General features: G+C 37.3%; 1 long non-coding RNA gene across 1 annotated transcript; it reads right to left on the bottom strand.

Annotated features, from left to right (window-relative positions):
* Positions 1–45,093: 45,093 nt before the first annotated feature.
* LOC149249464 (uncharacterized) lies at positions 45,094–45,917 on the bottom strand. Its single transcript, XR_016265857.1, has 3 exons — positions 45,602–45,917; positions 45,443–45,512; positions 45,094–45,349 (listed from the first exon to the last, which is right to left on the bottom strand). It is a non-coding gene; the product is annotated as an uncharacterized LOC149249464 (long non-coding RNA).
* Positions 45,918–72,089: the final 26,172 nt, after the last annotated feature.

Raw genomic sequence — 72,089 nt, 5'->3', positions numbered from 1 at the left:
ATAAGACTTAAATTTGGGTGGGAAAGATAATATAAATTCCACCCAATGACCCAAATTAAACTAATCATTGATAATATTAATACTAATAGTTAATTAACAAATTTTATATTAGCAATATTTATTTAAAATCTTTAACATAAATTTACATAGTTTTTCAAAAAAAAGTTTGTTAAAGTTTAAAAAATTGAATAAAGCATTAAACATCATAATGTAAAGATTTAATACATAAAACTTTAATAAGACATTAAATATAGTTTCTTAATCTCTTTTTTTTTTGGCAAAAGAACATTAAGATCTCATTTTAAAATCATTGATGATGATGATGATGATGATTAACTTCCACTAATACCAATATCGTTTTAATTGATACATTTCAATATATTATTTCTATGATAAAAAAAAAGGGAAAGAAACGTTACTTAACAAGTTAAGAAGGTTGGTAGTGTGGGAAATGTTTTAGAAATGAGAATGGATGTGAGTAAGAGCGGGCCCCAAAGGAGAGAAATTCTTTAATCACAAAGTGTTTTGGGAATATACCAATACCCAATTTCAATTAGGAGCTCATGATAATTAGTTCTTATCCTAGCAATATTTATTTTCTTGTGAGCACTAGTCGAGGAAAAAAGATAATGAAGGTTAACAAGAGTGAGGTTGATCATCTCCTTAGAATAACTTGTCTTACTTTTCCACTCTAGCTCCTTATCATCTCACAACTTATCCTTAAATTTGAAAGTAAGAATATTTTTAATATTATCCTTATTTTTAATAATTTAAAAATTTTAATCATAATACTTTTTTGGAAAATTTAAAACAAAAATTAAATACCGAATAAAAATTAAAATAAAAAGATAAAAATAAAATAATAAACATCAGGGTCTTGTAGCTTTTGAAAAATCCAGTAAGGGTCCAAGAATTAAAATAGCCCAGGATGAACAAATTCTTAATGTTCAACTTCCGTTCATCCATGGGACCCAAGGATTAAAATAGCTCGGGATAAAAATTAATGTCCAACTTTCGTTAATCTATGGGACCACTAATAAAATTGCTCATATTCCTAGAAAGAATAATGTCTATACTGCTACTTTCAAACCCCTTATTAGGGTTAGCAACTCCCTTCCATCTATTAAGGACCTTGTGAACCCTAAGGACATTAAAGGGGTTTACTAAATCCCTTGCTCCTGCGGGATTCCTTACATTAGGGATTTAACTTCTATTAATTTATGTGACCACTCATAAGATTTCTCTTAGAAAGAATATTTTCTATGCTACTTTCAAACCCCTTATTAGGGTTAGAAACTCCCTTCCATCTATCAAGGACCTTGTGAACCCTAAGGACATTAAAGGGGTTTACTCAATCCCTTGCTCCTGCGGGATTCCTTACATTGGGGAAACAAGTCGCCCCATTAATATGAGGATTCAAGAGCATGCGGGGTTCCTTACATTGGGGAAACAAGTCGCTCCATTAATATGAGGATTCAAGAGCATGCACCAGACATTAATCACGTTTGCTCCTGATCCTTAGTTATTGTTGAACATGTAGATAAAATGAAGCACCATGTATGCATTGAGGATTTTAGGGTCATCAAGAGGGTTAATCATTTCCACCATAAGAAGTTGAGAGCCACCATTGAAATTGACAAACAAACAAAAATTCTCAAGAGGAATGATGGTTGGAAATTGAGTAAAGGTTGGGTTCGCGCTCTCTCCTCTTTAGGTTTTTCCTTTCCTTATATATATATTCATGTGGTACCATTCTCTATTGATACTATTTTTCTTGGATCACTCTTATAATATACTATTATAAATTAAATGAATATGGGACTTTAATGATTTTCTTAAATGTTGGTAACTTATTTTTAATTATTCTTTTAACATATTTTATTTTTTTTGTCTATTATTTTTTTTTTTCATTCTCACAATTATTTTCCTTAACCTTTTGAGTATTTTTAGCTTTTTCTTTTTTAATTTTATATTTACGGGATTATTTATTAAATATTGACTTAAATCATTGTTATTTGATTATAACCATTTTTATTGACCATTTATCTAGATCAATTTTTTCATCTTGATCTTCAATATGAACCACATTAGAGAGTTCAAAACGTCAACACACAAATAATAAGTCAATTTCAAAAAATCAGTATAGATCACACAAATAATAAAAAATAAAAAATAAATATTTTTAATTAAAAAAACATTAAAATTAAAAAAATTAAAAAAATAATCTTTATTTTACAATAAATGAATAATAACTCTATATTTATAATTATTAATTACATGTACATTTTTTCCCTCTATAAATAATTTAAAAATAAAACTATATAACTATTTTAAATAAAGTAAAATGATAAAATTTCACATCCTCTTAATAAAATAGAATAATTATTGAGCATTCCTAGAAAGAACATGTAATGAATAATAGACCATTATGATATGAATAATAATTGAATAACAGACCATTATGATATGAATAATAAAAACAAAGAAATAATGTTAATTTAATTTAATATAAATAATATCTTTCGTACTAAATGTGACACCCGACCATATAAAATATAAAGTTGATTTTATAATTTAGATAATTTATTTAAGGTTCCTTCTTGCATTATGTACATAGCCTTGCCCTTCGCAATATACAGTTGATTTTATAATTTAAATTATTTATGGTTGATTCTATAATTTAAATAATAATATAAAGTTGATTTTATAATTCAAATAATTTATTTATGGTTGATTTTAGAATTTATATAGTTGATATCGTGGTTGACATCCGATTCTATATTTTACTGAATGGGTTGGATGGTTGAGTTGCCACAGCTTGTCATGTCAAACAATTCCTTCTCAGGTCTAAGTGCAGCCAATTCTTCCTCTCTCTGGCTCATTGTGCTTACCTCAGCGACTCTTTTCACTTGGCTATATAACCAGAACGTTCCTCGCAGTTTTGTGTCAAAGTCGACCCCAAATTTTCTTCTATTTTTCTCTATATTCCACCCTACTGTAACGGAAAGGTAAGCACTTCTCATAAGTCTTTGTAACATTGCGCAGACAAAGAAAAAAACATTGCTGAGAAATGCGTGGATTGTTTGTTTTGCAGATGAACGACTTCATTGACTCGAAAGCAAAGAGGTGGTCAACATCTCCTTGCGCTGGCTGCAAGTTCCACAGAAAGAAATGCTCAGAGAAATGCGTGCTTGCGCCTTATTTCCCGCAGAACGATCTTAAGAAGTTTTTGTTTGTACATCGTGTATTCGGAAATGGCAATGTTGTCAAATTATTAGAGGTTTGTATTTTATGTTGTATAAAAATTGTTATTATTTGGATTAGGAGTTGTCTATAATGCGACTTTTTGAAGATTTCGGTGACGGAATCCGGCGAAGAAATTGAGGTCAAATCTTGATTTCTTGCAGTTAAAATGGTTTTTTAACTGCATATTTGGATTCATCACCCTGAAAAACCCCTGGGACGCTTTCATTGTGCAGAAACTAGCTATCAAACTTGCGATTCCAATAATTCTTGCCGGATTTCGACCGGAAAAATCCGCCGGAAAACTCTATTTGGATTATATATATATATATATATTAGAGGTTTGTAGTTTATGTTGTATAAATATTGTTATTACTTGGATTATATATATATATATATATATATATATATATATATATATATATATATATTTATTTATTTATTTATTTGGTGTTTAGTGTAAATGTGACCTAACCTAATAATACGTTACAGGCTCTCCCTTAGAAGAACAGAGAAGTGATGCAGTAAGCAGCCTGGTGTACGAAGCACGAGAACGATTTCGAGATCCCGTGCATGGCTGTGTGGGAGTAATCAACGATCTCATGAAAAATATTGCAGACCTGCAATCGCAGTTGGCTTCTACACAAGCCGAGCTGGCTAACATTAATATGCAACATGCCAATCTCCTGACCCTCATGATTACAGGAGGATCTTCCAATTCTGACAACATGTCACTGCTAGACTGTCAAGATCTTCCAATTCTGCCTGCTCTAGATGATCCAGATCCTATGAGTTTATGGGAGCAATTCTGGTCATAAACAATAACGGCTGGCTGTTGCTTAATTTGACAAGATGTGTATGTGAATACTTTAAAACTTTGGATGTTTCTCTCCCTCTTTTTTTTCGCTAGATCCAGCAGTGTGGGTGTGTAAAACACTTCTTCTACAGCTTGCAATAATATAAGAGTGTGTTCACCATGATTACGATCTCTCTCTGTATATATAAATTCGGATTCCAGTTCGATATCATTGAAACATGAATATATATTGATTTGCAAATGTTATTAAAGAACTGTCGAAAACAAACCCACAAAAAATATAATAAACATTGAAAAAATATAGACAGAAGTAGACATGTTATAGAACCCTAACTTAGACACAAAAACTGAAAAATTGATACACCCAAGTATAATAAACACGGAAAAATGTTAAAATAAGAGTAAATAAGTTATAGAACCCTACTCCCTTTGTCACGTCGACGAGATCTTCATATATTAATTGTTTCTTCGCATGGGATGCATGGTTTCCCCACATGCAACGCTTTAGATTGAAAAAGGGTGTTTCGAACTGGAAAATCATTTGCTTTAACACATTTTTTTACTTCGAAAAGATTCGATTTTGTGAATTTTTGAGTTCTAAATTGGTTTGTACTTCAAATTCTTCTTCCACAGCAAGGGAAAAACAATTATTTTTCCATGTTAATATTTTGTGAGGCCATCAATGGATTGAAGCAATCCAATGGGAAAAAACATTTGATTGACTTGAATTTATAGGTTGAGTTCCGTATGAAAAGGAGGATTCCATTCTGCATAATTCTGCAACTGTGGTCATAATATCATCTGAGGCGAGTCTTTTACAAGAGAACCAGAGTAATATAAAATGCATTCATGATATTCCTAAATAAAGATAAAATAACTATTTTCTAAAAGAGAATTTTATGTAATAAATTAAATAATAATATAAGTTTACATATGAAAACTTGGTATAAGAAATTAAATAACAATAATATAAGTTTAAATTAGTATGTACACACAAAGAGTCAATATCCTTTATGTTCCAGATTTTCAATATAATACTTTACATTTAAGCATTCAAAGAGCAGCAAAGCGAGGATGGTTTTTTAACTTGAAAATTTTCATAGTAATTAGATATATTTCATGTAACTCTGAAAGTGTGTAAATTTTATGTTCTACAAAATCTTACATGAATAAAAATTACACTTTTTCCACTTACCTATATAATAATTTAAATTAGTATGTACATATAAAGAGTCAATATACTTTACATTTAAGCTTTCAAAGAAGCCTTTATGTTCCCGATTTTCATTATAATACATTACATTTAAGCATTCAAAGAACAGCAAAGCGAGGATGGTTTTTTAACTTGAAAATTTTCACAGTAATTAGAAATCCTTTTATGTTCCCGATTTTCATTATAATACTTTACATTTAAGCATTCAAAGAACAGCAAAGCGAGGATGGTATTTTAACTTGAAAATTCTTACAGTAATTAGATATATTTCACGTAACTCTGAAAGTGTGTAAATTTTATGTTTTGGATTTTTTAAAGGGTAATAATCTAAAAGAGAATTTGATGTAAGAATTTAAATAATAATATAAATTTACATATGAAAATTGGGTGCAAGAAATTAAATAAATAAAAATTACACTTTTTTCACTTACTCACATAATAATTTTAATTAATATTTACACACAGAGAGTCAATATCCTTTATGTTCAGGATTTTCAATATAATACTTTACATTTAAGCATTCAAAGAGCAACAATGTAACACCACAAACAAACAATTTACGGAAATATGAAAATAAGTAGAAAATATAATAATATGTAACACATAACCGTGATTGAATAATGTTTAGTGGCGCATCTATCTCGCTTGACTTTTTATATTTAATGCAACACAGTTTACAATGTATAGGCTGGCTTTGCAATTACTTTTCACATGGCCCCCAACGGGTGTAGACGTCCATAATTGGATCTCAATTAATTGTTTCTTGTACACTGCATAACCATGGCTGATCCCGTTGCATGTATCAATCAGAGGGTTGGGCTCACCTGCGACAGATGGACTGATTTACTCCAGTTGATTGTTGAAGGGCCATAGTGGGGAGGTTTTAGGGTTTTACCATCTAACCAAATCCCCCGTCCTGCCCGCTGTGGAGTCATTTGCTATTGGCGGCTTTTGGTTTTAGCTGTTCTGCAATGAGGATGGCCTTTGTTGGTTTAAGGTTGGCTCATGACGATTTCTGTTGTGAGCAATGGAGATTTTTGTCAACCCCTCACCAGAAGGTATCCTAAACCGCTCGACCCTATGTTGTTTCAGTTTTCTAAGCTATTTGAGGTTGTGTTTCCCTTCAGTCTTCCATTTGGTGCGGTGTCTAACTAGTTGTTTCCACGGTCTAGGGGTGGCTCGATCGCTTTTCGATTCAGCGGAAGGTAGCGAGGTCTGAAGTCGATTTACAGAAGGTAAGCACGCTGTTTTCTTATGTTTATGTCTTCCATAGATTTCTTCTAATAGTTTCTTGTGGATTTCTTTTTCCAAATTCGGCTGACTTATTAATTTTACAGGATTGAAGGCAGACCGTTATCTGCTGGAATTCTCGGGTCTCGGGTATGGTCGCTGCCCCCTCGGCATCATTTTTCACTTGTTTACTAGAAGGTTTACAATTCTAAAGGGTTCTAAAGGGTTCTAGGTCGTTGTCAGATGATGGCAGGTATCACATTGTCGCCAACATGCTATTCGCGTGGTTAAGACAACCATATTTGTACTTTTAAGAGCTTATGATCTTCCATGGGTGTTTACAGGTCGGAAAATCCTCCCTAGTTCACTAGATGTCTAGTAGATAGTCATATGGTATTTTTGTTGGTGAAAGAATTGTTTTCGGGATGGAGTCTATATGCCATTTTTCGCTGAACCAGACTTTAATTCGGGGGACCACGTTCATTAGTTATGTTTTGCGCATGACGTTATTGCTAGTTAGGAACAGCTTACCATCTAAATTCGACCGAGGGTTAACTTGCTTATTTTCTTTGAAAGAATATTTGAACAATGATTCTCTATTATACATGTTTCTCATTAAGATTTTAGACTCAAGGGTTTGGGGTTATTTAATGACTTTCACAATTTCAGGCCGTTGAGCCCGTTTTGCTATTGAAAACTTAATTTAAGTTTACAGTTACAATCTATATATGTTCAGTCCTTTGTATTTAAGAAGAATGAATTTGTGCCGTGTATTCGTTTATATTCATTATTGTCTTCCCCTTGTAGTATATAATGATTGGTAGAGGTTCATTTCTATTTCCTTTTAAAAGTAACAGTTTGAATGAATAGATAATGATTTCTAGATTTTTAACTTATTTCTCCTTATTATTATTATCTGTGCGAGATTCCAAAAGTGTTGTCATAATTCTATCATGCATGCTTAAAATTTACTGTCTGCATTTCGTAATGTAAGTAATTCAATTTTATTATCTGTTCTAGATGCAATTGTCTCCTTAATTTATTATGTTTGTCAAACTAGTAATTTTCATATTCAATCATAGTTTCTTAAATATAAATTTGAGTTACCTATCTGTTCAATACTTGCAAACATGCAACTACGATATTGTCTGTAAAGTCTCTCCTCCCAGCTGCAAGCCTGGCAATCACGTCCATACCCTCCCCCGAGCACATTCTTCTCTTCACACACACTTAAGATAAGTCTGGCTACACTTGGGTACCTTGGGCCTCAGAACTCACTGTCCAGCCTCAAGTCGTGTACCTTGCAAACTGTCTTCGAGTATTCTCCCACTGGTTTATTTCACCCAACTCTAGGGTATTCCCCCATTTTCTCTCGATTCTTCCCCCATCTACATCTCCCCTCCGAGGGGAAGATGGGTAACTGTTTCTTTTAACTATTGCAAACAATTTTTATTTTTGTTAAAATACGTGGACTCCTAATTGTCCATTAATTAAGTAACCAAATATATCGTGGCCTTCTAGCTTGAATCATTTATCATTTTAACAACATAAAATAAGAAAATTAATGCAATGAAAGGTAAAAATAAAACTTAGTTATGCAACTTGGCTTGTTACATCTCCCCGCATATGAGAAACACCATCTTTGGTGTTCTTTCTGATTTAAGAAAATAACGTCAGATAGACTTTGCACATAAATTCCTCCTCTTTCCTGATGGCCTCATCCGGGCCAAAGTGCTTCCACTGCACTTTAATCTGGGTGATGGCTCACTTCCGCAAGGTGGTTTTTCTCCGATCGAGAATACGAAGAGGTTTGACCAGAAACTCTCCTTCCAGTTCGACCTACACATATACAATTCACACTCACAACTTCCTCAAAATAGTTTATCCAAAAGTTATGTATTCTACTTAACTAATTACCTGAATATTTTCCCAGCTAATTATATGTTGAGGGTTGTACACTTTTTTTTTGCAAGGAAACATGGAAAACATTGTGGACCCGAATATGGCTTGGTAACACAAGCTTATATGCTACTGGTCCAATCCGTTCCAAGATTTGAAAGGGTGCATAGTATTGGGGTTCTAACTAGGCACAACCCCTCCACTATAAGGAACTTTTGTGGGGCTTTACTCTTAGATATACATGATCCCCTAGCTAAAATTATTTGTATGTCCTCTTTTTATTTACATACATCTTCTGCCTATCTTGGGCAACCCTTAGATTTTGTCGAACCTTCTTAACCATCTCCTCCATTTCTGCTAGCATGTCAGGACCTAAGGCTAACTTATTAACTAGACTATTCCAATCTATGGGCACCTTGCACCTTCTCCCATATAACACCTCAAAGGGGATCATGCCCAATGATTCAAGATGCCCATTATTATAAGAAAATTCCACTAGGTGGAGATAGTCTTACCACTTATGTTGTTGTTGCATCACAAAAGTAACATGTGCTCCAACACTTGATTTATTCGTTTGGTTTGTCTGTCCATTTGAGGATGGTAAGCTGTACTAAATTGGATCTGAGTACCCAATCCTGAAAAGAGTGTTTTCTAAAATGTGGATGTAAATTTTACATCCCTATCAGAAATTACCACCCTAGGTATTTCGTGTAGACGAAAAATTTCCCTCATAAATATGTCTACAATTTCCACATTTTTGTAAGTGGATTTCACAGGTATAAAGTGAGCGGTTTTTCTCAATTTGTCCACCACCACCATAATTGAGTCGTGTTGCTTCTTGGTGCGAGGTAAGCCAGTGATGAAGTCTAGAGATATGGTCTCCCATTTCCACTCCAGGATGGGCAATGGTTGCAACAAACTAGCAGGATGCTGATGTTCTGCCTTCACCAACTGACATTCCAAACATTTGGACAAGTACTCAGTGACATCTTTCCTTAACCTAGGCCAAAAATAACCTTTCTTGATGGTTGAAAACAACTTTTGGTACCCTGGGTGGCCAACACATGGTTTCCTGTGGAACTCATCCAATATCAATTGTTTAATAGAATTTTGGTTAGGAATATATATTTTATTTTTGAAGGTGAGGATCTTATTTAAATTTATTTTAAAATCTTATATTTACCCTTTCAACTGAGCTTCCTTTTCCTGTTGCCAAAGAAAAGTGTACTCTGGATCCTTGAGGGAGGCTTCCTTTATGATTTTAGGGATGTTTGAGCATACCTGACTGATTTGGACCTCATAAATACAATGTAGTTTCCTGCTTAATGCATCAGACACTCGCTTTTCCTTCCCTTTAAGATGTTTCATTTCCAAATTGAACTCACTCAAAAATGTTGTCCATCTACCCTTCTAAGCATTTAAGCTAGATTGGTTAAAAAAAATTGTAAGGCTACTATGATATGTTAATAGTAGAAATTTCTTCCCCAGCAGGTGGTGTCACCATATTTTAAAGGCATGCACTTCTGTTGTTAATTCAAGGTCGTAAGCATAATATCGTTGCTCATACTCCTTCAATTTTCGTGATTCATAAGCAATAACTTTTCCCTCCTGTGTCAGCACTCCGCCAACACCTTCTTTACTAGCATCTGTGCAAACCATGAAAGACTTTTCCGGATCTGCTACCTTTAACATGGGTGCAGTGGTAAGTAGGTGTTTTAGTCTTTCAAAGCTTTGTTGACATTCAGTTGTCCATTGGAAAGTGCGTCCCTTTTTCTGTAATGAGGTCATTGGGAAAGTGATTTTTGAAAATCCTTCGATGAACCGATGGTAGTACCCGGCCAAACCCAGGAATGACCTAATATCAACAACATTCTTTGGGATGGTCCATTCCATAATGGTTTTGATCTTTTCTGGGTCCACTGCTATTCCCTCTGCTGATATAACATGACCCAAGTACTGAATCTAACTTTTGAAAAAGTCACACTTGCTATATTTAGCATATAACTGATTTTCCCGCAGAGTTTGCAACACTATCCTCAGATGCTTTTCATGCTCCTCCTGATTCTTGGAGTATATTAAAATGTTGTCAATAAAAATCAGTACAAATTTATCAAGATAAGGCTAGAAAATACCGTGCATCAAACTCATAAAAGTAGCTAGGGCGTTTGTGGGGCCAAACGACAACACCACAAACTCATAATGACCATAACGAGTTCAGAATGCAGGTTTGCAAATGTCATCATCTTTTATCTTTATTTGGTGGTAGCCAAACCTTAAAACATTTTTTGAGAACACTTTGGCTCCTTGCACTTGATCAAATACATCATCAATACGTGGCAAGGGATATTTATTTTTGATGGTTAGTTTATTTCACTGACAATAATTGATGCATAATCTCCAAGTTCCATATTTCTTCCGTACAAACAGTACGGGGGCTCCCTAAGGGGACACACAGGAGTAGATATACTTTTTAACCAGAATTTCCTAAAGATGCATTTTGAGATCTGTTAACTCAGGTATGCTCATGCGATAAGGGTCCCTAGATATAAGGGCAACATCTAGAATTAGTTCAATAGTTAAATCAATATCACATTTGGGTGGTAATCCAGGAATGGATTTAGAGAATACATCAACAAATTCCTGAATAACGGGGATATTTTCCAAGGAGGTCATTTTATTTTTGGAGTTTGTAAATCCCACCTAGACAGCATATATCTGACAGCCTTTCTTAATACATTTTCCTAGCTGACTAGCAGTAATAGGACACAACTTGGTATTTGTCTTGATTCCTTGAAGTTCCTTCCTTTGGCATGACTCAGTGATAAAACTGACAGTTTTCTGCTTGCAATCAACTAGGGACCAACATTTTTCCAACCAATCCATCCCTATTAAAATGTCATATGAACCCAAAGGGAGTATATTAAGGTCAATGTAAATGGGTTGTCCTGAAATTGTTATAGGACAACGTTCTGTTTTTGCAATTACCCTTCTTTTTGCCCCAGTGGCTAATTGAACTAACCATGGTTTTGGAAACTTACTGCTCTGTAGTTGACAACTTTCTACAACCTTAGGACTAACATAGCTTAAAATAACACAGGGATCAAACAAAATAGAGACAGGTTTCTTAGTAATCATACCTTCACATTCAATCATGGTGGACTCATATTCTGCTTGATGGTTGTCTAGAGAAACATTAATTCTGGGCATGCTCCTTGCCACTTCTCCAACCGTGGATACTTCTTGAATATTTGATAGATGTTCCGTCCTTGCTTTATGTGGACAATTTTTATAATAGTGGGGTTCTCCGCATACCTAACATTGCAGAGGCGGTTTTGACTACTAGGCATTAACAGATTTATTAACTCCTTCTGATTATCTATTTTTAGAATATGCAACTTTGGGTTGGTTCCTTGTTGGAAATTTACTGAGAGGTTTTTTCTGTATATTTCTGCCATTAGTAAATTTTGTTTGTCTGTTTGGGATTAGGTTCCTTCCCTTCTTGTTCAAGGCTTCTTTAGGTCCCTCATTTTTCTGTTTCATTTTCTGGTAGCAGATGTGGGCTTTTCGCACCGCATCATCCATGGTTCTTGGGTAATCAAACTCAAGCTTCTACTTCATAAAATTGGGTAGGCTACTAATGAAACATTGAATTTTGGCCTTTTCTTCTTGCATATAAGGCACATAGCATAGTAAGGAGGTGAATCATTTCACATATTCGTCCATGGTTAAGGTTCCCAATCTTAACTCGTGAAATTCCTTTGATTTTTCGTCATAATAACGTTCAGTTAGATGCTTATCCTTGAAATGATTTTGAAATTGTTTCCACATACCCTGTTCTTCATTGATTTTCCTCACAATTTTGATTTCTTCCCACCAAAGGGTAGCCTTACCTCTTAACTGATAAACTGCCAAATGTGCCTTTAGTTTATCAGTGTACTCATTAATCTGAAAGTATTTTCTCATATCAATTAACCAAGCTTCCACTGCCTCTTCAGATTCCCCTTCAAAGAGTGATGATTTAATATTTTTGAATTCTCCTTATAACTTAGATTTCTGTCTTTTTGTCTTGCACTGGTCGGAAATGTTGTCTGAATGCCTTTCTTCATTTTCCCCATGTTTTTCAGCTAACTCGGCATTCTCTTCCCCATGTTGAGCTGTTGGGGTTTTCTCTCTATCTTCAACACTGGGGTCTGGATCTCATTGGTTCTGTCAATTGGATAGACTTCTAAGAATTCTTTCATGTTCTAGTCATAGTCATTCATTATCTGTTCTTAAATTTGTTATCTTAGCATGTAGTTGTTGAATGGTTTCAATTAGAACAATATTAGCTTGACGAGATTACTCTCTTAGATGTATCCCAATGTTAGGGTTGGCATTCACATAAGTTGTCTCTCGCGGGTTTGGTGGTCTCTCGCTCCTATGAATTCTGACCCCTTTTGTGTTGATGTGGGTCTTTGTGTTCACATGCACATTTAGTTAGTTATTTTGATTAAGTCACATTTATTTCATATATACATAATTTCTCCAAAGATTCTCAGTGTACGAACCTAAGCTCTAATACGATTTGTAACATCACAGACAAACAAGTTATGGAAATATGTAAATAAATAGAAATAATAATAATATGTAACACATAACAATGATTAAATAATCATTCATGGCACACCTATCTGGCTTGACTGTTTATATTTAATGCAACACATTTTACAATGTATACGCTCGATTTGCAATTACTTTTCACATGGCTCCCAACGGCTGTAGACTTCCATGATCAGACCTTAGTTAATTGTTTCTTGTACTCTGATACATGCAACATAACCATGGCTGATCCCACTGCATGTATCCGTAAGAGGGTTGGGCTCACCTGCGATGACTGGCCCAATTTACTCTCATTGATATTTAGAGGGTGATCCGACGGTGGGGAGGGTTTAGGGTTTTACCATCTAGCCAACTCCCCGCGTCGAACTGGTTGTGGAGTCATTTTTTGTTGGTGAATTTTGGTTTTCGTTGTTCTACAACGAGGTTGGCCTTTGGTGGTTTCAGGGCGGCTCATGACCATTTCTACTGTGTGCAATGGAAATTCTTGTCGACCCCTCACCGGAAGGTATCCTAAACTGCTCGAACCTATGTTGTTTCAGTTTTCTACATTATTTGAGCTAGGGTTTCATTTCAGTCTTCCATCTGGTGCAGTGTCTAATTGGTTGCTTCCACCATCCAGGGGTGGCTCGATTGTTTTCCGATTCTGCAGAAGGTATCCAGGTCTGAAGTCGATTTTTGGAAGGTAAGCATGCTTTTTTCTTCTATTTATGTCTTCCATAGATTTATTCTAATAGTTTCTTGCTCATTTCTTTTTCCCAATTCAGCTAACTGATTAATTTTACTATATTGAAGGCAGACTGCCATCTGCTGGAATTCTCAACTCTCAAGTATGTTCGCCGCCCTCTCGGCATCCTTTTTGACTTGTTTACTAGAAAGTTTACATTTCTAAATGGTTTTGAGGTCGTTGTCACATGATTGCAGGTATCACACTGTAGTCTACTTGCTATTCGCATGGTTAAGATAATGCTATTTGTACTTTTAAGAGCTTATGATTCTCCATGGGTGTTTACAAGCTGGAAAATCCTCCCCAATTCACTAGATGTCTAATAGATAGTCATATGGTATTATTATTGGTGAAAGAATTTTTTTCCGGATGGAGGCTATACACCAAATTTCGGTGAACCAAACTTTAGTTCAGGTGACCATGTTCATTAGTTATGTTTTGTGCATGACGTTATTGCTAGTTCAGAACTGCTTACTATGGACATTTGATCGAGGGTTAACTTGGGTATTTTCGCTGAAATAATATTTAAACAATGATTCTCTATTATGCATGTTTCCCATTAAGATTCTAGACTCGAAGGTTTGGGGTTATTTAATGACTTTGACAATTTCAAGTCGTTGAGCCCGTTTTTCCATTGAGGACTTAATTTAAGTTTACAGTTACACTCTATATATGTTTAGTCCTTCGTATTTAAGAAGAATAAATTTGTGCCCTGTACTGGTTTATATTCATTACTGTCTTCTCTTTGTAGTCTATAATAATTGGTAGAGGTTCATTTTTGTTTCCTTTTAAAAGTAATAATTTGAATGAATAGATAATGATTTGTAGACTTTTAACTTATTTCTCCTTCCTATTATTATCTGTTCAGGATTCTGGACCTACTGTCATAAAATTTATTTATATAGTTTTAAGGGTACGTGTGTATCTATTTGCTACACTGAGATAACTCTATCATGCATTGCTTGTCAAATTTACAGTCTCTTCGGAATGTAAAATTCAATTATGTTCTCTATTCTAGATGCACTTGTATGAAATTTTTCTCCTTAATTTATTTTGTCACTCAAACCAGTAATTTTCATATTCAATCATCATTTCCTAAATATAAATTTGAGTTACTTATCTGTTCAATACTTGCAAACATGCAACTCCAATCCTATCTAGAAAGTCTTTCCAGTTAAAAATAATGGAGAAATGGTTATATGGTTGTAACGTATCTCCTTAGTTTAGGATTAGTTCCTAGAGTTTAGGAGGTTGTTTACAACTACCTATTTTTCAGTGATGTATTTAATATTGTAATATTCATTTGATGTAATGTAGAGTGAACGAGATTGGGAGTCTCCTCTTTGTTTGAGTGCAGTCTCCCAGGTGTCATACACACCTGTGAGCTGCAACTCCTTCATTTAATTCAAAGTGTGATTTTTATCTTGGTATCAGAGCTTAGGATAGAAATAGCCTCAATTTTTTTTTTTTAGGGATGTATCATTAGTTACATTTCTGTAGTGGTAGGAGTGAATGTAAATGTGTTTGCATGATCAGGTGGAACTGCAGTAACACCTAGAGTGAAGGGTCTCAGATGACTGATCATCTCTGAGCCAAAGAAAGGGTTGAGAAATTGGCGCGGATTTTTTGAAGACAGTCGCGCCAATCCAGAACAAAACAGAAAGGCACGATTTTTTAAAGAACAGAAGTGCCCATTGGCGTGGGTTTGGGGCTGATAAGAGCGCCAACAAAATTATAACTAAATTGGCGCGGATCCGTGGCTGTTAAGCGCGCCAATTTCCGTGGAAATCGTGAATTTTTCCTTTCTGCAATTGGCACGGATTTGTAGATGTTCAGAGCGCCATAGAGCCAACCTCTTTCTCTCTGGAAATCTGCAATTTTTTGCAGATCGGAGTTGCTCGGTAGTGGCATGTGGAGATTTCTGCTCGGTGGCAGTAGATTTGATTTGCCTGGTGGTGGCGAATTGAGGTTCCTTGATTCACTTGGATCAGACCTGCCAGGTGGTGGCGAATTGGGGTTCCGTGATCCGCTCGGAGGTAGCAGATCAGACCTGCCCGGTGGTGGCAAATCAGAGCTCTGTGATCTGCTCCATGGAAGCAGATCGGTTTTTTACCCGGTGGTGGCGCAGTGCAGCTCCTTGATCTGTTCGGTGGAAGCAGATCGTCTTTGCCCGGTGGTGGCGTGTTGGAGCTTGCTTGTTGATCTGTTCGGTGCTAGCAGATCGGTTTTGACTGGTGGTGGCACAGTGAAGTCCCTGATCCGTTCGGTAGCAGCAGATCGAACTTGCCCGGTGGTGGCACAGTGAAGTTCCTGATCTGTTCGGTGGAAGCAGATCAGACTTACCCGGTGGTGGCCGATTGGAGTGTTCAGTTGGGCGGAAATAAACAACAGTATAGAATCATACCTCCACAAGTCTGGCAAACTCGATGGAATGAATTTCTCCAACTGGAAATTCAAAATGCAAACTTTGCTGGAGAGCGTAAATGCATGGGCGATCATTGAAGGAAATGAGCCGAGATCTGGAATAGCGACCCAAGAACAAGACTGGGATAAAAGAGAAACGAAAGCAAAAGTTATACTGAAGATGTCCGTTAAGGACAATATTATCCCACATATCAGAGATTCCAAGTCAGTCGCTGATATATGGACAACGATCAAGAGCCTGTATGAGACTCAGAATACAAATCGTGTTCTGGCACTTAAGGGAAAGTTGTTTGCATTGAAGATGGACGAGAATGAGTCCGTTGGTGGATTCATGGCTAGAGTCAAGGATCTGAGAGACAAACTGGGAGCTATTGGAGAAAAGGTGTCCGACTCAGATCTAGTTACACTCACATTGAACAGAATGATGGATGAATATCAGACATTCATCACAAGACTGTTAGCGAGGAAGAAAGCCCCTTCATTTGATGAGCTAACAGTGATTCTGCTCCAGGAGGAGGAGCGAAGATAGAATCTGAAAACTCAGAGAAATGACCTAGCTCTGATGGCGAAGAGGCGACAGTACAGAGGAAAGCAGCACCAGCACCAACATCAGCACCAGCAACCGCAACAGCAGTAGTAGAAGGGGGCCAGCTCTTTTCAAAAGAGACCATTTAGAGGTATGATTGATAATTATGTTAAGAGATGTTTTTATTGTGGGAAACCTGGTCATCAGATTAAAGAATGCTATAAGAGGCAGGCGGATGAAAGAAAAGGCAAACAAAGGAAACATCAGGGCTGTTTTGCTGGAGAAGAGGAGGACCACAGCCATTATCTTCGACTATTCACAGTCGATTGTGCTCTTTCAGCATCAAAGGGAGATGAGGACGACATATGGTATGTCAAATTTGGCGTATCCTCACACATGACCGGTAAGAAGGACTGTTTTGAATTTCTTGAAGAATCAGCATGTGGATCGAAAATTTATCTAGGATATGACAGTGGGTATGAGATCAACGGATGTGGAGATATTCCTGTGAAGCTACCTAGTGGCGACATTAAACATCTTAAAAATGTATTATATGTTCCAGGAATTAAGAAAAACTTGATCTCTGTCTCAATGATTACAGACCAGGACATGCAGGTGCAATTCTTTAAGAATGGTTGTGTCATTAAGGATAGCCAGATGGAAACAGTTGCAACAGGAGTGTGCGTGGGGAATTTTTACAGATTGGATGCAAAGAGTATGCCACGACAAGCAATGGTTGCAGCTGGATCAACAGTCGAAAATCTCTGGCATCAGAGATTTGGACATCTCAATTTGCAAGACCTCATCTTACTTTAGAAGAAAGGTATGGTCGATGGACTCCCTGTTTTTCATAATGTCAAGCTGGAATGTGATGGATGTGCATTAGGGAAAATGCATAGAGAAGAGTTCCCTTTGCATGTCAACAGAAAGGAAAGAGACATCCTAGAACTAGTGCATACAGATATTTGTGGACCTATGCAAACTAGGTCCCTAGGAGGTGCATATTATTTTCTGTTGTTTACAGATGACTGCACTAAGTTTTCATGGGTGTATTTTTTAAGTAGAAAGAGTCAAGCCTTTCGGTACTTTAAAGAGTTTAAATCTATGATAGAGAACCAAACAAGAAAAAGGATAAAGATTCTCCGCTCGGACCAAGGGGGAGAATACAGGTTAGGAGAGTTCATGAACTTCTGCAAGTAGCATGGGATTATGCAGCAATTTACAGTGCCACCTACTCCACAGCAGAATGGAGTAGTAGAATGCAAGAACAGAACTCTTGTGGAGTGCGCGAGAAGTATGCTTCAAGGTAAAGGTCTATCAAATGGTCTTTGGGCAGAAGCCACTAATACTGCTGTTTATTTAAAGAATAGGATTCCTACTAAATGTCTAGGCTTCAAAACCCCCTTTGAAGCATTGTTTGGACTCAAACCAGAAGTTAGTCATCTAAGAATATTTGGATCTAAAGCTTATGCTCATATACCAAAAGCAGATAGAAAGAAGTTAGACCCAAAAGCCTTGAAATGTATATTTGTAGGATATGGCACAGAGTATAAGGCATACAAGTTATATAATCCTGTGACTCATAAAGTTTTTGCAAGCAGAGATGTTGTTTTTCATGAACAGACTGAAGATGGAAAGGAAGACTCTAGCAATGACAGCCACATTCCATTGCTGATATAGGTGAACAGTGACGAAGATGAAGAGCAAGAGCAGGAGCAGAAACAGGAAGAAGTAGTAGCAGATAGTGTAATAAGTGATGATGCAGGACCAGAAAGTGTTGAAACAGATAGAGTTGAGGTAAGTCCTCTACCTAGAAGATCAGGTAGGAAGACTAGACTACCTGAAAGATTGAAAGGCTATGCTTTAATGTCCAAAATTTTAAACATTGTAGAACCTTCAAGTTATGAAGAAGCAAGTAAATCAGATGAATGGAGGGCTGCAATGCATGAGGAAATTGAATCAATATATAGAAATCATACTTGGGATTTATTTGAGTTGCTTGAAGGAAAAACCCCTATAGGTTGTAAGTGGTTGTATAAACCTAAGATAAATGTAGATGGGAGTGTAGAAAAATACAAAGCTAGACTGGTAGCAAAGGGTTATTCACAACAAGAAGGCATAGATTTCGATGACACCTTTTCCCCTGTAGCTAAACTAAATACAATTAGAATGCTAATATCTTTAGCAACAAAACATAAATGGAAGCTACACCAGCTAGATGTTAAGTCTGCATTTATGAATGGAGAATTAAAGGAAGAAATTTATTTAGTACAGCCTCCTGGTTTTGTGAAAAAGGGGCAGGAGCATTTAGTGTGTAAATTGCATAAGGCACTTTATGGTTTGAAACAAGCACCCAGGTCATGGTATGAGAAAATTGATTCATTTTTTATACAGCATGGTTTTCATAGGAGCCTCAACGACCCAAACTTGTATACCAAGATAAATAAACAAAGGCAAATCATTTTGATTTCTTTGTATGTGGATGACATGATTATAACAGGAAATGCAAATAATTTGATCAAATAAATCAAGCAGCAAATGTCACAGGTATTTGAAATGAAAGACCTTGGAGATCTTCATTATTGCCTAGGTTTGGAGGTGTGGAAAGATTCTAGTCAAACTTTTCTAACTCAAGGAAAGTATGCCAGAACCCTATTGGAAAGATTCAGAATGGAACAGTGTAAAACAACAGCAACACCATTGCAGCAAAATCTCAAGTTAAGCAGTGATGATGGCACAAAACAGGTGGATGCCACTTTGTATAGACAACTAGTGGGAAGTTTGATATATCTTATGACAACTAGACCTGATCTGGCATATTATGTTAGTGTGCTGAGCTAGTTTATGTCCAGACCACTTGAAAGTCACTGGATTGCAGCAAAATGTGTGTTGAGGTACCTTAGTGGTACTTGTAATTATGGTATTTTATACACTGACATTTCTGATGTTAATTTAGCAGGTTATTCATATTCTGATTGGGCAGGTGACCTGGATGATCGTAGATCCATCACAGGTTATGCATTTAGTATTGGCTCTGGGGTTATTTCGTGGAGTAGAAAAAAGCAAAGTACTGTAGCATTATCATCATGTGAAGCTGAGTACCAGGCGTTATGTGCAGCAACATGCAAAGCCATCTGGTTGAGGAGATTACTTAGCGATGCAAGCGAAAGTCAGAAAGAAGCAACCAGCATCAAAACTGACAACGAGAGCACAATAAAGCTTGCATACAATCCAGTTTTACATAAAAATACTAAACATATTGACACTCAGTTTCATTTTGTTCGAGAAAAGATACAGTCAAAAGAAATATGTGTGGAGTATTGTAATACTTGTGATAATTTAGCTGATATTTTTACTAAGCCTCTAGGGCGAGTAAAGTTTGAATTATTTAGAGGGATGTTAGGAGTACAGAATAACCCTTTCTCCATTAAGGGGCGGAGTTAAAAATAATGGAGAAATGATTATATGGTTGTAACGTATCTCCTTAGTTTAGGATTAGTTCCTAGAGTTTAGGAGGTTGTTTACAACTACCTATTTTTCAGTGATGTATTTAATATTGTAATATTCATTTGATGTAATGTAGAGTGAACGAGATTAGGAGTCTCCTCTTTGTTTGAGTGCAGTCTCCCAGGTGCCGTACACACCTGTGAGCTGCAACTCCTTCATTTAATTCAAAGTGTGATTTTTATCTTCTCCTCCCAGCGGTGACCCTGGAAATCACGTCCAGACTCTCCTCCGAGCACTTTCTTGTCTTCATAGTTAAGATAAGTCTAACTATAGTAAAGTACCTTGGGTACCTTGGGCATCAGGACTCACTGTCCAGCGTCAAGTCGTGTACCATGCACATTGTTTTTGAGTATTCTCCCACTGGTTTATTTCACCCAACTTGAAGATATTCCCCCATTTTCTCTGGACTCTTCCCCATCTATATCTCCCCTCCCACCGGCAGATGAGTCACTGTTTCTTTTAACTATTACAAACAACTTTTATTTTTGTTAAAATACCTAAACTCCTAAATATCCATTAATTAGATAACCAAATATATCATGGTTTTTCAGCCTCACTCATTTATTATTTTAACAACATAAAGTAAGAAAATCAATACACTAAAAGGTAAAAACAAAAATTAATAACCAAATAAACATGAGGTACTACATAAGATGATGGTTTTTTAACTTGAAAATGACTCTTTAAAAGAATTTGACGTAAGAACTTTAACAATAATATAAATTTACATCTGAAAACTTAGTATAAAAAATTAAATAAATAAAAATTACACTTCTTCCACTTACCCCCTAATAATTTTAATTAATATGTACACACAAAGAGTCAATATCCTTTATGTTCAGCATTTTGAATATAATACTTTACATTTAAGCATTACGAGAGCAGCAAAGCTATATAGGATGATGCTTTTTTAACTTGAAAATTTTCACAGTAATGAGATACATTTCACGTAACTCTGAAAGTATTTATATTCTACGTTTTGGATTCTTTAAAGAGTAATGATGTAACTCACAAAGTATTTATATTCTATATTTTAGATTCTTTAAAAATAATAAATATATACAAGATGATATTTTTTTAACTTTGAATTTTTTTACAACTTTCTCATAATGATTAGATACATTTCATGAAACTTATGTTTTTCTTCCGGATTCTTTAAAAAATAACATGTGGATCCCTTAAAGACTAATAAACGTATATAGAATGATGATTTTTTAAGTTTGAATTTTTCCTAAAAGTTTCAAAATGATTACATACATTTTATGTAATTTATTCTTTATGTTCTCGATTCTTCGAAGAATAACAAATATATATAAGATGAAGGTTTTTTAACTTTGAATAACTATGAGAGTAATTTTTTTTTACAACATTTAATAAACTAATTTTAATAAACCAAAAGAGAGGAAAAATTAGTAATAAAAGGTTTACATTTCTATAAAATATTTTTCATCTGGCTTTTTAATGCATTGATATTGTTTACTCAATTATATATTACTTACTTAACTATTTTAGATAATAATTTAGTTTTAATATTTATATATTATACTATTTTAGATAATAATTTAGTTTTAATATTTATATATTATAATTTAATTTTAATATTTATATAGTTTTAATAATATACTATTTTAGATTATAATTTACTTTTAATATTTGTATAATTTTAATAATTTATGGCTCATACACATGCTTAATTACTATTTTTAATTATTTGCCAATATTATTTTTATATTCATTTTTATAATAAAAATAAGTACTTTAGTTTTAATATTTATATAACTTTAATAATATATAACTCATAAAATTTAGTTATTATTTTTAATTATTTATCAACATTATTTTTATATTGATTTTATAATAAAATTGAGTATTGTATATTTTAAAATGATGAAAAAAAAATATAATAATTTTGATTTTGATTTCATAAAAATATTATTGAATCTTTTATATTTATATTAATATTTATTATTACTAGCCTAGATCCATCTAAAAGGATCAAATTCTGATGTAAATCTTTTTATTTGAGAAAATGTTTACACCTAAAAGATTTGATACATCTTATGAATGTGGTTCTGGTTCTAGTTACCTGCCAATATTGTCACATTTTCATATTATTATTATTATCTATATGTTTGAGATGAAATTGATAATTTGAATCATTCATATTGTTTATCACACATTAGATATAATAAGACACTTTGATATTGTCAACCTAATTTATGATATATTTTTTAAACAAATCATTTTATTATGAATTCTTATAAATATTATGATCAATAAATTTAAATAGCTAAGATCTATTTTAACTATTTTAACTGTTTATGATATAGTTATGTTGTAATTTTTAATTTTTTAAATTGTATTTTTAAATAATTTAATCTAATTAAAAAATAAAATGGTCTATTTACAATAAACTATTTAGATGAAAAGGTAAGTGTTATGAAAAAATAATTTCTTCTATTTGTTAAACAATCTTGTCTTGTCTTTTTTACCTCAAAAGTAATCATCCTTTTGCATATAATTACCCTTAATTTGAAAAACGTTAACCATTAGATTATTGATTATAGTAATGAAATCATTTCTATGTGTTAATTACACATTAGGGAAATCTAGTTCTTACTGTTGATCTTAAACTATAGTATTTTCATCATTTATTTATGTTGATTTAAAATTAGGGAAATTTAGCTTATGCTTATTGCATATGACAATAATTTTGGTAGAAATAAATAATTGTATAAGCATATCAAGTATCTAGTGCAATAATTGAAGTGAGTTGATGAAACTCTGATATATTAGATTATTGTTTTAGGATCCAATTTTAGACTGAGATCATTATTAATCTTGATGAATCTAAAGAAGTATTGATGCAACTTTCCTTTGGGATTTTTTGGAGAAAGATTAGGGAAGGTCCACCATTTGGACTTAACCCCTTAATATTTCCTAGGATAGAAAGAAGTCAATTTTGCTCATACTCTTTCCCATAAATTTTCTCAAAACTAAATTATTTTACAAAATCTAACTACATAATCAGTTAATTTAAATCTTCGCCTCGATAGCCATCAAATTCAAACAATAATTATAATAATCTTAAATAGTCATGTATTTTAAAAAACAAAGCACATGGGTATCACATCTTATCCCTTTTAAAATAATCATTCCATTTTCCGTCACTTTGAGGGAAATCTTCACACTTTTAATTCTCTATTTTCTAGGTAGCATTTTCAAGGCTGATGTGCTTCCATTATAGTTTAACCTAGGTGATGACTTGATTCTATAATGAAGTTTCCCTCCTATATAATATTTGCAGATGTTTGACCTAAAAATATCCTTCTGATTTGACTTTCATAACATTCCAATAAATTACATGAGTAGGGCCATGAACATATTTCTTCAACAATGAAACTTGAAAAACATTGTGCACTTGTATATGACTCGGTAGTGCTAGCTAGTAGGTCACCGGTCCTACTCTAACTAGTATCTTGAATGGTCCATAGAACCTAGGTTTTAACTTAGCATAGGTTCCCAACTTCAACATATTTTTATTTGGCTTAACTTTAATATAGAAATTCTCTATTACATTGTAGTCTTTATGCAATCTTTTTTGGTGTTTGTAACTATTCTAACTATCTTAGACTACTTTCAAGTTCTGTCTTATCTTCTTAACCAACTGTTCCATTTCCTATAGAATATCAAGTCCTAAAATCAACCTATCTTCCAACTGACTCCAACACGAGTGTGGAACTTTGATGCATACACAAATTCAAATGGATTCATCTTAATTAATGCTTGGTAGTTGTTTTTATAAGAAATTCCATGGAGTGTAAATAATTTCCCCACTTCGTGGGATGGTCCATTATGTACATATGCAAAATATCCTCAAGTATTTGATTAGTCCTCTCTATTTGACTATCTACTTGAGGATGGTAGGTTGTACTAAAGATCAAATACATATCCATTCCTGCAAACAATGTTTTCCATAAATTATAAGTAAACTTTGCATCATGATCATATATTACTATTTTTGATATTCCATGTAACCAAAAAAATTCCTACATGAAAATGTCTACAATTTATACTGCCTAATATGTGGAGTGGACATGTATAACGTGAGATTAATTTCTTAACTTCTCCACTACCACCATGATGGAGTTATGTTTCTTCCTAGTTTTAGGTAGTCCAATAATGAAGTCCAAAGAAATAACCTCCCACTCTAACTTCGGAATGGGTAAATGATTTTTCAATTCAATAGGGTTTTGGTGTTCCACTTTAACCTGTTGGGACTCTGAACACCTTGCCAAATATTCAACTACTTCCCTTTTCATCACTAGCTAATAAAACTCTTTCCTAAGTGTTGTAATCATCTTTTGATACTCTCGATGAGTTGGAAAGTGTCTTCTGTGGTGCTAATTTAGAATTAGCTATTTTATGGTAGGGTCATTTGGAACATATATTCTATTTTTACAAGTTAACAATCCATATTTATCTTCTGCATCATTTGACCATTATAAACTGTTTAATTTTCAATAATTCTATCCATGTACTTCATATTTTAAGGCTGCTACTTTGATTAACTCCAAAAAGTCATTTTTTGTACTAGTGACAACAATTTCAACAATTTGATTTGCAATCATGCATAGAGAATATGCTATTTTATTATCCTTACCCTTTTATATGTTTATAATCAAACTCAAATTCACTCAAGAAGGCCATCGATCTTGGCTTGTCTCACATTCAAATCTATTTGGATGAAAAAATACTTCAAACTACAATGGTGAGTAATAAGAGTAAATTTATTCTCTAATAGATAATGTTGCCACATTTTTAGTGCATGTATGACCACGACTAACTCAACAACATAAACAACATAGTTTATCTCAGGATGTTTTAAATTTACTAGTTCATAATAAATTACATGATTTCCTTGCATTAATACTCCACTCAACCTTTCCAGACATGCATATATGCAAATAGTGAAATCCTCTAATGATTTTCAATATAGGAGCTATTGTTAATAAATACTTCATCCTATCAAGGATCTCTTGACACTTTTGTGTCAAATTAAATTTTGCTCCCTTTTCCTACAATGAACTGATAGGGTAAGCTAGCTTTGAAAACTATTAAATAAATCTTTGATAATGGTGGGTGATCTCATGAAAGACCTAATGTATTCCATATCCTTAGGAACTCGCCAATTTAAAATGTCTTTGACCTTTTCAGGGTCAACTAAAATCCTTTCATTGGAAATCACATGTCCCAAGCACTAGACTTTGTTCTGATAAAATTCACATTTGTCAAACTTTGCATACAACCAGTATTCCATAAGAGTTTGTAAAAATATTCTCAAGTTTTCTTCATGTTATTCTTGTGTTTTTTAATATATCAGAATAAAATCAATCAAAATTAACATGAAATTTTCTAGATATTGACTGAAGATACTATTCATCATGCACATAAAGATAGCAGGAGAATTAGTAAGGCCAAATGGAATTAAAACAAATCCATAGCGCCAATACGAAGTTATAAAGAAAGTATTGGGTATGTCCTCATATTTGATAATTAGTTGATGGTAACCAGACCAAACGTCTATTTTTCAAAAAATTGTTACCCCTCTAACTTGGTCAAACAAATAATTTATCCCACGTAGAGGATTTTTCAAAGAAAAAAAACGAACTTTTTATATTATAAAAAGTTGCATATACATAACACAGCTCCATTGCTGTTAAAACAGTTTTGTTTTTACAAAATTTCTCAAAAGAGAGTGTTACTTCTCTTCCCGCGAAGAGATCATTTCACCACCGATCTTGTCCTTTGATTTTCTCCATGTGTCCATACTGTTTCCTGTTTGGTGTTGGCTGTATCATAATGCATCAAAAAGAAAGCATATACCTCGCTTCCATTATCCACTGTAAAGCCAAAAAATATTGTTTCAGCAGTATTTTGTAGTAACCAAAAACAAAAAACAAGTGTAAGCTGATCCGCTGGTTCTATTAAAGAATTTCTGCATATGGAGGCTGGTCCAAGGCGAAGCTTTCACCATTTGCTTGCTCCCTAATCCTCCATCTGCCCACAGCTTGTTCAATACCGTCTTTTGAAAGTTTGTCTGCCATCTCATTTCGTTCCCTGTAAATATGATTTATGGTCAAAGAATTAAAAGACATTTTCAGATTCTGAATTTCTTCAAATAAAGGCTGTAAGACATAATTTTGGCATCTGCTACGTCCATTTGTCCAATTGATAACATTTTGTGAGTCTCCAAATATTTGAACTGTGAGGGTGTTTTTATGAATCAACCAGCATAAGAGATATTTTAAAGCAGATAATTCAGCAAAATTATTTGATCCACTTCCCAGTCCAATGGATGCTTTAAGAGTATGGGTGTTGTTTAAATGGATAACAATGCCTGCACCAGCTTTGTTTTCCTGGGAGGCGCCATCAAAATAAGCCCAGGGAACCCCTTCCTTTATTTGCTCCTCCGCCACTTTCCGAGGTTCCCTCTCATCCTCAGCATCCGGGATAATTGAATATATGGATAAACAACGAATCACTATTTGGACTGCCTCTGTTTCCTTCTCCTGAAAGATAATTCTGTTTCTGGCTATCCAAATTCCCCAACAGATGATGGGGGGCAGATTCCTTAACTTTTGTTCAGAAATTTTGTTCCACCAATTTTGCCATGCTACTGATAGGGACTGCCCTTCCCATTTGATAGTTAAATTCATCTGCTTTAATACCTCAGACCATACTTTTTTTGCTGTTGGGCATTCCATAAAAAGATGATTCGCGGTTTCCAAATCATTTTTGCATAAAGCACACCTTCCTGGACCTTGTTTGAATCTGGATTGGAGAATGTCCCAGGTAGGGGCTTTCTTTTTAAGAATGCACCAGAAATTTTTTTTTGCCTTTGCTGGGCATTTTAACTTCCATAGCGATTTTGCCCACCATTCCGGATCACCCCATCCTTTTTTGGTCATGAGAAATTTGTATCCAAATTTTGGAGAATAATTTCCGGTGTCCGCATGTGCCCAAATCAACTGGTCTGGTTCATCCTTTATTCTTACATTTGTTCTGGATAGTTCTATCTTGAAAGCCTCCCATTCATCCCACCAGCGAGGGTGGATATTCAGTTCTTCGCCCGACTTCCATGCTTGACCCCAGATAGATGATGCACCTATCTTTTCCACCTGTTTTAAATAAACAATGCCTTTTGAAGCAAGGTGTCTTATCAGGCCAGGGGATAGAGCAAATTTCTCACTGCACCCCACCCATGGGTCCCTTCCAATACGAATATTTTCCCCATTCCCAACCTTCCATGACAAACCTTGTTCAATAACTTTGAAGGCCTCAATCGTTGCTTTCCAAATGGTGGACACCTTTCCGCCCTTTTTCTCCGGGTTTCTTATCCAATCTTCCAAAGGGGATGGATCAATGTATTTTCTTTTTACAATTTTTGTCCATAGATTTTCAATCTTTACAATTTTCCACCCTGATTTTGCTGCCAGGGATGCTGTAAAGGCATTCAAATCTTTTATGCCCCATCCCCCCCATTCCTTGGGTCTTGCCACTTTGTCCCAGGCGATCCATGGTAAAACAGATTCCTCCTTTGCTCCTGCCCATAGGAATCGACTGCAAATTCTTCTTATTTTCCCCAGGATCCCCTTGGGAACCCATGACAAAGAAGCCCAGAAGACAGGAGTAGCCAGAAGGACAGATTTTATCAGAGTTAATCTCCCTGCTCTAGAAAGCCATCTGAAGCTCCAGTGAGTAATTCTGGCTTCTATCTTTGCTATTAGCCATGACCAGTCTTGCTTTTTGTAATTGTCAGGCTTCAGCCAAAACCCCAAGTATTTAAAGGGGTCCCTCATTTTTGAGGTCTCTAGAGGGAGAATGGCCACAAGCTGGCTAATCTCCTGTCTAGATAGGCCTTCTGTTATGAGCTGAGATTTCCTATAGTTTACAAGCATACCAGTAGCCTTCATAAACAGCTCTAGAGCCTCCTTTATTTTTTTGAATTCATCCCGACTTCCATTGCAAAAAAGGAGGATATCATCAACGAACAGGAGATGTGTGATGAAAAGATTTCCTGCCACCTCCAATCCTTTTATTGATCCTTCTCTTTTTGCTTTTAACAGTAGCTGGCTTAAGCCTTCAGCCACTAGGAGAAACAACAAAGGGGACAAGGGGCATCCTTGCCTTAGTCCCCTTTTCCCTTTGAAAAAAGGAGAGGCTGCCCCATTAATGAGCACTGCGAAACTGACACTACTGATGCATCCCATTACCCAGTTTATAAAATCTATTTTGAAACCCAGATGTGTCAACAGCAACCGGATGTAGGTCCAGCTGATTCTGTCATAAGCTTTTGAAAGATCAATTTTTACCACAGCTCCTTTCTTTTTCAACATCTTAACGCTGTGTATTGTCTCTTGTGCCACTCCTATAGCTTCATGGATTTGTCGTCCATCCAGAAACCCGAACTGTTCATTGGAGATACATCTGGACAGAATTGGTTTTAAACGAGCTGCTATAGTTTTTGCTATGATCTTGTAGACACAATTGCATAATGAGATTGGTCTGAAATCTTCAAAGGATTCCGGCTCATCCTTTTTTGGGATGAGGGCAATAAAAGTGGCATTGAAAGGAGCATATATCTGCCCCTTCCTTCTGGATTCTTCCACTACCTCCGTAATTTCTGGGCCTATCTGCTCAAAAAATTGTTGGTAAAAATCTATAGGCCAACCATCCGGTCCAGGGCTTTTATTCTTTGCCATGGATTTTACCACCCTCTCCACTTCCTCCAGAGTAACCTCCCCCTGTAACCCTTCTGCTTCTTCTTCTTCTACATATCTGGGGAAGCTTAACGCTGTCCTGATAATTTCCGCTAGCGAAGTCCCCCTCTGTTCAGAAAAAAGATTTTGAAAGTGGTTCCTCCCCAAAGAAGAAAGAGATTCAAACGTGTTTGCCTCTCTTCCTTCTTCATCTTTTAGTTTCCATATAGTGTTCATAGTCTTTCTGCCTTTTGCGTAGTTGTGAAAGAATTTTGTATTTTCATCCCCAGCCAACAACCATACCGCCCTGCTCTTCTGCCTCCATTCCTCTTCTTTGTCCAATAATATTTTGCTTCTCTGCTTTTCTAGAATCATGATCCTATCCTTTGATTCCTGTGATTCGTATCCGGGACCGGCAGGGTCTTCCAGGCCCCCAAGTTCCCTATCAATATTGATTAGGGCTTCATTTTGATCCTTCTTCCTTTTTTTTGCCCATTCTATTGTGGCCTTCTTCAGTCTTTTCAGATTTTCCATAAACAGGAAAGCCTTGTCTTCCAATGCCTCCCTGTTTGGATGAAGCCATGTTTCATTGAAGAGCTTCTTGAAAGATTCCTCCTGCATCCAAGCAGCGTTGAACTTAAAAGGGGCTGCTGGCTTTTTTGGGGGAGTGGCAAGTTCAAACAAGATAGGGAAATGATCCGAATTCCCTCCTTCTCCAATCCACTGTCTAAACATCGGGACCCTGGAAGCAAGGTCCTCACTTACGAGAAATCTATCCAACCTCTTTGCAATCCGACCCTCCCCCGTCCTTCGATTCCTCCAGGAAGGCTTAAGTTTTTGCAAGTTTGCATCAACCAGCTTATGCAAGGAGAGAGAGTTTTGAAAAAACTCTGAAAGGGGATCTTCCCTGGCTGAGGGACCCCAAGCTTCCGCTCTCCCCATAGAGAAGTTCAGGTCGCCTCCAATTATCAGATTTTGGATTTTCAACATGGGTTTCTCCAGAAGGTTGTTCCAGAACGAAACCCTCTCTTTACATGGCCCATAAATGTTTAAGATGGTCAGTGGCCACTCAAGATCAGGGGTTAAAACCTCCATCCCTAGTCCATTGGCAAAACCCCACGAGTTCAGCTGCTTAATTTTACCTTCTCTATACCCGACTGCCACTCCTCCCGAATGACCATGGGAGTCCAAAGCTTGGAATCTCCACCCCGGGAAAAGAGTGCCTAAAGTCTTCTCTACTTCTGCGCTTGTTCCTAGAGTTTCCTGCAGCATAATGAAATCTGGATTGTACCGCTGCATCAACTCCTTTAGAGCCAGTTTTTTGGGTTTACTGGCTAAACCCCTACAGTTCCATGAGAGGCATATCATTTTGAAACCTTTTCACAGGGTTTCGCCGCTCTAAGCACCCCAGAAATCGACAACTGCTTCCCGTCCTCCATATCATATTTTGCCTTAACCTGAGCTTTTGATAATAAAGACTTTCGCCCCCTTGTCTTTTTTCTCGAAGCCTGGGGTATCTCCATTCCTATGCCCCCAATTGTATCTACAGCCTCAGGTTTTTTATCTTGGGAGCGGAGGTTATAGTGGCTTTCGGGAATTTTAGTCAGGATTCTCGTCTCATTTTTTGTCTCAGGTTTGCTGGTTTTGTATGCTTCCCCATCACAGTTCAGAATATTTTGCGGACAAAATGCATTTTTGGAATCGACCACTTTAAAATCTTTTAATGGAAGAGATTGTTCATTGCATTTTTCATTTCCAATGTTTTGAGAGAGCGAAGGAGAAGGGTTAGAGGCCAAATGCGTACCCTTCGAGCCTTCCTGAAGATCTTCTGGGACTTCCAGGTCCTCCTCTATCGGATCCGCGCTGGGGGCTTCCACTGATTTTTGACAGGGACTCTGCGATTGATCTGAAACCTTCTCACACTGTTCCTGTTCTTTCCCGGTTCCTGCTTGATTTCCCTTTTCACCGGTGACTATCTCATCAGCTTTCAAGAATTTCCCTTTATCCGATTTCTTTTGTCTCCTCCTGCGGCGATAACCGGATGGGCAATCCTTTGCCAGGTGGCCATGCTCGTGGCAGATATGGCACCTATATGGCAAATGCTCGTAGTCCAGGAGCTGGTCATATACAAAGTCTTTGTAATGAATCTTCATCTTCCCCGGGAGACCCTTCTCCAGATTGAGCATTACCAGGATTCTTGCCATGGCTTTATTCCTGGTTTCCACGAATGACATGTCTGCCTCCAGGAAAATTCCCAGCGTATTACCAATCGATCTGAAAACAGAGTCTACCCAGAGGAAGGGTGGCAGCCCCGGTGCCCGCACCCAGACTGGAAAGGTATCTACCTTCTCTCTCTGAGCATCGAACAGTGGAGTCCAGCGTCTAAAGAGCACGGGACGCTTACCAAAAGCCCAGTTTCGTTCCAGGACCCAGTCCACCATTTCTTTCTTGTCGAATTGGATCATAAACCAACCCTTCGCTAAACCCGACACTTTGAACGCATCTCCCACATTCTTTTGCCACTGTTGTTCGGCCCAATTCTGAATGAACTGTACCGAGAAAAACTTCCCTCTTGCTCGACCCACCACTGTACTTTCTGCTACCTCCATTGCCTCCTCGATCTGCACGTCCACTCCGAGTATCAAATTTGCTTCAGGAGCTTGTTTTACCACTTTCTGTTTTTTCCTTTTTACCCTGGGGTTTTCTCCTTGAATCCCTTCTCTGATTATCGCGTCCTTCACCCCCCCTGCTTCTTCTGAGGTTCGAAATGGGGTCTTTTCCCCATCTGGTTCCTGATCTAGGGCTTCTGCGTGAAGTCTGGCTTCCCCTACTTCCCGTGATCTTGACCTTTCACCAGCCCCTTCCTCTGTCCCTTCCTTCCCCGGCTGCCATACTGCAATTTCACCCGGGACACCCTTCCTTCCATCCTTATGCTCCTTACTCCCTTCTATCCCCTGCAGATCTGATAAGGTACCCCCATTCTTTGCTAGGGATGTGCGTGAAATGGCCTGAGGGCTTCCTCCCTTCACCTGGCCGAGATCCTCTTTTAACCCTGAATTTGAGGTTTGCCAAGCCCAGGGTTTGGCTCGTTGTCCGTAGACAACATCTTCAAGACTTCCATAGCTAAACTGAGCACCAGGGGGATCGATATGGGTACTTACATGGGGTTTTGGAAGGTCTTCAGGCTTCCGGCCCTCCTCCGCCACGCGTGCTAGGACCTCCTTGCATCTGCGCTCGACCAACCCCTGATTCAGATCGACGCCCTCCGTCGCATTTGGCTTCAAAATCTTCAGATCTGCGCTTCCCTTCGTCTCCTTGAGCAGGCTATCCCCTCCGAAAAAGAGATCCAGGTTCTGGGTTGATATATCCTTGCCCCAAACCGTCAAGATGTCCTCAGGTTCAGGGTCTAGCTCGACATATTCTCCTGAGATTACCATGATTACCCTCCTTAATTACCTTCGTTAATTATAGCACAGTTAAACTCTCTTCTCCTGCGGGTAGTTTCCTTAGGCTAGGCGGTGAACCCAAACTATTTCCTTCAGTCAAAACGGCACTACGCTGAAGGCAACTCCTCTTCCTCCGGTTTACCCTCCGCCCCGTTCCCAGACCGTGCTGCGATCACCTGTTGATTGCGCTGACCAAGGAAAACACTGTCGCCTCCTCCTGCTGCGCTCCGAGCTGCTCGACCCCTTCTCCTAAGCCCTTGGCCCTATCGGTCGCAGGCTTTGCTCCTGCAGCCGTTCGCTCGCGGCCTCAGACTCCATCAAGAAGAAGAACCATCTTCATCGTTTTCCATCCCACGTAGAGGATATTTGTTTTATCTAGTCATTTTATTTAACTGTATGTAGTTTATGCATATTTTTAAATGTTCCATCCTTATTTCTTACAAATAATATAGGTGATCCCTAAGGGGAAACACTTGGTCCCATGTAACACTTTTCTATCAACTCTTGTAGTTATATTTTTAACTCCATCAGTTCAAGTACACTCATTTTGCAGGGTGCTTTAGACATAGGTGTGGCTCCTGGTATTAATTTAATTGTGAAATCTATGTCTCTGTTAGGGGGTAACCCTGGAATATCATCTAGAAACATATCTTTAAATTCTCTTATCACTTCCTGGTCATCCATGTTCAAATTTCCTATTTTCTATGTAAATTCTTCTATCTACAAAACAAACAATTTGTATCCTTTTTGGGAACATTTTTTTTGTTGTAATGTTGAATTTTTCTTAGTGGATATAGATCTTGATATTCCTTTGATAAGATGTACATTTCCCTCTTCCGAGGTGCATCTAAGAATTTTCTATAGACAATTAACTATGGACCTATGTTTCTGTACTTAACTTGCATCTATCCACAACTTATATACTAACGTAATTAAGGTTGGCTCCTGGGTCTACCAAAATAGAAACATGCTGGTCTAGAATCATACCTTCAATCTCAATTATTGTCAATTGGTGTTCTTCATAACAGTCGTCTAATCCAACATTGATCCTTTGCCTATTCTTGTCCACATTGTTCATTGTAGATGCTTCATGTACGACTTGCAAAGCTTGGATTGATATAGTATTATATGGAGAATTTCTGAGCAAATTCAGCACTCGACAACCCCAACACTTTAATGGTTCACGCTCTTTTACATTATTATTTCCTTTGCTATTCAAAGCAATGGTTTTAGATCTTGTTTGAAAATGTGTAGGCTATGGTTGATTATTTTTGTTTCTAGATTGATGATTTTTCCCAAATATTTTGAGAAAATTTTTAAATTTTTATTTTCTTCTCCAAATTTGTCCTTTCCTTTAATGGGTCATGATCTTGAGACTTTATTTTTCTACTTGAACTACTAATAGCATATTCATGCTTTCCGAACAACTTTGTCTTTCATTTTTGGTTTATCAAACTCAATTATTTCTTATATGAAAGAGGGTGACAATTAAGAAAGCACTGCACCATTGTTTTTTTCCATCCATACTTAGTTAACCCAACTTCAAATCATGGAATTATTTTGGTTTTTCGTCACAATATCTCTCAATTAGATATTCTTCCTTAAAGTATTTATGGAATTCATTCCAACTCGTTTTTTCTTGTATGTTGTGTATGTTACCTCTTCCCACCATTGTGAGGATTTTCCTTGTAGTTGATAGACAGCTAGTCTAGACTCAAACAACCATTTCTTTGTTTCTTCTTCATTCTCACCATCAAATGTCGGTGTTCTAATCTTTTTAAATTCTCCTCAAAATTATATTTTTTGTGTCTTCCTTTGTTTAGGTGTTTTTGGGAGTATTTGGTCTCATTCCTCCTCACTCTCCAGTTTGTCATTCTCACTCTCAACATTGTAGTCTATATTTTTCTACTTGGAAGACACCTCTTTGTCTTCCCTTACCTCGAGGTTTTTTATTTGACGTTTCAATCAAGTCCTTAATGAGCTTCTCCTCCTCTACGCTTGTCTTCACCAAATACTCATTGCTAACATTGATACTAGCCAACTTGTGCTCCATGTCTTTCACCATTTCTAGTAGTTGTGTTGTAGGAGGTGAGGTCTCATCTCCTAACTTCACCCAAATATGCTCTCCTTCACCAAGGAAACTTAGAAAATGGTTTTCCCATTCCAATATTATTTTCTTCTTAATTTTGTGTAACACAAATCATTAACTTGATTAATTTCCAAAAAACATAACCACAATTATATTAGATTAAAATTGTGATTTCACCCCAATATCTCCATTTCGAACCTATAACTTTGATATCACATGGTATCTCAGATCACACCTTAAATGAGAATATAAGGTGGGATTCCCCACCCCCTTCTCCTTCATATGCACAAAAAAATAACTATTTCATTTGGTCCTTTGAAAATAACATTATGTTAGGTCACTTCAGCTATAGATTTATAATGTATTACTTTGACAGTGTTAACCATTTGGTAAAATTTCAATGTCCTTTTGAAGTTCTAAAGGCTTGACGCTTGCTGGTGTGGCGTCTGACTATGTGTATGGGTTTGCGTCATTGCCACTTGGTTGGATTACATTGATCCATGTTGGGTAAGCACATGCCTTCACGTGACTTCAAATGGCATGGTGGTGAATGATAATCAATGGTCTCGATTTGTCCTTCTGAATTGACAGTGGTCCTTGTTAGGGTTTGTCATTTGGGGGAAAATGATATCCTTAGTTCATTTGTTCATTTTCACTTGGCATAGATAGGGAGCAGTTCGACTCTGCTACCAGAATTTGACCCATCAAAGCCTCACCCCTTTGTTTATCAATTATAAACCCATTCTCTATCCACGCGTAGAATCATTCTCTTTACGTGGAGGTTAATTTTGACACCACGCGGTAGGAATTTTGTGTAAGTTTATAGAGTCGACCCTCTACCTCGTTATTTCTACCTTTCCTTTCAGGTTTTCATTGCAGTTTGGATTTACCTCGTTATTTCTACATTTCCTTTCACGTTTTCATTGGAATTTGGATTTAACTAGTTACACTGTTAGCTATTGCAGGTTCAAAATGGAAGAATAGTGCTTAGACTTTTCCAATATCCATTATTGCTAAAATACCTTGTTCATGCTGGTTTTGTTTTTCTAACCTCATCTTAGGGATCTTCCTAGAGTTCCTTTTATTCCAGGTAATTCGTTTTCTTTTTTCTTCCCATATATTTCATTTTCTGACGTAAACATTGTTATAAGGGTTTGCTCATACACTTATCATGTATCCACATGTAAAAAATGATGGCATTTCTGCTGGACCACCAGGTACATGGAAAAAGGATGCCATTTCTGCTGGACCTCCTCTTGGTGGGGTTTACCAGCTTCTATTAATTTCTCCTTCTTGTCCTTGTAGTTATTTTTGACATAAAACCCTCAAATTCCATTATTGCATTTTCTCATTCCTTTTGGGGTCAACTTATTACCTAGAGTTCTTCTGGGCCACGACACACCATGGGTAATTGTGTAGTCATGATTACAACCAGGATTTGGTCATATTGTCCTGCCTAAGCCTTCGGCCGAATTGATTCTCCGTTCAAGGGTTTTACCCTAATCATTTTTACCACTTCTTATTGTTTCGTATTTTACAGGGTTTGACTGAGTAAAAATATAATATATATCTATTCCTCTTTTCTGCAGGTTAACGAATGGAATCTCAGTGCTGGCAGATTTCAAGTATGACAACTCTTTCTAGCTGTGCTTGTCCTTCCCTGAAATTTTTACAATCCGGTGTTATTTTCCTGTGACAGTTTGCTTATGTTTATGATCAAACATCTTGGTTTCAATATTTTAGTAACTGGAGCTTGGTTGCTCCATAGTACACTAAAATCTTGATATAGTGTAGGCGTCTGGTTCCTTTCTAGATCTTACAATATCATTGGCGTATTTAGGCTTCAACGTTTAGAGGTTGGATCCCGTTGCGCTAATTGATCGACTTGTATTTTCCCTTTGTACATTTTGTCCGTCCCTCCCGGGAATGATATGGTCGTTGCTATATATATTTTCTATTAAGTCAATTTAAAGAGATTCATACTTTACCCTATTGGGTTTTTCAGGAAGAAAATTATATACAGTTCTTTGGGAAATAGTAATTTTGTTTATGACTAAGTGCCAGGGCTTATCTTTTAATTCTACCTTTGTTGAAATAGGTCCAGTTTGGCCTCACTGTCTATAATGGTTAATTCATGGAGAATGTTTTCTATTCCCTGAATTTTTGTACTTGAAACGGCCAAGAGTGGGACTTATTTGAAATAAATTGTAAATTGGATATTTATTCGCTTTCTTTTATAATATATAGTAACTTTACTTAATCTGCATTATTTTCACATTCTTTTTAATTCTTATAGCAATATCTTGTTTGACAAGCATTATTATTATTGTTTTCCTTGTTCCTTGCCTCTGGTTTTGTCAATGTTCTGGATATACCTTTCCAGGAAAGCAGATAATTATTTACAAAAATATAGAATACTGATAACCTCATTGCTTATGCCCCTTGGTATTATTGTTAAGAACAATGTCTTTTGCATGGTTGTGTTTCTCTCTTTCAAAACAAATATTACTTGTGATTCTCTCTCAACCTTTTAAAATTGTAATACGAGTTAATTTCTTTAGAAATATATAAAATATCCTTATCATCTAAATGTTCGGTCTCTTTTCCAGAACTAGATAGCTAGTGAAACTTCTTCCCTGAGAATGAATCCTCCATTAGTTAACCCCTAGTTAACTATCCCATTTTTATGTTAAAGGAAGTTTATATATAACTTTATAAGTATTGGTTTAATAGTAGCTAGACTTTCAAACAGAATTCAAGTATCTAACTTGTTTGATAATTTACTTATTCCAGGTTTCCTTACCCGCATAAGAGGCTAATGTTGAATTCTAGCTTATAGTTTTGTATCTTTTTCTCCTTGGCTGAGACTAATTATCTCCCATGTAGTTATCTGATTCGCTCTATATAGTTTGTCTCCGGTTCAACCTATAGCTCGCACAACTCCGCATTTCCTAACTCTTGGTCTCTTTTCGCATATATTAAGTATAAACTAAAAATTAACGCCATGTCTAAGAAGTAAAGAACTAAATTTATGCATGGAACACTTTTTTTAAGAATATAGTAAACCAGTATATTACACTAGTGTTTTATAAAGTAGATATTGCTAATTATAAATATCATCTCTCGCATGCAACACTTTTATCATAGTTTCTAACATTTTTAATACATATATGTTTACTCTACAAAACCAAATAAAAGTAGATATTGGTTATAATAAATATCATCTCAGCATGTAACATTTATATCATAGTTTCGTAATTTTTTTATTACAAATATGTTTGCTATACAAAATCAAATAATAAAATATAATTTAATCACTAACCTACCATTCCTTATGAATTTACAATACTACCTGGGTGTACTGTTGTACATAAATGATAATTTAATCATTAACATACCATACAATACGTGTACTGTTGTACATAAATGATAATTTAATCATTAACATACCATACAATACTACCTAGGTGTACTGTTGTACATAAATGATAATTTAATCATTAACATACCATTCCATATGCATTTACAATACTATTTAGGTGTGCTGTTGTACATATACTCCATGATCTTATCTTGTAGAATTCATACAAGAATAACTTTGATTACATTTTTGAAGAATTGAATTAATTAAGCACATAAATAATTTAGCTAACTGCACTGGATCGTTTTGGAAAATTATGGGAAAAAATACATTAGTTCCAACCAACAAGCTACCACCAACCACTTCAGCGGAGAGCATAGAATTCTGGTTTCTGTTAATAATTTTTGTTGTATTTTTTTAATAGTATTTTATGTTTTTTCTTAATAAAAGTGTTATGTTTTTAATAGAGTTTAGTATAACAATGTTTTAATAGAATTTAGTATAGAATTTAGTATAGCAATGTTTTTCTTTTAACGTCTATTCAATTTTTTCAAATTAATGAAAAAAATATTTTTACGTAAGAAGAAAGTTTTTTTTTCTTCTAGACTTTTGGTGTTTGGAGTCTATTTGTAGTAGTCCGACTCCTATTCAAACCTCTAGAGGCTTCACTCATATCCCATGTGTAGGAAGATACAAGCAATATGAAAGCAAATCTCATCACCAATTCTGGCCTCTAGAGTTTTGGTGTTTGGAATAGATTTGCAATGTAGTCCCACCCATGTTAATTTTTTTTTTTAATACACAACATAACTATGTTGTGACAAATTTCTCTTGAGATTTTTGAGAGAAAAATTAAAAAAAATCACCATATAAACTTAACTACTTAATATTTCCAAAAATAAAATAAAAAATCATATACAATTTCCCATTACATTTCTCAAATGTAAAACATTTTTTATTATATCAAATTTAATTATATTATCAATCAATTTAAATATAATCCTCCATAACCATTAAATTTAAACAATAATTACAATAAGCTTAAAATTGTCCTGTATTTTAAAAATGAAAAACGCAGAGAATCTCACACAACCATAACATAGAAACTCAGGAATTCATAGAAACCAGGAATTCATAGAAACCAATTTCGCGAAGTCATTGGAATTGGGAAGGTCAAGAATTCATGGAAACAACGTGGGCACCACTGGTCTTCCATGCAATTTCCCGACTGATTTTATAATTTAGATAAATTATTTAAGGTTCTTTCCTGTATTATGTACTTAGCCTTGCCCTTAAAATATAAAGTTGATGTTATAATTTAAATGATTTATGGTTGATTCTATAACTTAAACAATAATATAAAGTTGATTTTATAATTTAAATATGATATAGAGTTGATTTTATAATTTAAATAATTTATTCATGGTTGATTTTAGAATTTATTTTGGTGATATCATGGCAGACATCTGATTATATATTGAGTTCGAATAGATTCGGTTTTGTGATTTTTTTAGTTCTAAATTGGATTGTGCTTCAAATTCTTCTTCCTTAGGAAGGGAAAATAAATTATGTTTTCCATGTTAATATTTTGTGGGTGAATAGAGGAATTCCATAGACTCTAATTCATCAAACCATTAATTGATCGAATCAATCCAATGGAGAAAAAAACCATTCGATAGAAATGAATTTATAGCATAAGTTCGGTGTGAAAAGGAGGGGTCCATTCTGCCGAATTCTGCAACTGTGGTATCTACCACTTACGTTATTGAATCTTAACAGCTCCGCCCTAGACTGTTGTGGCGTCCGTGCCTAGCAATCACAAGTCTGGGACGGTGTACATACGAAAGAGGGTTTTCTATATTTTTATATTTCATGTATGTGAAGACAAAAGTGCGTTTATCATATTCAATTATTCAATTGTATATAAAGAAAAATAATATAAATTTACATAAACAAAGATAATATTTTATTAAAAAATAAATAATAATATTTATTATTATTATTATATATATGACAGTGTAAGAAATTAAATGAACAAGAATTGCAAATTTTCCACTACCCAGTAATATAAAAAGGTTTTCTTTAATTAGTATTTACATCTAAAGAGTCAATATACTGGTTTTATAATTTCAAAATTTTCACAATGATTAAATAAAAACACAAAATAAATTTGTATTAAGAAATCTTTTCTTGCATATACAATGACAGATTACCAATTTCTATTATTTTTGCCTCTTGACTTTTTACAAGTTATAAGGATTCAATCATGAATATATAAGGATTACCTTTATTAAATATGGAATTACACAAACTCTAACTTGACTTGTGTTTGCTCCATGCAAACTTACACTCTTTCAAATATTGGATTTCATTTAATTTAAAACTTTTACTCGATTTTAATATTGGACTACATTTAATGTAACCAAACATGATTATACAAGGACCACACTTATTAAATATAGAATCATGCAAACTCTAACTTGACCAGTCTTTTGTTCAACTGACTACTCCATACAAACGCACAGTCGAATTCTAATATTGGATTCTATTTAACTCAAAGTTGTCTCTTCTAATATTGATTCGATTTAGCTCAAGTTATCTCTTCATACATTAGGGGTAATTTACTATTTCTAATAATGTAAATATGAGATGAAACTTTTATAATAAAAACTTGCTTTTTCTATTAAAAAAAAAGAAAACTTACTTTTCATTTGTATTTTTATACATTTATAATGTTTTTTCATATTTATAATACTCTTTCAACTATTTTATATTATAATTTAGTTTCAATATTTATATAGTTTTAATAATACATGGTTCTACAAGTATTTCACTATTATTTTAAATTATTTATTAAAATAATTTTGATTTGATTCTTATAATAAAAATATTATTTTTATAATAACAATTTATATTTACATAATTTATATAAAATTAAAAACTTTATTGAATTTTTTTATATTTATTATAATATTTTTCATTTTTTAAGTTAACAAAGCAATATAAAGGTTTTCCAATTTAATTTATTTTGGGATGGTTCAAAACACTATTATGATGATTTTGAAAAACATTGCTAAAATTTTATTGAAAAAATATTAAAATTTGTAAATTTATGTAGTTTTGTAAAGTTTATTTTTTAGGTATGGTTATAATTTCTTTTACTCTTATTAAGAAGAATAATGTATAATCTAATTTTCAATTAATCAAGAATATATTCTTTAATTTATTCGATCATTTTTCTTTGTTAAATAGTGTTTTGAATCATGCATTCTCATCCTTAAATATTTCTTTACACATTTACAAAAATTAGTCATTTTGTAAAGTAATGTTTCAAACCTATATCAGGACTCACCAAATTAATATATTATGGTATCATTTGAAGATTGTAAATATTTGGGAGCCACTAAATTTTTGGTGCTAATATATAAAACTATTAATTGTAAAATATCCAAAATACTCAGCTTCCTAACTCATGTTTATTTTATAAGAGCTTTACTGGAGGGGAACATGGCCTCAATCCCCATAGCACATAGCCATGCACCAATCCCATTACCATACACCTTAATTAATGAGCTCAGTCAAATATCATGGTTATCCACCCCCTCTAGCACATAGCCATGCACCAATCCCATTACCAATCACCTTAATTAATGAGTTCAATCAAATATCATGGTTATCCATCCCATCTAGCAGTACAAGATGGCTAAGCAATAGTAAATGGTATTTAGACACATTAAATTTTAATGATCAGAGAAGATTTGTGGGGTGAGTGAACCCACTTCTAGCTATTTTTCCCATGCATCAATCTCAATATGACTCTGTGTGGTCACTCATGTGGCTCGAACTAATGCAAAATTATGGGAGCCCATGCTTTCAGGAAGGTGTTTCATTGGTCTTGTAGTATTTTCTCTCCTATGGTTGAACTTTCATCCTCCTTGGATTTTAAGATATCATGCTATAATTCACTTATTTTAACTCCTCCATCCAAATACCCTTTGGAGTCCTACGTTCAAATCAAGTTGGGTTGTGTGAGACACATGGAAGTTTTGGATAACACTGTAATCTAGGTGCATGACACATGGCACACCAAAGGGATATACAACCAGTACATTAGAGTATTCCTTGAAGGTGATATTTACTAGCACCTAAAGATCCTCTTAGGAAGAGTACTCTTAATAGAAATGAGGCCAAGGAGGAAATTATGCTCATCTTAGATGATTTTCATCTTAAAGTGAGGTGCTTGGATAAGATTCTCTCATTGAAGATAATCTAGGCCTCCCTCAATGTCTAGAATCTTATCCAAGGATACCACCACATTGGATGCCTTTCAATCCTCAAAATCTAAATGATGGGTTTTATATGCTCTGATTTTCTGTTTTTTAAGTCATTGTTTTTGTCTAGTTTTTAAATTTTAAATCATTACATTATTTGTTGTTGATGATAAAATAATTATGGTTTGGGAATTGGGTTTTCTCGCAGCCCTCTAAAAGTTTCTATGTTAAATATGATTTTATTTTTAATAAGTTAATTTGAATTAAATCTAAATATTATAAAGGAAAATTTAGAAATAAAATGTTATAGATGATAATGAATATTTACAAATAGATTTACATTTTTGATATAATAATAATCAATAACGAACTATATATATTATATAGATTTAAGTTATTATATACACATTTTCTCTTTTGATAAAGGACGGTGATGTTAATTTCATTATTAGTTTGGTTATAATTTTAAAATTAAATTGTTTTTAAAATTATAATCATAAAATTATTCATTATTAATGTTGTTACATTAATATGTTAAATTATCTACACATTCAACTGTTTCATGGTTTTTCTTTCTTAAAAGAAATAATAATGATAACATCAAATGCTCTAATAACTATGTACTCTTCTTTCTGAAAAATTAAAAAGATGTGATAGAATCACACTCTGTCATAATATTATTTGTTTCATATTCAAAATATGACTATATAAACAATTTTATTACTCATGTAAGAGTCCAATAGTTATTATTAATTAGCCAAAATAAACATTTCACTAACAACATAACTAGTCAAAAATCCTTTCTAGATAAATAAAAGCTATATAAAAAGATGAAACTTTTCTTAAATTTTAATTTTTATGTTATTAATATTTTATTAATTATAGTAATCTAGATAAATAAAAATTATTTTAAAAGCTGAAAATTTTCTTAAATCTTAACCTTTATGTTATCAATATTTAGTTAACTATAGTAAACACAAATTGATTAATTAAAATTTTTCATAATTATTTATTTATTTATTCAAGTAACTATGGCTTATCCTCCTCTATATAAGTTGAATCACAGTTAGATAAACTTCGACTCTCAATTTCACAAAAACTTTTCAATACAATATTTTTAATTAAAAATATTATTACAATTTAAAATTTAACTACACGGATAAATATTATTAATAAAACAATACTTCATTTAACATGCCGATCATAATATAAAAATGTCTATAAACCTCAAATGAAAATAACGTGCTCAATATCATTTTCTACAATAATATGCTTCAAAGTTTAAATATCATTTCCTACCCTAATATACTTCAAAGTTTCAATGTCCCTCAAGGTGGATTTACCTACAAGTTGCAATGTGAATAAGTGGAACCAATATGTAACACTTTTTGTTGCATCATAATTACTTTTGTTTTTACCAAGTTTTATGGAGAACTCAGAGATTTTTAATTTGACTTAACATAGTTGTTAAGAAGTTAATGCTAGAAAAGCCAAATATAACCACATTTTGTTTAAATTAATTGAAAATTGTTAATTAAGGAAAACTGAATATAAAATAATTATAACAACTCCTTGAGCAGTTAAAAACGATTGTCCTCTCCTTCCCCAAAAGGGAATGGAAATGAAGTAGGTGGGGTTGTGAGAAATTTTCCTTGAGCTGGCTAGAGATACCAATGGGAAGATTGAACTATGGTAAACAGTCGAATGGGTGTATGACTTGAGGTTGGACAGTAGTCCTGACGCCCAAGAAACCCGAATGTGTTTATTTACAAACTGTCAGGAGTAGGAAGTGCTCGGTGGGGGAGCTTGGACATGATTGCCAGGTCCATGGCTGGGTGGTGAGACCTTCTAGAAGGAATATTAATTGCACAATGCTAAAATAATTCGAAACAGATAAGTAACCAAAACCTATACTTATTATTGACAGTTGGAATGGTGTATCAATTAGGGATAGAGGATTCGGTTTTTCTTTTGTCTCTAAACTAGATACTATTATTATGAGTAACCTCTCTATATATTCTGATTTATCCATAATAGAAAAGGATCTATTTAATATCTCTTTCTTAGTATTACCTTATGGATGAAAATAAAAATAGAGAGTTATAGCTTAAAAAAAATCTGATGAAGACACTGTTATATTATCGACAGATGTAAGGATATTATAGATGCAACAATAATTTAGACTCTGTTAATTTTACATACCTATGAAATAGAAAATCTGGATTTATTTGCTTACATCAGTACCGAAACACATAGCCAAAAGTTTTTACAATTTTCTTTAGCAGAGAAAGGCACAGCTCAACCTGAAGGTATAAATCCCTTTCTGTTTGTAAAAACAAGAAAACTATGTTCAATATACATTCAAGATTATTCATTATACATTTGAGATTATGGGTATAGCTTAGACTTCCCTATTCATTATAAGGTTATCCACTATTGATGAAAAGGAATAACAGTATAACGCATGGACTGAACACACCCTCAAGAATATAATCATTAACAAAGTATTCAAACCATGCAAGACTTCCATCATAAACTCACGATTATTCTAGTTAAATGACATTTCAAACTATGAACATATATACATATTTGCAAACTGTGGAAGGCGATAAAAGACCAGTTCCAATCCCTTCTTGTCCACGGAAAAGTCCGAGACTCAGTAAGATTTAACCACAAATAGATCCATACAAACATACAGTTCAAACCAAGAAACAGAGTATCATAGTTGGGCAGCGTATGCCATAAAGTGTTACTGTAAATTATTACAGTCTAAAAAAATAAGCGATTATACATTATGGTTCGCGCATCCCAAGCTATGAAGGGGTAATCATTACAACCAAATTAATTATGCATCATCCATTTAAACAAGATAGGAATTTCGAGTTGCGGTGAGGGTTTGGCCGTACCAAGAGACAACAAACCCTCCTACCATCTAGAGTATACAACCTTGATCTAAATCTAGTCATTTTAGCAGTTAAAAGCTAGTACCCAATACAATGCCGATGAATTGTTAAATTTAGACCAACCTATAAGCATATCTGGGGACATTCGATTAGACTATCAGGTATAGTTCCCTTCCAAGGGAATATCCATTCCAGGAGAAAGGTCAGGTTGTTACATGCAAAACCCACCCAATGGTTAGAATTCTGGAATGTCAAACCTGCGTATATAACTTATAAAACATTGTTACTCTAGCTATACCTGGAGGGAACCATTCCGGTAGATGGAGCCTCGCAAACTTGATAACCAAATAGCAGAAATGTCAAAGAATACTCAATCAGAAGGATTTGTGCTCTCAATAACTCAGTGATAGGGAAAACATGAAATTCACCAGCAGAAGACTATCCTTGTTCAGACGCCGGGGCCAAGGGAAGAATCGAGACCACCCATAGCGAGCAATCCTGTAATATTTTTCTGTTATTAGTGTCATTCATGGTGAAAGAGATAGATAATGAAACATGATGACTAAAGGATTAGCCAGCAAGATTACCTTGTTGCCAGAAGTTTTCCTGAAGGCGACAGTCCATTAAACTTTGAACCAGCGTATGGCACCTGATGGCTGAGAAGATGAGTAAACAAAACCCTCATAACCAGTGTTGCTCACAACTCGTTACAAAGCTACGACCATTATCACCGCAGGCAGAGTGAAAACATTACCCAGCCGAATAATGTTGTGAGGTTAGGGTTTGCACGTGAAAAAGGAATGCATTCAATGACTGGAGTACTCTGCGCAGGCCAGACCTTGGAATTAACCCCAAAAACCCCAAACATTAACTCGAAACCCAAGTGACAGGCGGAAGAGTCATCACCACTCTCGAGGTGAGGACAGGTGGAGTTAAGCTGAGGCGACATGCAAGTAAAGAGTACCAGATAAATCTGATTAACATTAATCCAAATCTTCAATAAACTCCAAACGTATCTATGTTAACAATAATAGAGTTTTAATTTATAAGAATCATCGTTAATATATAGACTGGGGTAATAAGGTTATATATGAGTTTTTTTTTAATGAAGATTTTTTTCTTTTAGTAAGATGCATTACAAATGGTATCAAAGACCAAGGCTTCTGGGTTATATATACACAGAAAGTTAAGTGTTATCATTCTTAAAAATATGCAATAAACAACTGAGTTGGTAAATGTGATCAGAGAGAAGTCCACACACAACATGCAGAGCAGCCCCAGGATATCAAACCCGCCAGATGTGCCTTACATGGAGGCCAATCTGAATATATGGATACAGTTGGGAGATGAGTCTCAGCAAGCTAATGCTATTCTACTAGAAACAATGCAACAACTACATACATAAATGATAAATTTGAGGTTGGATAACGAACGCATGACGCAGGACTAAGAAAAGATTCTCAAGAGTCTGTTTGACCAAAAAAATCAGTGAGGGCCTGACCTTAGCACGAAGGATAGAGAAAGAACACCAATAGCTCATCATGGTGAGGCTAATGCTGAATCAACTGAAGGACATAGGGAGGATGATGAAGGGCATTCAGATAATGTTTCAGACCAAAGAAAAACAAAAAACTAGAAGATAGAGTTACAGGGTGAGTTTAAGAAAATAAAACCATCACTGTTTGAAGGAGAATCTGAGGAGGTAGCCCAAGCATGGATGATTGATATGGGGGATTATTTTCAGATTTATGAATATACCCGAAAACTCAAAGAACGATTAGTATTTTATTAGTTACGGGGAAAGGGCACTCTCTAGTGGGAAGAAATCAAAAGAGTGAGAAATATTGATGAAGAACAGGTGACGTGGCAAGAATTCCAGAAACATTTTAAGGATAAGTACTTGACTGAGCATTATTACAATGAAAAGGCAAAGGAGTTCCATGAGTTAAGGTTGGGAACCTTTACTATGGATGAATATGTGAAGCGGTTCACCTCCTTGTTATGATATTTTCCATACATGCAGGAGGAAAAAGCAAAAATTCAACAGTTTATCAACTGTCTGCCTAATTTCATGAAGGAGAAGTTAGAATTTGACTATCCTAGATCGATGGACGATGCGGTGCGAAAAGCCCATATCTGTTACCAGCAGATGAAACATAAAAATGAAGCACCCAAAGGAGCTTCAAGCAGAAGAATGAGGAATCTACCCCCAAATAGAGAGTAGAAGGTAGGAAATGGTCAGAATAATCAGCAGAGAACCTTTGGAAAATTTACCAGGAATCTATCAAAGTTTCCAGCATACCCTGAAAGTAAACAGACAAAGGGAATTAATAAGCCTGTAATTGAACAACCACCAAAGCCACCTCTGCAATGCTAGGGCTATGGGGAATATCACTATTATAAGAACTTCCTGCACAAGGCTTGAACGAAATAGCTTTCCAATATGCAAGAAGCCTCCACAGTTGGAGATATAGCAAGGAGTATGCCCAGAATTAATGTTGCTTTGGATGACCATCAAGCAGAATACCAACCCACCATGATCGAGTGTGAAGGTATAATTGCTAATCAACCTATTTCTGTTTTATTTGATCCAAGTGCTAGCCTAAGCTATATTAGTCCCAAGGTGGTAGAAAAATGTCAACTGCCCAGTAACAAATTTAGGAAATCTTGGCTGGTGCAACTAGCCACAGGAGCTAAGAGGAAGGTGTCTGCCAAATCAGAAAACTATCCAATCATAGTTTGAGGGCAGCTCATTCATGTTGATTTAAATATATTGCCCTTAGGTTCCTACGATGTATTCATAGGAATGGACTGGTTAGAAGGACATTGGTCCTTAGTGGATTGTAAAAAGAAATTTGTGAACTACCTTATCGAATCGGGGCAAAGGAAAGAAATTCAAGGAATCAAGAAAAGCATGAAGTTACGCCCCATCACTGCTAACCAGCTTGGAAAATGCATTAGAAAGGGCTTCTAGATTTACGTTGTTCAGGTAGGATACTCTAATGACAGAAACAAGATGACTTCATTAGAAAACATTCTTGTAATTCAAGAATTTGTGGATGTATTTCCAGAAACTATTCCTGGGTTGCCCCCTAGACGTGACATCGATTTTACTATCAAACTCATACCTGGAGCAACCTTGGTTTCAAAAGACCCTTACCGCATGAGTGTCCCTGAGTTAACAGAACTCAAAATGCAGCTGTAGGAACTTTTAGACAAAGGGTACATTCGCCCTAGTGTATCGCCATGGGGAGCCCATGTGCTGTTTGTTCGAAAGAAGGATGGGACTTTAAGATTGTGCATTGACTATCGTTAGCTAAACAAACTCACCGTCAAAAATAGATATCCTTTACCTTGGATTGACGACTTATTTGACCAAGTGCAGGGGGCCAACGTATTCTCTAAGATTGATCTAAGATCCGGTTACCACCAGATCCAAATAAAGGACGAGGACATTTGTAAGACTGCCTTACGAACTTGCTACGGTCATTACAAGTTCGTAGTATTACCTTTCAGCCTTACAAACGCCCCAACCACATTTATGAGCCACATATTTCAGCCTTTGATAGATAAATTTGTGCTGATTTTTATTGATGATATATTAATTTATTCAAAAAATCAAGAAGAGCACGAAAAACACTTAAGAGTAGTTTTGTAGATTTTGTGAGACAATCAACTATATGCTAAGTATAGCAAGTGCGATTTTTACAAAGATAAGATTTAGTATTTGGGCCATGTTATATCAGTTGAGGGCATAGCGGTTGATCCGGAGAAGATCAAAATGATAATGGAATGGATAGCCCCAAAAAATGTTGCAGATATTAGATCCTTTTTGGGCCTGGTAGGTTATTACCATCGATTCATTAATTTTTTTTTCAAAAATAGCTTTTCCTATGACCTCCCTACAGAAAAAGGGGCATGCTTTCCATTGGACAATAGAATGCCAGTAGAGTTTTGAGTAGCTGAAGTAGTTGCTCACCACTGCACTAGTGTTAAAAGTAGCAGATCTAGAAAAATCATTCGTAGTTTGCACAGATGCAAGTAAGGAAGGGGTTGGTGGAGTATTAACTCAAGAAGGAAAGTTCATAGCATATGAATCATGTAAATTGAAAGACTATGAGTAGCAGTACTCTGCTTATGATCTAGAGTTAATAATAGTTGTACATGCACTTAAAATGTGGCGGCACTACCTTCTAGGAAAGAAATTTCTACTATTAACCGATCATAGCAGTTTAACAAAAAATTTTAATCAGTCAAGTTTAAATGCTCGGTAGGCCAGGTGGACCACATTTCTAAGCGAATTCGACTTCGATATGAAGCACCTTAAAGGTAAAGAAAACCGGGTGGTTGATGCATTAAGCAGAAAAATGCATTGCGTCTATGAAATACAACTCAGTCAAATACAATCTAACCTCCCTGAAATTATCAAGGAAGCATCCCTCAAAGATCCGGAATATGCTTTTCTATTGCAACAAGCAGCAGAGGATCAGAAAAAGGGAAAACAGTCTAATTATGATATAACTTTTGATGAATTGTTAACATTTAGGAACATAATTTATGTTCCCAATCAAAATTCTGTCAAGCAATTATTACTAGATGAATTTCACAAGAAGCCTTATGCCCTCATCAAAGATACCAAAAAATTTTAACAGATATCCGAAAACTTTACTTCTGGCCAGGTTTAAGAAAGGATATTGTGGAATACTTATCCAAGTGTCTAGAGTGTCAGTTGGTAAAGGCAGAGCATCAACATCCCATTGGTCTATTGCAACCATTACCTATTCCTGAATGGAAATGGGAGACGATCACTCTAGATTTTATTACAGGACTACCCTACATCAGAAAAAATCATGATTCCATTATGGTGGTAGTGGACAAGTTGAGAAAAACAACCCATTTTATACCTGTGAAATCCACCTACAAGACTATAGATCGCAAATATATTCATGAAGGAAATCTTCTGATTACATGGGATACCCCGGGTAGTGATTTCCGACAAGGATGTAAAATTTACATCCGCATTTTGGAAAACCCTTTTCGCTGGGTTGGGTACTCAGATTCAATTCAGTACCGCTTACCATCCACAAATGGATGGCCAAACAGAACGAGTAAACCAAGTCCTCAAAGATATGTTAAGGATGTTCATTATGCAGCAACCCCACAAGTGGGAGGATTACCTCCATTTAGTAGAGTTCGCATATAACAATGGGCATCATGAGTCTTTGGTCATGAGCCCTTTTGAGGTACTGTATGGAAGGAAGTGTTGGGTACCCATAAACTGGAATAACTCGGTTAATAAGTTAACAAGGGGTCCGGATATGTTAGTTGAAATGGAGGCCATAGCGAAAAAGGTTCACCATAATTTAAGGGATGTTCAAGATAGGAAAAAGGTTTATGCTGATAAAAAGAGCACTCATAAGGAATTCCAGTTGGGGGATCATGTGTACTTAAAAGTTAAACCCCGGAAAATCACCTTACAAATGGCACCTCGGTATTACGGACCATTCCAAATCTTGGAATGAATCGGACCAGTGGCATATAAATTAGCGCTTCTAGGTCACATTCAGATTCACAATGTCTTCCATGTGTCCTTCATCAAAAAATATGTATACAACCCTCAGCATATAATTTTTTGAAAATAGCAACAAGCAATGATAAAAATAGAATCTAGAAATTCCAATTTTAATTTGTCCTTGAGTTAAAATTGTGAATTAAATTCGAATTTAGTCTCACCAGCTTCTTGGAAATCATTAATTAATTCATGTTGGGCATGGAATCCCCTCACAACATTTTTTGGGGCTCAAAGCCCAAGTTTTGGTCTAGTGAATTGTAAAGGCTCTATGAATTGCGGGCACGGAGCATGAAGTATAGGATGAGTCATAGGGATAATTGCCCTAAAGTATTGCAATGAAATGTAAAGTCATGTCGGCGTACCCATCGTCCATGGACCATGGGATTGTATAAATAGAGGGATGCTCTAAGTTGTAGAGAGAAGGGGAGGAAGGGAGAAGATGAATAGTTTAAGCATAGAGTAAGAGTCTAAGTGTATTGGGTCATAGTAGTAGGAGGAGGCTCTACAGCTGAGTGCATAAAGGCCTAATAGATTCCGCAGCTGAGTGCGCGGACCTCTACAACTGAGTGTGTAGGCCAGGGTTGAGTCTGTAATCTTGATTGAAGAATAATAAAGAGAAGTTGATTCCTATTTCTGTGTATCTGCTTGTGCATTGCCTTCTTTATATTTATACTATTTTATTTATCGCATGCACTAATATGATTGTTGAATATGCTGTAATAATCATTAGTCTTACACAAATAAGTTAAGTAATTGGGTAATAACAGATCGAATAGAAAGGAACTTGGGTATTATATGGGTTGCACCCTGAGTAGGGCTGCGCGGAAGCAACATCGCAGGTTGTGAAGGAATAACAAGTGCACGTAGCAATGTGCATGCAAGGTCAAAATGCTAACATCTAGAAGCTCATCTGACATCCCCAAGGTGCAGAAACCTAGTTCTAGCACCCTCCCATACTACTTCAGGTGAGACCTCAGTCTGTGCTCCACGGACTGTTGCCGAAAGGGCCAGTAGCACCGGAATTTGCTTGGATAATTCACCTCTGAACCTGGGTCAGGATCATACAAGCCAAAAAATGGTTCTGTTGTTGGGACCAGGATCTGCATAAGGGATGTCTCATGTCATGCCATTGGAATCCAACAAAGAAAGAAATTAAAGAGTGGTTGGACAAGAAGATTCACGAGTTCACGACGTAGGAAAATAGAAATCTGTGAGTATCTAAGGAACAGTGGTTGGAGCGCCACTTGTATACAGAAATCCTCAAAATTTTCTTTGCATCCTTTCCTTCTGAGCTGTATGAGTCGATCACGAAGTTAGCAGACAACCAGGGAAGGTGTAGGCTTGACAAACCAATAGTGTGGACTCCGGAATTAGTGCGTAGACTAGAAGTGTCAAGAGATAAGATCGCATGAGATGTGGATCATTGGCTCAACTAAATAATAGAAGGATTTATCATTGAGTTTGCGGTAGACATGATCGTTAGCTACAGTGATGCAAAGTGACGTTTCCTGAAGGGAGCATGAGGTAAGTATATTAAATCTTTGAACACTTGGACTAAGATGCTATTGTGTGAATAGCGAGTTATGCAAAAAAATTAATGTTCGAAGCTACGCGAAGTGGGAAGATCTACAGAAGCAGAGGTAACGAAGACTTAGAAACCAGTTCCTTAATTTCACCCTCGTGGGAGAGCGAGGAAGAGCTCGTGAAAGTTTCTTCGAGAAGCGAAGTTAGTTTGATAAGGTAGAGAATTCCACGTTTACCACCTCCACCCACACCACCACCCATCTCACCCTTCTCACCTCCATCTCCACCCACCCCACCTCTACCACCACCACAGTTCAGTATCGCAAGTGCAATCAAACTACTGGTATTCAGAGGAGTGGGGAATGAAGATCTGGACCAATTCTGGTTCGTGGTAAGAGTGGTATGGGAAGCACAAGGCGTTGTTGATGACAATATTAAGAAGGCTACACTAGTGAGTGCACTATAGGATCGCGCATTAACATGGTATATCAAGCATTCTAATGACCACCCAAACACGGGAATCACAGAGATCCAGGCCATGCTGAACAGGGAGTTTAGCAGGCCAAAATCAGAAACACAATCAATCGTTGGGTTTAAGGAGATCACGATGCTCCCGGGTGAGACCCCCTGGGATCTGGACCAAAGGCTGAAGAGTACGATTCACGAAGCCAATATGACATTGATAGATGGACAACATCGCGCATGGTTTGTGGCATCACTTACGTCGCACTTAAGGATGATGCTATCACAACAAAAACTTTCCACTCAGGCTGAAGCGTTGGAGATGGCAATGAGATTACATGAGACCCCTATACAAGACCCTAGGTTGGGATTCCAACAAATCCATGTGCAACTGTAGAATCTGTGTTTGGAAATGAAAAGTTTCAAACAAGACAGGACACCTCGGCCGGAGGCACGCGAGGAAGTATGGTGCATAAAATGCAAAGGCCAAGGGCACAACAAGGACCATTGTACAGTGTTCGCGAACTACTTGGCAGGAGGAGGGCTGATGCCGTTAAGACCTGAGGTACAGGTAGGGCCGAGTGCGGCGCCTTCATTATGGTGCGTAATCTATCAGATAGGAGGAAAACACACTATGGATAATTGTCATCTATTGCAGAAGTATAAGCAAACATCCCAACAATTATTTTGTAATTTTTGCAGGTTGGTAGGCCATGATGAACGCACCTGCCGAAACTACAAAATAATGATGGATCGAACTCTTGCCTACAGGGTGCATACTGAAACGTGAGTCCTCGACCAAAACATAGGGATGGTGCGCACTAGATTGCAAGGGCACGGTCAAGTTCAAGGCGAAATGGGACCAGGAAGGGGTCGTGGACAACTAATTTGTTACAATTGCAGAGGGTCAGGGAACTATGCCCACAATTGCACAAACCTGACAAGAACATCATGTTGGTATTGTACTTAGTTTGATCATGAGGCAGAAGACTGCCCTTCATTGATAATGAGCATGTGTGAGAAAGGGTAACTCCAACCCCCTCTAACTCAGAATTTAAAGATGATGATGAGCCACGCAAAGAAGACTCGAATGTAAACATGATACTCAGGAGCGGTATGACCACGGGAGATGATAAAGGGAATCAACCAGAAGAAAGTGTGTGGGTTCGCAAGGCTCCTACAAAGGAACCTAAATTTGATTTAGAACGCACAAAGGAGACATTAATGGAAGATAAGAAGAGCTTCACAGAGGCCTCCACTTCAAGTAGTAAGGATCAACTAGAAACAGGGATGGATCCTTCAATGCTCAATACCTTTCTGGAGACATCCATGAAACAGTTGTGTGACAACAAGGCAGTCAAAGGACTACAAGAATTTATTACTAGGATTGCAGGGTCAGGAGAACTGCGTGTGGTTCGGTAAGTTGGAAATTATGCATTGTGCACAGGAAGGGAAATGAGGTTGACTACGCAAATCGGCGAGTATGAAATGGATCAGGTAATCCTAGATCTGGGTTCAGACGTGAATGTACTACCAAAGCAAACATGGGAACGCATGGGCAGACCAGTGTTACAATGGTATCCTATTTAGTTATGAGTGACAAACCAACAGAATATTTTTCCCATGGGAAGAGTGCAAGGGGTAACAGTTGATATTGAAGGTGTGAGCGTGCAGGCGGATTTTGAAGTGTTACAGATTGTTGATGACAGTGATCCCTATCCCACACTACAAGGAATAGACTGGGCCACTGATATGAATGGAGTCATAAATATGAAGAAGCGCAAAATTCTCTTTAACAAAAGGTCACTACGCATAGTAGTACTACTAGATCCAGCCGAAGGAGCGCGATAAACTGAACTAGTGCGCAAGGATGATAGTGATGACGATCTCGATTGTATTAACAAGATAACTGCGCGAGAACAGGATTGGGTGAATGTGACTGGAGATGGAAGGATTTCGTGGGAGCACGAAAGCTCCTACACTTAGGATTCAGACGAAGAAGTAGAATGATGGCAGAATCAGTTGTACGAAGTAACAACGCTGAATTGCAACATGATGATTAGATCATTATGTTGCGTGACAATAGAGGCAAGGGAGCTGCCGCCATACGATGGATTAATAGCGGTGGATGAATTTCTGAGAAAATTTGAAAGCACAATACCAAAACAACATCAATTCGATGCTCTGAAATGGGTGTTTCACGCAACACCCACATGATGGTGGGGTATGCATCAAGGAAATTTTGAGGATTGGCATGGATGCAGAAGGATGGTGTACCTATGTTTTGGAAAACCCCAGCTCTGAACGAAAGCCAATCACCAGGGGCAGAACAAATTGCGCACCCACCTTTCCCAATGGGTACAGACATATGTTGTATAGCCCACACAAGTGCACACCAACCCCAGAATAGAGAATCAGAACAAACCGCAGTAGCAAGAAAGGCGACACGTGCTACCAATTCTCCACGATGAAGCATTCGATAGGGTGTGCGAGTACTGAACAAGGTTCACCAGGCGAGACGAACTAATTGGGACCTGCACATGCCAGTGATTCGATGGGCCTATAGGACCATGTGCAAAACCCTAAACGTGGAGATGATTCCAAAGGTGTGGAATAGAGTAGAGATCGTAATTTCTGAAGAGAATACAGGCAGGAATCCACAAGTAATGGCTCCCACAGTTGTGATAGTGCACGATGACCAGGAGGAAGAAATCACACATCTACGTGAGGTTTAACATATAAGGATTTAAGAAGCCATCCAACGAGGAACCTTAGACTTTGCAAACTCAAAAAGGATTGGGTATGATTGAGGAAGAAAATCATTTTGATGGACGCTGAGATCAAGAGGCTGGAAAACGAGATCACGCAGGCATGTCTCATTGATAAACCAAGGATGACAAAGAAAGATACAGATGATCATACCACTGCATTAGAAGATTGTCGCTGAGAATTTATGATTCTGCTGCAATGGCTATGACCACACCTCACCAAACGCAATAACCAGGGGAACGCACTACATACAATAGAATGCGCGGCGCCGACTGTCGCGAAGGCAATTGAGGAATTTCCGCCGACTATGCCGAAGGCGAGTTGAAGTCTCGCATAGGTGGTACGACCACATAACTAGCCATAGGGAGCATAGTCTCAATGCTCCATGTAGCTGAAAGAGCGTGCGGTACTATAAAAGAGTCTATTTGGGAGCTGCGTGATGAGGGAGGTGTGCACAAAATCAACCTATCACAATGGTTGTGACCGTGCATGGGAGGCTGCACTGCTGCACGAGTAGGTTGGGAAGTCACCGTTGGTGTCACTATTCATGACAAGGTTTCTGATTTAAGGAAAAAGGGATTGGGTGGCAGGCATTTAAGACACGAATTAAGGGCAAGATTTGGGGAAATCTGCTGCCAAGAAAGAATTGATGGCCCAGAATTGGGGGGAGCAGTCAAATTTTAATTCAAAAGGTGCTATAAAACTCTAGGGGCTAACCACGAGACAACACTTTTTCATTTGAGATTTGAGTAGTTGATTAGAGCACAGAGTATTGAGCGTCAAGCAAGATTTGAACCCCAAAGTTTGTGAATGACCACAGACAGCTCAAACAGGATGACGATTACCAGGAGAGGTTTGGGCTCTACAGAAGGAACCACCGACGAGGCCGCACAAAACCCCATGGTAAATAATGTTCCCGGAGACACTGGCGTTGTGCCTAAAATCTCTAAATCACCTCGGATGCTGAGGCCCAAGAAAGATAAGCAAGTAGCAGGGCCAGTTCGAATGTCCTCGAGGAATTCGCAGTTTGGTAAACTCTCAATGGAAGAAAAGGGAAAGGTTATCACCATTGAGATAGATGACAAAGAAGAGGACCTACAGGCTCTCATCGATGAGATAGAGGAAGCAGAAGACATGGAAGAGGATATCTAGCCAATGCACTCTGTAGTGAAATTGCCTGAGTACGTCCCTCCATGGAAAGGGAAAACTAAGATACCAAAGGACCTAGATGCCACTAAGAGTGCACTCCAGACCCCGCTCCTCCCCGATGGAATTGTGTTTGAGGGCTCACACCTGGGTCACGTGTCCATAATGAAGTTTGAATATTGGGACTTTGCGGACAACGAGAAGTTCCCACACTTAGAGATGGAGAGCCTCATGAAGCAAAGCACGGAGGGGCCAGTCACAACATTAGAGCTGCAGAAATGGCTGCACGGTGTGGAGAAGGCCAGATTACTTCATCTGCTGTGGATTCCACACTTTCACTGTGCACCTATCACTATTTTCATCATTAGGCAACTGCTTTTCTTGTTGCATGATGGGTACTTATGGCTGGAGGAGCCTATTCCCATCACAGCGGATCCCATCCATAGAAGTTCCCGGCTCCCCTGTAAGGGAAAGGACCCCACGGTGATAGTAGGAAAAAGTGGAGATTTGGCGCTTATGGAGGCCATGGGGAAAAAAATACAAGCTTGAGAAGAAACAGAGGGGTTACGCAATGAACAACATCAAAGATAAAGGAGTGCACGTAGCCACCCAACTCCTGGCCAGGAAGGTAATGAGAAAATGCCACAGCGATGAGGTACCAGCGCCAATAGTTGTGTTGGCTGAACAATGTGTAGAGGGGGTCCAATTCAACTGGACCGAGTTCCTCTGCAAGGAGTTATTGACAAACTACAAGGAAGCCCAGGAGTAGGGCAAGACCTTCCACTACGCGTGGTTGCTCTTGTCCATTTTACTGCTAACAGGGGAATTGCAGGAGGACAGTCAGTTCCCTAGCATTGAACAAGACTTACTAGAGGTTGAAAAATGCGTGTCACTCTGGGCCACCAAGGACACAAAGCGGATTTGTGAGACAAAGATCTTCTAAGTGCTCATGGAGGCGAGCATCCAGATGTGGATCAATAGACAGCCGCGCTTGTGCCCCACAGTGTACAACAATATGTAGAGCTTTGTAGACTTCAAGGCAGACATGCATAATGTTTACATCAAGGCGCGTAAGGATCCAGTGCAGTAAATGGAACAAGCTCCCCTTCATCACCATTGATGATGCAATCTTTTCACTGTTAGAATCATGGCCCCCTGAGTGGCATGCCCCGGATCTGGCGGAGATAGATAGAACAATATCACAGAAACAAAATGATGAAGCCAAGTTGCATGTCACGAAGTTGGTAGATAAATGGAGCAATGAAAAAGCGGCCACAAAGGTAAGGGCTATTCGCGAGGTAGCAAGGGCAGTCGCAGAGAAAGCAAAGGCCGCCGAAGAAGTAGCAACAGTGTAGGCAATAGGGGCCACCACAATGCAAGACAAGGAGGGCCAAGAATTGTCTATAGGACAGGAAGCAGAGGACACAGAAGAAGGCACGGACCCGAGCACAACTTCCACGCAGCTAAAAAGGTTGCGCGTCATAGAGAAATCAGGTCCACGAAAAAAGGTCAAGCATCCAAATTGGCCATCGACTTGATCACATTAATAGAAGGTGACCTCTATGACATCGACGATACTGTTCATGAGGTCACCAAGGAAGCACTCCAGGAAGCCATGTCAGAGCAGCAGATTGTGTTGGGGGTCCTAAGGGCGCAACTGCAGAAACTACAGGTGCAGCCCCCATAGGAAGGAACCGTGGCCACCTACGGCACAGCAGGCACATCAACAGCAGAGCAACTGCTATGTGCAAAGATAGCCAACACCATAGTGCTACCGGAAGGAGTGCAAACAATAGAGAATGAGGACGACAGAGCCCTAGTGAGCATGATCAAGGGACTTTGCCTTAATTTGGCTGCCCTTCTGCGAGAAACATTGTACCAACTGCAGGATGACATAACAGCAGAGCTCCATGCCAGGGAGGGTCATGCAATTTAGGTGACGAGTGAGAAAAAGATCAACATCGAACAACTCAGCCTGCATCGTGACGAACTGGTGTCACAAAACTAGTAGATCGTGCAGACAGTTGATGAAGCATGCCAGCAAGTCCCAGAGTTGTCCATCGTTGTATACCTACCAACAGAGATGTAGATCCACTGTGTGGAAAGTGGAGTTTGAAGCGCACACGAGGAAACAATAGGAGTGCAGCTAGAGCTGAACCTCTAGATTTCCAAGTTGTGGCTAAAGGCGCAACCTTCCACTCCTCTAGAGGTCAGAGAGTAGCGCGTTAGCACTATTCAATTAGGGCTGGAAGAAATTGGACGAGCAGTGCAGGACTATACCGGTATGTTGGACCAAACCTTTGACGTCCTCACATCCTTGCAGGAGGACCCCAACATACAGTGCCTAGAAACATAGGCATGTGAGCTTCAAGAGGAGTATGATAATGTAAGGGTAACTGCACAAATATTCGTCCTCACCCAACGGTTGGCAAAGATACAGCAAGCAAGGGCACTGAAAGAGTAGGTGGATGCCGCAAGACAGAAAGAGTCACTTCTCACAACACACGTCCAGCCATGGATTGATGAGGCCTTCACCATTATGGCAGATATTGATGGCAATCTTTCACAGATGTAGGGACTCTATGCGCTAAGGCAAGAAACTGATCCTCATAAAGAGGCATCAGAAGAGCACATGCAACAAGTCCAACAAACCGCAGAATAGTGCTTCGCGGACCTCCAAGCAGTACGGGACCAGTTGGAGGGGCTCTGTCACGCCCCTACACCTGCGGTAGTCTTCCAACCGCTTGTAGCGAGGTGCGACACCACCGAACGCTTTCTTTTTAACAATACTAACATTCGTGGACTATGCCTACTCCAACATTAACATACTTAGTTTGTGTTTCGCAACCAAGTAAAAGCATTATCCTTTATACTTTAATGAAGCCCATACTCATTCATTATCCATATGCAATTAACCGAGAACATCAACAATTGCAAACAAGTATAAAGGGAGGGGCAACTCCCTAAACGTCTGCCCAACAGTTTATTAAGAATATCAGTTTCTTCAATAGTACAACCAGCAAGTATACTTGGCAAAAGCTCCAAGTCTATACTTAGAATATTTTACAGTCAAGGCATAGAACAACCTTTTACAATCATGTGCACCCTTGCACAAAGAGGAGTGCTCACCCAAACCACCTATCTCTCTCTATCAAGTCCTACACACAATATCTGCATAACCGAACCTTCACTTCTCAACCGACATCAAAACTCCAATTCTGCACAAGGGAAGAACTACACATGAACCATGCGTATTCCCCTTTACCCCTGCGCAAATTGTTTTACCCCTTGAGCGTAGATGAGAGAGCGAAGTTGCTTGTTGCAAATGAATCGCAGTCCACCTCTATATATACGCATGTCACCTGTGCGTATTACCTTGGGCCGACCTTCTAAATATTAACATGAATGCCCCCAAGTCTTATATCTTTACCGTCGGCTTGGGGTATGTTTGCCACCCATCGTTCATTGCATATAAATCTCTGTACGCACACATAACTTGTGCGCCCAAGTGTGATGACACTTAGTCATTTTCGTGTGCTCCCATAACGTCGCATGTTTTGTCGCATTTTTACCGCAGCTCGTCGCAAACTCGTTTGTCGCGTGCCCGTCGTGCGCCCGTCGTGCGCCCGTGCCCGGTGCCCGTCGCAACCACAACCGGAGGTCCTTACATCCTCCTCCACCTGAAATCGTTGTCGTCCTCGACAACATACCATCATCCATGATGTTGACTCCTCCACATAAGGCAAACATCACTGCAACATATGTAGAACCATTGTCTCCACCATGTCTCATCTCGGATGTCCATGATCATTGCCCACTCTGCTACAATCTCTCCATGCTGCTCTCCACCATGGAAGGTTGATCCTTCCAATGCAAGCTACATGTCCACTGCAACAATGTGCCAACTCTATCATGTCATCATCACCATGTGCAAAATTTCCCATGATATGTCAACAAGTGCTAACACACTACAACCATGTGCTAACACCTCATCTCATCAAGAATCCTCCATAATCCATGCTCAGGTCCATGGAAACTCCATCCATCTCATCTGCAACATGTTGTCCATGTGTGTGTCTCCTCCAAAGTGAAGAGATCATCTCATCAAACCAACTCTCGATGTGCCCCATTCAGGTCCATGAAGCCCTCTCCATCATCTGCAATGTGCCATCATCAATCATACCTGCTCCATGTGCTTGAGGGCTCACTGCCATGAGCAGCTAGCAACGAGCCCACCTTCTTACTCATCTAAGAAGATGTAGAGGGAGTAGAGCCTGAAGGCTCTCCCTCACTAATCAACTCAATCCATCTATCAGGATTCTCAATCTCCATCCTTTGTAGATAAGCAACCTGGTCTTCCTTCTGGACATCCGGCCTCACATATACCTCATCATCATCATCATCCTCTACCAACTCTAGCCTTCTTGTTAAGTCCAAGATGCTATCTGAGAGTGATCTAATGACCAATGACTGCTCCACAAGCTTTGCCTCAACAGTGGACAACCGCTTGTTCACCTTCTCCTTATCTTCCATTTGCATTGCTCCTACTTTACAATCAGGTCTCGTTGCACCAATGGTAGGCACACCAATGGGTACATCTTCCCTTCCATCATAAATGTAGAGCTTCTTCAAATGTGGTACAATCATAGCATCGAATTGTTTCATAAACTCCATCCCCAATACAGCTTCGTAGTCATCAATCCGCACTATAGTGAAGTCCACCTTTCCGGTCCATTCACCAAGTGTAGTGTCCACCTTCTCAGCTATACCAAGAATGTCCATAGGAGGAGAATTCACTGTCTTCATTTGTGCCTTTGCCGGTACAAACTTCAGCCCAATTCTTCTTGCAGTATCTTCTCCCATGAAGTTGTGAGAAGCCCCACTATCCACCATAGTGAGTACATTAGTACCTCCAACCTTCATTCAAACATACTCTAACTTGTTTCTTTCTGGGTCTCTCTTAGAGACTACTTTTGTAGTAGCAGAAGCACCAAGTATCTGCATCATCCCCACAGAAGCATCATTACTCTCATCATTAGACTGTGCAACCGTAGCTACCTTTGGTTGAGGGACAATTCTTCACCGTGTGTGTTCCTGTACATAACCAACACTTCAAAGGTTTCTTCATTTTCGGGCCATCATCCGATTTTGAAGCACGATCATCCTTCTTCTCTTTTAGCTTTTCGGTCTTCTTCTTTTTGTCATCAGAAGTTTCCTCAAAGTGATCCACCAACCTATCAACTGCAGCAAAAGCTTCTTCAAGTGTTCTAATCTTCTGTCTCCTCACCTCGTTGCATGCCCAAGGTTTCAATCCAATAATGAAGTTGAACACCTTGTCTTTTTCTGCCATGTCATGAAGTTCCAGAGCTGCACTTGAATACTCTTGCTGGTATGCTTGTAGGCTTCCTGTTTGCTTTATGTACTTGAGTTTGTTCCTTGCTTCCCATGTGTCATCCTGAGGACTGAATTGGGTCTGCAAAGCCTTCTTCAAGTCTTTCCACGAAGTGATGTCATCAGCACTGCCATTGGCAATCTGGTCCAATCTCCTTCGCCACCACATCTTAGCATCCTTTGTCAAGAACTAAGTAGCTACCTTGACTTGTGTCTCACCATCAACCAGGTTCAACCGCACCAAGTACTGCTCCATGTCCCACAAGAAGTTGTCAACAGTTGTTGCCTTCCTTGTTCCATCATAAGACTCCGGTTCCTTGACCTTCATATGAGGCATTCCTCCAAATGAGTTATGCCCCATGGCCCTCTTCACAACCGTAAGCTCATTCTTTGTATCTTCAAGAGTCTTCTTCAAGTTCACGATCTCTGCAAGACCTTGATTTCTTGATTCCTCAACCTCTTTGACCCTTTGTTCAAGTTGTACACACCTAAGATCAGTGTACTCATTTTGTGTCTTAAGCTCATCATTCTGTGTTCGGAGTTCATCGAGTTCTTCTTTCAAAGAAATCTCCATATTTTCTATCTTTTCCAACACCTTTTCAATGAACCCAATAGTAGTATCCTTGTCATCATGACTAGACTCGGCTTGAGACCCAGCTGCCATCTCGACCAGCTTCTTCTTCCTTTGTGATCTAGTCTCGACCATTCAACAACTCCACCGAGTATCCTACAACCTGAACCAACCCTTGTTCCACTTCGTGTGAAACGGTTTCCTTCACCTGCAAGTACCCTTATCACTACCACGAGCAACCTTTTCTCACCAGCTCTAACCGAGCTCTGATACCAACTGTCACGCCCCTACACCTACGGTAGTCTTCCAACCGCTTGTAGTGAGGTGAAGCACCACCGAACGCTTTCTTTTTAACAATACTAACATTCGTGGACTACGCCTACTCCAACATTAACATACTTAGTTTGTGTTTCGCAACCAAGTAAAAGCATTATCCTTTATACTTTAATGAAGCCCATACTCATTCATTATCCATATGCAATTAACCGAGAACATCAACAATTGCAAACAAGTATAAAGGGAGGGGCAACTCCCTAAAAGTCTGCCCAACAGTTTATTAAGAATATCAGTTTCTTCAATAGTACAACCAGCAAGTATACTTGGCAAAAGCTCCAAGTCTATACTTAGAATATTTTACAATCAAGGCATAGAACAACCTTTTACAATCATGTGCACCCTTGCACAAAGAGGAGTGCTCACCCGAACCACCTATCTCTCTCTATCAAGTCCTGCACACAATATCTGCATAACCGAACCTTCACATCTCAACCGGCATCAAAACTCCAATTCTGCACAAGGGAAGAACTACACATGAACCATGCGTATTCCCCTTTACCCCTGCGCAGATTGTTTTACCCCTTGAGCGTAGATGAGAGAGCGAAGTTGCTTGTTGCAAATGAATCGCAGTCCACCTCTATATATACGCATGTCACCTGTGCGTATTACCTTGGGCCGACCTTCTAAATATTAACATGAACGCCCCCAAGTCTTATATCTTTACCGTCGGCTTGGGGTATGTTTGCCACCCCTTGTTAATTGCATATAAATATCTGTACGCACACATAACTTGTGCGCCCAAGTGTGATGACACTTAGTCATTTTCGTGTGCTCCCATAACGTCGCATGTTTTGTCGCATTTTTACCGTGGCTCGTCGCAAACTCATTTGTCGCGCGCCCATCGTGCGCCCGTGCTCGGTGCCCGTCGCAACCACAACCGGAGGTCCTCACAGGCTCTGTGCCAAGATTGCCACACCAATAGAGTGACTCGGTACGAGTCACGATGATTTTGTTGGGGGCCTGTTCGGCATGGAACTGCCCCCCAGCATGTTTTGGGGCACAAATCCCAAGTTTTGGTCAAGTGAATTGTAAATGCTCTACAAATTGCGGGCGCAGAGTGCAAAGTATAGGATGAGTCATAGGGCTATCCACCCTAAAGTATTGTAATGAAATGTAAAGTCATGTCAGCTTTCCCATGGTTCGCAGACCATGGGATTGTATAAATAGACCGAGACTCTACGTTGTAAAGAGATGGGGAAGAAGGGAGAAGATGAATAGTTCAAGCATAGAGTAAGATTCTAAGTGCATTGGGTCGTAGTAGTGGAGGAGGCTCTGCAACTGAGTGCACAGAGGCCTAGTAGAGTCCACAGCTGAGTGCACATGGTGGGGTCGAGTTTATAATCTTGATCGAAGAATAATAAAGAGAAGTTGATTCCTATTTCTATGTATCTGATTGTGCATTGCCTTATTTATATTTATACTATTTTATTTATCACGCACACTGATATGGTTGTTGAATATGATGTACTAATCATTAGTCTTACACAAATAAGTTAAGTAATTGAGTAATAATAGATCGAATAGAAAGGAACTTGGGTATTATATAAGTTGCGCCCTGAGTAGGGCTGTGCGGAAGTGGCATCACAGGTTGCAGAGGAATAGCAAGTGCGCGTAGCGACGTGCATACAGGGTGAAACCACAGACCTGTAGAAGCTCATCAGACATCCCCAGGGTGCAGAAACCTGGTTCTAGCACCCTCCCATACTACTTTGGGTGAGACGTCAATCCGCGTTCCACAGACTGTTGTCGAAAGGGCCAATAGTACTGGGATTTTCTTAGCTAATTCACCTCTGAACTTGGGTCAGGCCCTTCCAAGCCAACAATTCATTATGGATTAATTAGTTGAAGAAATTCAAGTTATAAGTCTTTATGAAGTCATGCAACAGTTATCCCTTAAATTAAGGAGATTATCCCTTAATTAAGGAGATAAGATTGAGATAAGATTGAGTTATATTTGAGTTGTAATTATTTAACTCAGTTTACTGAGTTAAGTCTAGTTAAATTAGTTCCAAATTGTTTGAGGAACTAATTGTGATTTTATCAGTCAGTTGATGCATGCATTCGCTCAAACAATATACTCCATATAACTAAAGATTCCCTCATCAGAAACTCATGCATGTCTATTCTGAGAAAGACCTAGTTGAGCTAAATGTCAACGAAATGTACTATTAGTTGCATGTGTTTTCCTATAAAGGAAACTCATGCATGCAGTCAAGGTAAGGTTCCTTGAGGATTGCGCAGTTTTGACAATGAGTTAGAGCAGTGCGTGAGAGAAGTGTTACAATGGGTGAAGGAGATCATCCCAGATGTAACTGCGCAAGGAAATAGTAGCTTGTAGGGCAGAGGAGAAGGCTTGTGAGAAGCTTTTTTTTCCTTTGAGCATCCAAGAGGATTATACTGAGAGCTGGTTAGCTGTGAGAGCTAAGGCTTTGTATAATTCTGATGTGTTTCCACATTGTATAATAATATAGATAGTGGGGTTTTTAGCTGAGGCTTACCCCTGAGTATTTTCTGTGTTTCATGTGAATTGGTTCTTCTTATTTTGGTTATATGTGTTCAACTCTGGTTCAGCTCGATCTTTAAGCTTCCAAAAGTTTGATAGTAGAAGTAGATTATAGTATTTTGCTTTGGTATATTGCATTATCGAGTTAATCTACAGTCAGATTTTCTACATAGATCTCAGAAGTAGATTTATAGAGAATTTGTAGGAATTTCTACATGGTATAAGAGCTAGCCGATCTATAGAGAAATTTCTACATGGTATCAAAGCCAAGTTTATCGGAGCTGTGAATAGTATATGGAGAAGAGAATTTGAAGTTTGAAGTTTGGGGTTGCAGGGGAAAATCGAATTCTTATCATACTTCAAGGTTGGCCAATGGCGTTCTATGGATTGAGACTTGAGTATGCCTTGGAAGGCAGCTCGAATTACATAGCATGGAAAGATTACATGGAGGATATATTAGAAGACAACTACTTGAAGGATTTCATTGATCAAGAAATCCCAAAGCTAGGTTCAACTAATGCATAAGAGTTGGCTGAGTGGAAGAAGTGTGTGGTGAGGGCGAGGTGGCTCATCCTTGAGGGACTTCGAGACCATATTGTCTCAAGTCCCCATGGGAAGGATACTCCATATTCAATGTGGAATATATTGAATGACCTCTACCAGAACAATAGCGACCAGAGGAAATTGGTGCTCAAGGATAAGCTTTGAAGAATCAAGATGGAGAGTGGCGATATTATTTCCACATATATGAAAAAGCTCACCACTTGCAAAGATGAGCTTGCAAGTGTGGGAATAACTATTGCCAATGATGATATGGTGAGCCTCACTCTCCTTGGCCTTCTAAAGAGTTGGAATAGTTACCAAGACTCTGTGAATGGAAGGGAGAAACTTCTGGATTGGAAACGACTATGGTCGGATCTCATGCAAGAGGAGATCGGGATGTGCACATGAGATGGTTCTTCATCCAAGGATGATTATGAAGAAAATATAGCCTTAGCAAGTAAGGCAAGGAAAGGGAAGGGGAGGGCATCCCATTTCGAATCAAATTCTTCTCATGGAGGGAAGAAGGTTGACAAGTCTAAAGTGAGATGCTTTAATTGTCATGAGATGGGTCATTATGTGACTAATTGCACATCGAAGAAGTCCAGGAAGGGATCCTCAGAAGGATCGGAAGGTGAGGCATTAGCCTCTCAATTCGAAATGGACTTTACCCTCATCACATGCATGGTGTCATCAATGATGGGTTGTGTCTGGTATCTTGATAGTGGAGCCTCATTCCACATGACCAACGATAAAATTTTGTTCAGTGCCTTGGAGGAGAAAGACCTCAAGATGTGCATAGAGATGGGTGAAGACGAAAGGTATAGTGTTTCAGGAGTGAGCACGGTTAGTTTTCAGAGGAAGCATGGAGCTCCTATCACCTTGACAGATGTGAAGTATGTGGATGGACGGAAGAAGAACTTGGTATCGTTCGCGATGTTGGAGGACAAACGCTACGATGTTGTCTTCAGTAAGGGAAAGGTTTTCCTTAGACACATCACCACGAGACAGGTGAAACAGATCGGTTCACAAGTTAAGAACCTGTATGCTCTTGAGGTTCAAGATGCATGCAAAGCCTTGAGGAGCAAGGAAAATGTTAGAGATTTGGTGGTTGAGAGGGAGAGTAAATTACCTCTCAACATGTAGCCCCAAAAGAAGTCTCAGACAATTGTGGAGGAGCCACAGTTGGAGAAGTAGATAGGAGACTGAGTGAAGAGATCCACTCATGCAGATACCTCCATTAGGGGGGGAATTTCGATCCATGTGGGTAGAGGGATCACATGTAGCCATACCTCGAGGTGTGAGGTTGGGTGATGTGAAGTGATAGTCCCAAGAAGGTTGAAATTGGGCAAGGTCCATTGAGAGGTTTTATCTCATGTATCTCACCTTGCTACGGGAGCACAAAGTACATAATAGTGGGAGGAATCAGTGGGATTGATGCAGTCAGAGATCAAAGTGATAGAGGCTAGAGCAGTCAAATACTGAAGAGTGCAGAGAAGGATTGACAACGGTGCAGAAAGGTAGAGTCAGCCAAAGCGCAAAGTTTTCAGCTGACAGAGGCAATAACAGTCAGAGACTTTGATAACAAATGCATCATACTGATTCAGGTTGGATGTTTTCTTTTTGTTTCTAGAGTTGCTGGAACAATAACACTAGAGAGAAGTGTTGCATGCTTAACATTCCAAAGGTTCACGATCGGGATTAAGTTGAATTCCTTTCTTGTTGAGAGGGAGTGTTGAAAATAGCAACAAGAAATGATAAAAATAGAATCCAAAAATTCCAATTTTAATTTGTCCTTGAATTACAATTGTCAATTAAATTTGAATTTAGTCTCACCAGCTGCTTGGAAATAATTAATTAATTCATTATGGACTAATTAGTTGGAGAAATTCAAGTTAGAAGTCTTTCTGAAGTCATGCAACAGTTATCCCTTAAATTAAGGAGATGATCCCTTAATTAAGGATATAAGATTGAGTTATATTTGAGTTGTAATTAGTTAACTTAGTTTACTGAGTTAAGTCCAGTTAAATTAGTTCCAAAATATTTGAGGAACTAATTGTGAGTTATCAGTCAGTTGATGCATGCATGCACTCAACCAGTGTACTCCAGATAACTCAAGATTCCCTCATTAGAAACTCATGCATGTCTATGTAGAGAAATACCCAATTGAGCTAAATGTTAAGGACAATGTATTATCAGTTGCATGTGTTTTCCTATAAAATAAACTCATGCATGCAGTCATGGTAAGGTTCCTTAAGGATTGCGCAGTTCTGACAGTGTGTTAGAGCAGTGTTACACTGGGTGGAGGAGATCATCCCAGAGGTCACTGAGCAAGGAAATAGGAGCTTGGAGGGTAGAGGAGAAGGCTTGTGAGAAGCTCTGTTTGCCTGTGAGCATCCAGGAGGATTATACTGAGAGCTGGCTAGCTGTGAGAGCTAAGGCTTTATATAATTCTGATGTATTTCCACCTTGTATGTTAATACAGATAGTGGGGTTTTTAGCTGAGGCTTTCCCCTAAGTATTTTATGTGTTTCATGTGCATTGATTCTTCTTCTTCTGGTTATATGTGTTCAACTTTGATTCAGATCGATCTTTAAGCTTCTGCAAGTTTGATAGTAGAAGTAGATTATAGTATTTTTCTTTGATATATTGCATTATTGAGTTAATCTACAGTCAGGTTTTCTACATAGATCTCAGAGGTAGATTTGTAGAGAATTTGCAGGAATTTATACATAATTAATTGGGAAAATATACAGGTAATAAAAACAGATGAATATGTGACATTAAAATTATTGTTTTGGCGCAATTTTAATGATCAATTATAAATTTGTGCAGGTCGAGCCCAATGAAGAGTTCCTAGCAGAGCCTCTTCGTATTCTAGATCGGAGAGAAACCAACTTACGGAAGTGGACCATCCCCTAGGTTAAAGTGCAATGGAAACAATTTGGTCTGGAGGAGGCTACTTGGGAAGAAGAGAAGATCATGTTGCAGGCCTATCCGACATTATTTTCTTAGAAGAACACCGAGGACGATGTTCCTCATAAGTGGGGAGACTTTGTTGCACCATAATTACTTTTGTTTTTACGAAGTTTTATGTAGAAATGAGAAGCTTTTAATTTCACTTAACATAGTTGTTAATAAGTTAAGGCTAGAAAAGCCAAATATCATGACATTTTGTTTAAAGAAATTGAACAATGTCAATTAAGGAAAACTAAATATAAAATAGTTATAAAAAATCTTGGAATAGTTACAAACAGTTGCCATCTCCTTCCCGAAAAGGGAAGGGAAAGGAAGCAGACGAGGCTATAAGAATTTTTCCTTGAGTTGGGCAGAGATACCAGTGGGAAGATTGAACTATGGGAAATAGTCGAATGGGTGTGTAACTTGAGGCTTGACAGTAGTCTTGATGCCCAAGACACCCCACTGCATTTATTTCAAAACTATCAAGAGCAGGAAGTGCTTGGTGGGGGACCCTGGACGTGATTTCCAAGTCCATGGCTGGGTGGTGAGACCTTCCAGAAGGAATATTAATTGCACAGTGTTAAATAATTTGAAACAGATAAGTAACCAAAAACTATACTTATTATTGACAGTTGGAATGGTGTATTAACTAGGAATAAATGATTCAGTTTTTCTTCTGTCTCTAAGCTAGGTACTACTATTATGAGTAACCTCTCTGTATATTCCATTGTACCCATTATAGAAAAGGATCTATTTAATATCTCTTTCTTAGTATTATCTTATGGATGAAAATAAAAACACAGAGTTATAACTTCAAATTAATCTCACTGTTATATTATCGATAAATGTAAGGATAATATAGATGCAACAATAATTTATACTTTGTTAATTTTACATACCTATGAAACGGAAAAGCTGGAATTATTTGCTTACATTAGTATCAAACCATAAAACCAAAAATGTTTACAATTTTCTTTAGCAGAGAAAGGCACAACTCAACCTGAAGGTATAAATCCCTTTCAATTTGTAAACGCAAGAAAACTCTATTCAATATACATTCGAGATTATGGGTATAGGTTAGACTTCCCTAGACATTATCAGGTTATCAACTATCGATGAAAAGCAATAACAGTATAACGCATGGACCGAACACACCCTCAAGAATATAATCATTAACAAACTATTCAAACTATAACGCATGGACCGAACACACCCTCAAGAATATAATCATTAACAAACTATTCAAACCATGCAGGACTTCCAACACAAAATTGTGATTAGTCTAGTTAAATGGCATTTCAAACTATGATCATATATACATATTTGCAAACCGTGGAAGGCGATAAAAGACCGGTTCCAATCCCTGCTTGTCCACGGCAAAGGTCGAGACTTAGCGAGATTTAACCACACATAGATCCATACAAACTTATAGTTCGAACCAAAAAATAAAGTATCATAGTCATGCAACGTATGCCATAAAGTGTTACTGTAAATTATTACAGTCCAAAAAAAAAGGGATTATACATTAAGGTTCACGCAAACCAAGGTATGAAGCAGGAATCATTTCAACCAAATTAATTATGCATCATCCATTTAAACAAGATAGGAATTTCTGGTTGCGGTGAGGGTTTTGCCATGTCGAGAGCCAACAATCCCTCCTACCATCCAAACTATACAACCTTGATCTAAATCTAGTCATTTTAGCAGTTAAAAGCTAGTACCCAAGACACTGTTGTCGAATTGTTAAATTTAGACCAACCTATAAGCATATCCAAGGACATTTGATTAGGCTATCATGTACAGTTCCCTTCCAAGGGCATATCGACTCCAGGAGAAAGTTCAGGTTGCTACCTGCAAAACCCACCACAAGGTTAGAATTCTGGACTGTCAAACCTACGTATATAACATATAAAAGAAAGTTACACTAGCTATACCTGGAGGGAAACGTTTCGGTAGATGGAGCCTCACAGACTTGATAACCAAACAGCAGAAATGTCAAACAATACTCAAACAGAAGGATTTGTGCTCTTAATAACTCAATGATAGGGCAAACCGGAAATTCGCCCCCAAAAGACTATCCTTGTTCAGACGTCGGGGTTGAGGGAAGAATCGAGACCACCCATAGCGAGAAAGCCTGCAATAGTTTTTTGTTATCAATGTCATTCATGGTGAAAGAGAAAGATAATGAAACAGGATGATGAAGGGATTAGCCGGAAAGATTACCTTGTCACAAGAAGTTTGCCTGAAGGCGGAAATCCATTAAACTCTAAACCGATGGATGGCACCTAATGACGGAGCAGATGAGTAAACATAACCCTCATAACCATTATCGCTCATAGCTCGTTATAGAGTTGCAGTCATTATCGTCGCAAGAAGAGCGAAAACATTACCCAGCCAAATAATGTTGTGAGTTTAGGGGTTGAAAGTGAAAAAGGAATGTGTTCAATGACCAGAATACTCTGTGCAGGCCGGACCTTGACTTTAACCCCAAAGACCCCAAGCATTAACTCGAAACCCAAGTGACAGGCGGGAGAGTCATCACCACTCTCAAGGTGAAGACAAGTGGAGTTAAGCCGAGGTGACATGTAAGTAAAGAGTAAGAGATAAATCCAATTAACATTAATCCAATATTTAATAAACTCCAATAATATCTATGTTAACATTAATAAAATTTTAATGAATAAGAATCACTGTTAATATATAGAGTGAGGTAATAAGGTTATATATGAGTTTTTTTTAATGAAGAATTTTTTTTAGTAAAATACGTTACACAATTCTACATAGATAAATATTATTAATAAAAACATACTTTATTTAACATGTCGATTGTAATATAAAAATGCAAAACCTCAAATGAAAATATAGTGCTCAATATCATTTTGAGCAATAATATGCTTCAAAGTTTAAATATCATTTTCTACCATAATATACTTCAAAGTTTCCATGTCCTTCAACGTGGGTTTACCTACAAGTTGCAATGTGAATAAGTGGAACCATTGTACAAGTTACAATGTGAATAAGTGGAACTACTGTAAAATCGTTATTGTTTGCTATTTTTTTATTATTATTATTATATTTATTCTTCTATCTTAATTTTAATTATTTTTAAATAAATAAAATATGTGGATTTTTTTTTAATGCAGTTTATATAATTCTATCATAAATAGAACAGGTGGCCAGAATATGTTTCAAATTTCAAGGTGCTTGAAAAGTGCGTTGAGTACAATTAACATGATGCAATATGAATGGGTGGGAAAAAATTTAAATGGGTTGTTATCTATTATCATTAACTTTATTTTT

Source organism: Pinus tabuliformis, chromosome 7 (genome assembly GCF_031772625.1).
Source record: "Pinus tabuliformis cultivar Carrire ecotype Pingquan chromosome 7, CPIR1, whole genome shotgun sequence".
NCBI lineage: Eukaryota > Viridiplantae > Streptophyta > Pinopsida > Pinales > Pinaceae > Pinus > Pinus tabuliformis.
This window is presented reverse-complemented; position numbering and strand designations above follow the sequence as displayed.